At 32.4% G+C, this 68,472-nt stretch overlaps 4 protein-coding genes and 1 pseudogene across 7 annotated transcripts; 4 read left to right on the top strand and 1 right to left on the bottom strand.

Annotated features, from left to right (window-relative positions):
• The first annotated feature begins 776 nt into the window (after nt 1-776).
• On the top strand, nt 777-4,738 carry LOC143059963 (uncharacterized; annotated as a pseudogene).
• Nucleotides 4,739-6,874: 2,136 nt separating this feature from the next.
• Nucleotides 6,875-9,992, top strand: LOC143050785 (toll-like receptor 4). The gene has a single exon (XM_076226836.1). The coding sequence runs from the start codon at nt 6,941-6,943 to the stop codon at nt 9,203-9,205; it is 2,265 nt and encodes a 754-aa protein (XP_076082951.1). The 5' UTR covers nt 6,875-6,940; the 3' UTR covers nt 9,206-9,992.
• Nucleotides 9,993-24,457: 14,465 nt separating this feature from the next.
• LOC143082093 (toll-like receptor 4) lies at nt 24,458-25,895 on the top strand. Its single transcript, XM_076257647.1, has one exon. The coding sequence runs from the start codon at nt 24,461-24,463 to the stop codon at nt 25,772-25,774; it is 1,314 nt and encodes a 437-aa protein (XP_076113762.1). The 5' UTR covers nt 24,458-24,460; the 3' UTR covers nt 25,775-25,895.
• A 90-nt stretch (nt 25,896-25,985) lies between these two features.
• Nucleotides 25,986-27,435, top strand: LOC143082102 (toll-like receptor 4). Its single transcript, XM_076257659.1, has one exon. It carries the CDS (start codon nt 26,101-26,103, stop codon nt 27,010-27,012), a length of 912 nt encoding a protein of 303 aa, XP_076113774.1. The 5' UTR covers nt 25,986-26,100; the 3' UTR covers nt 27,013-27,435.
• Nucleotides 27,436-32,863: 5,428 nt separating this feature from the next.
• Nucleotides 32,864-67,918, bottom strand: LOC143082063 (thioredoxin reductase 1, cytoplasmic-like). 4 transcript variants are annotated; one of them, XM_076257623.1, is made up of 19 exons: nt 67,781-67,918; nt 62,344-62,511; nt 61,430-61,490; nt 59,421-59,507; nt 51,426-51,556; nt 45,971-46,043; nt 45,360-45,428; nt 44,507-44,557; nt 43,962-43,999; nt 43,543-43,647; nt 42,772-42,887; nt 41,967-42,192; nt 40,823-40,921; nt 39,293-39,366; nt 38,438-38,594; nt 37,824-37,931; nt 37,442-37,537; nt 34,802-34,936; nt 32,864-33,685 (listed from the first exon to the last, which is right to left on the bottom strand). In XM_076257623.1, the coding sequence occupies exons 2-19, from the start codon at nt 62,449-62,451 to the stop codon at nt 33,623-33,625; spliced, it is 1,797 nt and encodes a 598-aa protein (XP_076113738.1). In that variant the 5' UTR covers nt 62,452-62,511; nt 67,781-67,918; the 3' UTR covers nt 32,864-33,622. The 4 variants fall into 4 exon arrangements, with proteins under 4 accessions (XP_076113738.1, XP_076113740.1, XP_076113743.1 ...); XM_076257625.1 differs by having other exon boundaries at nt 67,731-67,873; XM_076257628.1 differs by lacking the exon at nt 67,781-67,918 and adding an exon at nt 65,694-65,717.
• Between the last annotated feature and the right edge of the window lie 554 nt (nt 67,919-68,472).

Here is a 68,472-nt window from a genome sequence, read left to right as displayed (position 1 = left end):
GCACCAGAGTAATACAATGCTGCGGTGTTAAGGAGTGGTCATATGGATTGAACGCAATCATACATAATTCATCAAACAACATATCTACATATTATAGTGGAACTGTCGTGCACGATACCATAACCGTCATAACGATACAAAGGGAAGTAATCTGGATAATATACAAACTACTGAAGCTGTTGAACTATTTATTTGGACTTTAATGTTTAGAATAATTTGATGTATTTTGTTCTTCTTAATTGTTTTTTTTTTTGTTTGTTTAATAAATAATTTATTTATTCTAATCGTTGATTCTTTAGTCAATATTGTAAAATAGCACTGAAAGACTTATCCATCCGTCCGTCCGTGACAATTGGTGTCAGAAGTGGGATAAGTCTGAAGTGTTTTTTTTTTTCTTATACATTTTGAAGTTAAATTTATATTTTCTATAGAAGAATTATTATTTTTTTTTATATACATTGAATATACATTTATAACGTGTAGTAAAGCTTACTATTGTATTTTTCAGAAACTGTAATGTCGACAGAATCCTGATAGTTTGGAACCTCAGAATTTGTAAAATTTCTACACTACATTGCCTCGGTGTTGTTGCACGCTGCAAGTACAAACAGTAGATTTAATGTAGGTATTGTTATTTAGAGTAAATTTAGACTAAGGCTATTGTTTATTTTGTGTTGCGATTGACACTTGTGGACCAGGCTATGGTCAACTGTGATACTAAAGCGTAGTGTTACGAGATATTATAGATATGTGATATATTTAGCATTATCCTTGGTCTAGTTTATTGTTACATAGCAAGTCATATTAGCAGGAATCAATCATGGAGAGTCTAAAAGAGTTACGACAGTATGGTGAGTCATTGGGGTTAGCCAATGAAGATTTAATTAGGTTCATTGAGTCACAACAGGCGAAACAACGCGATGATAGACGTTTTGAAAGAGAAAGAGAGAAGGAAGAATGGGAAGTTGAAAAGGTAAGATTAGAACATGAATTGGAATTGAAAAGGCTAGATAATACTCGTTTATTTGAAACTGAAAAACACAGGGAAGAAAAAGGTAATGTTAACCCCTCAAAGGTACCTAAACTACCTCCTTTTGAGGAAGGTACTGATGATATGGATGCATATTTGCATCGTTATGAAAGGTATGCTATATCGCAAAAATGGGACAAATCAATATGGGCCACTCATTTGAGTGCACTTCTTAAAGGTAATGCATTAAATGTGTAAGCTTTGCTGCCATCAGATCAAGCATTAGATTATGATGCTCTTAAGACATGTTTGTTGAAGAGGTATAACATGACTGAAGATGGTTTTAAGCAGAAGTTTAGATCTTGTCGTCCAGAGTTTGGTGAAACGTTTCAACAGTTTCTGTTCGTTTGGGTAGTTATTTTAGTAGGTGGATTGATATGTCTAATGTTTTGAAGACGTTTGATGGACTTTATGATCTTATGTTAAGAGATCAGTTTGTACACATATGTAATAACGAGGTAATGTTATTTCTGAAAGAGAGAGTACCGAAGTCCATAGATGATATGACTCGGTATGCTGATCAATTTAAGGAGGCAAGGCGAGTAAATATAGTATCACTTACAAATCAGACTCAAAAAGGTAAGCCACAGCCGTCTCAAAAACCCAACAATGCACGGAACCAAGAACCGCCAAAGCAAAGTGACAGAGATAGAAATAGACATACAGGAGGTTATGGTGGTGGAAACAGATTTGATAGAAAGTGCTTTAAGTGCAACAAATCAGATCACTTGATATCGAACTGTCCATTATTAAAAAACAAAGTTGGTAATGTACAGAATAGTGGTTCACGGGGAAAGGAAACTCCTATTTGCGGTAATGTTATTACTCTAACTGATAGCATTATTACTACACAGGTTAGTAGTCTTACAATACCTGAACAGTGTGAAAAGAAACCAATCAAAAGGCCTGTAGCTAAAGGTAAGTTAGGTAACCGTGTTGTGACAGTACTTCGTGATACAGGATGTAATGGAGTCGTTATAAAGAAAAGTCTTGTAAGTATAGATTGTTTTCTAGATGATTATCAGACATGCGTATTAGCTGATGGATCGAGTGTTAAAGTACATATAGCTATAATTACTATAGACAGTCCTTATTATCAAGGTGAAGTAAAAGCATGGTGTATGGAACAACCATTGTATGATGTTATTATAGGAAACATAGATGGTGCTAGGGAGCCTTATGGTCCCGATATATCTCCGTCGGTAAGTGTAGTAACTCGACAGCAAGCGAAGAAGAGAGATAATCCATATCCGAAATTAAAAGTTCCAGGAAGTATTAAGGATGTTAGTCTAGAGGACATTGAGAATGAACAGCAGTCTGATGCAAGTTTGTCGAAGCTTAGACAGTATGTTGCTGAAGACAGAAACTTTGAGAAGACCAATGGTACAAAAGTAAATTACATAGTGAAGAAGAAACTTGTGTATAGAGAATTTATGTCACCAAAAGTAGAAAATGGTAAGTTATTCCGTCAGTTGGTCGTTCCTGAAGTTTATAGAAGCGATGTCATGAAATTAGCACACGAGTCATTGATGGCTGGACATATGGCTACACGACGTACAGTATATCGTGTATTATCAGAGTTTTACTGGCCAGGAGTTGAATCCGATGTCAAGCGGTATTGCCAGTCCTGTGATATTTGCCAACGCACTGTACCAAAAGGTAAGCAAGTTAGAGCCCCTTTGGGTAAAACCCCTATCATAGATGTACCTTTTCGCAGAGTAGCTGTAGATATAGTTGGACCTTTAGTACCAGTAACTGATAAAGGAAATCGTTATATACTAACTCTTGTTGATTATGCTACAAGGTATCCAGAAGGAGTAGCGTTACCATCTATCGAGACAGAAAGGGTAGCGGAAGCATTGATTGATATATTTTGTAGGGTAGGTTTTCCAAGAGAGATGTTGACAGATATGGGCGCACAATTTACTTCCAATTTAATGTCTGAGGTGAGTAGACTGATTTCTCTTCGCCAGCTTACCACTACACCGTATCATCCTATGTGTAACGGACTCGTTGAAAGGTTTAACGGTACGATGAAGATGATGTTGAAGCGACTATGTGCAGAACGTCCGCGAGATTGGGATAAGTATTTAGGACCAGCATTATTTGCCTACAGAGAAGTACCTCAGGAGAGTGTTTTATTTTCCCCATTTGAATTGGTATATGGTTGGCCAGTCAGAGGTCCAATGACAATTCTTAAAGAATTGTGGACTAGAGAAATTACTGATCCTGAAGTGAGGTCCACATACAAGTATGTTATCAATTTACGAGAAAGATTGGAATCGACTTGTGAATTGGTTAAACAAAACTTGGAGAAAGCTTCACGTAAAGCAAATAAGTTGCTGATGCATTGGAAAGGACCATTCTCTATAGTAGAAAAGATAAGTGATCTTGATTACAGAATTGATATGAGAGGTAAACTTAAAATGTTTCATGTCAACATGTTGAAACTGTATGTTGAACGTGAGCAAACTAACGTGTGCGTTAGTGCACCAGATCACAAGGTAAGTTTTGTTGCTACAGTATCAGTTATAGATCTCGAAAATGAGGATACAGACGACGTGGACAATTACGAAAGTGAGTTAATCGAAACGCCTGTTGCAGTTGCTAAGGAGACATTACGAGATGTTCATATCAACGAAGCTTTAAAAGCAAATGAAACAGTTAAGGTACAGTGTTTACTAGATAAGTCCTCACACGTGTTGACAGATATTCCAGGTAGGACAAATGTACTACAGCACGATATCAAGTTGACTTCTGATGATCCTGTTCGATTTAAACCTTATCCCATACCATATGCTATGCTAGACACGGTAAATAAGGAAGTCGATAAGATGATAGAAATGGATATCATTGAGCGATCAGATAGTCCCTATTCAAGTCCATTTGTGATTGTGAAGAAAAAAGATCAGAGTAATCGGTTTTGTATAGATTTTAGAGGTTTAAATAGTATTACAATTTTCGATGCAGAAACGATGGGTAATATAGAAGAGATGTTTTCAAAGTTGTCTGGTTATCAGTTTATATCTAAAATTGATTTAACCAAGGGATATTGGCAAATTAGTCTTGTGGACGCTGCAAAACCCAAAACAGCATTCCAAACACCTAGAGGATTGTTCCAATTCAAGGTTCTGCCATTTGGCCTGGTCAATAGTGGTGCTACTTTCGTACGTTGTATGAGAAAAGTTTTAGAAGGGTTGGAAAACGTTGATAACTTTGTTGACGATATTATAGTGTACACACTTTCTTTCAATCAACATACTGGATATCAAAGAAACTGGATTGCAATCAAGCGCTCCTGATAAGTGGGCTTCTCTTGCTTCAATAAGTTCTGTTTCGCGTAAAACAAAATTAATACACAATTCATGTGTTTTGACATTTTTAAAAAATGAAATGTTAGAAATGTCAAATTGTTTACTAATGATAAGAGATAGGTATTTCAATAGAAACTGCAAATTATGTCCTCTGTGTTTTACTAACCAACGGTGCAGAACTAAGACGAAAAAACGCAACGACCGTACAGAAAAAAAATCGACAAAGGGTACACAACGCACAACGTCTGGAATCAACCATACACTGTCATACCTGTGTATATTCAAGTAAGCATCTACTACCAGCTTGCATTTCAATTTGTAAATAACATCAATATTAAAGTCATTAAATAACTATTTTCAGTTGCTGAATTATCATATAACAACACAACATTGAATATTCATCGCACCTCCAAAAATCCCGCATCAGAAATGATCGCACTTACAGTGATTTTTTTTTATAGTTAAAATGAATCGCATTCAGTAATCAATATTATGGATCCCGCTGCTTTAATTACTCATTTTTTACTTTATTCCTGTTATTATACATTAGAAAGTTGTATTCTAAAGAAATTGTATTAAAATATACATTTACATCAATAATTTTGTATTTCAAAAAATAAACAAACGCAGTTTTCCCCATCATCCTTTATTCTACAATAGTAATACTCGCGTACGACAGTGAAAATGAACCAACTGGATTCGTACTTTATATACACAAATCAGGAGACATATGGAATACTAGAGAGTGCATTTATGATTTTCAATGGTCACATCAGACTCTTATTTTTCAGGGGCATCGATAGTCGAAAGTTCATCTACCACGTATTACTAGCCTGTCAACACCTAGTTTGATATTAAGCTCCGCATATGGCAGGTTCGGTCGATTTCTATCTCAATAGAAAAGAATTGTCAGTTTACCTGTCGAGATCAATGGTTTTCTCCGTGCATTCCAGCTACCTCTACCAATAAAACGTAACCGCCATGATGAGGCCAATAGTGCTGAAAGTGGCGTAAAAAACCAACAATCAATCAATCAATCAATCGAATCTTACATGTTATCCCAAAATACTAATTTACTCTCATTGATTTTTAACGGAAATATATATTATCCGATTTTAGGAAATTTATGGTATTTGATAATAATATGTAGTACACTTCGGGAAATTCCAATATTATATTGAAATCGAAACAAAATTGTATGATGTTCCAGATTTGTGCGGAAATAGTTACAAGGAAATACTAACAAAGGATCGTTCATCCGATGAATTAAAACAATCGTGTTTAAATATATATTTCTATTTATTGAAAATAAGTACATCTTCTTTGTCTGAGCTACAAGGCACACGTATGTATTTAACTATTAATGATATCTCTTATATATATCTTATAACTGCATATCAGTATTTTGACCATTGGTTTGCCAGTGATAAGTTACCTAAAGTCAAAATTGTGTGAGAAAGAAGACGGAATTCTGGCAACTACTTTTCTGCATATTAAAGTGTCCGAGACAAAGGTCCTCCGTAACGGTCAATACAATCACGATGAACATGAATTGAACATTACATCGGAAAAAACTTAATCTTTACCTATACAGAAAAGAGATTAACAAAATAAAAACATTGTGTTCAATGGAAATGCGTATGCAAAAATCTGCATCATTATACAGAAATCTGAATATTACTCCAAACTTTCCTAATCAAAATAACAGTTAGCAAGAAATTACTATTACAATTATCATGATCACTCAAAGAAAACTACTTCGCGTAATATAAGAAAAGCTTGAGGATTAAAGAACTTATAGACGATTTAAATTGGAAAAATATTTATTTGTTTACAACAACCACAAATACATGTATGCCGAGAAAAATGAGAAGGTGCGTTGCACTTTATCTTTTAATTTGAGTTTTCCACAACAGTGCACTCAAAATCCTAATTTCTAAATCCAAATCGTTACTATATCTAAATTATCGCTTTATAGGACGTATCGAACAAAAATTAAAAACAAATTGTGCATGTTGTGCATTTCCACTCAGCTAGCGATCACAATAAAGTAAGACCGAGGACTTGTGGGCTCGTATAAAATTTAAGCATGACGCGTTGTGACGATATGCCTTGGTTTTGAAAGTTGATTAACTCAAAATATTTCCAGTGCTAGCATGTACAAATAATATAATAGTGATATAAAGTTATGTAATCGTGCGTTTGATAATTGCAGTTTGATGTTGAGCACTAATCAATAACTGAATCAAAATATAAAGTAATGTCTAAATATTTTACTTTACTTCTATTTTTCCCATAGTGTAGCATCATGTTTTCGACTAATATGTTCATTCTTTGTTTGGTTATTTCTACCACTCATCATCAACAAGAAGATTCTGAAGTTAGTAATTTTAAGAGGACAACCACATGTAGCACCGATAAAAAGTTTCAGATTGACTGCACGGGAAACCATTTATCTCATATTCCCACGTTTCCGAATTCCACAAAAACACTCATTCTAGCGAGAAACAAAATAAAATGTATACCGGAAGGAATATTTTCTGCCCACACTGTTCTTGAAAACTTGGATTTATCACATAACATTCTTGTTACACTGATGCCAAATTCGTTTAAAGGACTGAAGAACTTGTTGCGTCTGAACCTGCAAGGCAATACACTAGGGAAAAATAACACAGAATTGCCGAAACAATGCTTTAAATATCTAACAAAACTACGACAACTAAACATTAAGGACAATCGAATTACTGTATTTCCAAATTTATCTTTGGTACTTAATCTTGAAACTTTGAATGCAACTTTTACCAACAAAATGACTTTCGGTCAGCAGTTACAAGGACTAGGGTTTCTTATCAATCTAGATTTATCGTCCTCATCATGCAAGTCTAAACAACTTGATCATGATACATTTAAAGGCATCACAACTTTACGTTATTTAGATGTGTCAAACAACACATTAAACAGCATATGGAAAGGTACATTCGCACATATGCAAAATCTTCAATTTTTGGACATATCTTATAATGCTCGGCTGGGATTTCGAGGACTAAGAAATGTCACCACTGATTTATCAAAAACATCAATTGAAATCTTCAAATTTAAAAAATTGGTACCGACATTTTCAATGAATCAGATGCTGATGAGAGAGCACTTACTACCTCTAAGGAAAACCAAATTAAAGGAGATGTATTTTGATAGCAATCGTATTCAGCTTCTGCAAGTAGGATTAATAAGTCTTTTACCGAAAACAATAGATACAATTTCTATTAGTGACAATCCGCTCTCGTATGGAGAATATGTTTTGGAGTTTCGACAGTTATCGGCAAAAATTTTAAATGTTTCATTTCTGAGCACGTCACACCTACCAGTCAATGAAGGATTTTGTATATCGGATTTAAATGAGACGGATTTCAAACAAACTCTGTATGAGTGTAATAACGTTGTAGGGGAACAGCAGGTATCAACGATGTCTCGAGAATTCATGATATTCAATGCCGGTTTTAAACTGGATGTTTTGAATATAATTAATCTACCTTTGCAACTTCGTGTATTGTATTTCACAGCTAGTAAATCAGAATTTGAAATTCCTCGGCTTCGTTTTAGTGAAAATGTGCTAGAAAAGGTTGATTTCTCCTCGAACATATTCTTCTCATTGAAAGGTCCAATAGTCAATTTGCTCCATTTACATGAGCTTGATTTATCGAACAATTTCTGTTCGAATATTTCGAATGTATTTTTCAACGGAACTCCAAATATTAGAAAACTTCTGCTTCAAAATAATTTGTTAGGCTTTATTCTACCCAACGACGGACAAGGAGAAATATTTAGGCCTCTGGTGAAATTAGAAATCATTGATTTGTCAGACAACAGAATTCCAAGATTGCCTCATTCAATTTTTGAGTCGCATCAATCTATAAAAGAAATAAATTTAAGGAGGAATGTGTTAGACAAAATGCAATTTAAAATTGATCACATGCGAAATCTTACTTTTTTGGATCTGTCAAATAATGTGATACGATTTCTAGATGCTGATGAAACGGTTAATCTTGAGAAAGTTGCAAAATACAGTGCCAATTTTACAATAGACTTAAGTGAGAATCCAATCCAATGTATATGTAGCAACATTAACTTTATAAGGTGGATGGCAGCAACAAAGATTCGTTTTAAAGGGTTAACATCTTATTCCTGTCAGCTGTCAAATCTTACAAAAATTTCTCTGGCACATCCGAAAGACCTTGAACAAATGCTTGAAAAGGAATGTTCTTCGTATCTTGGTTTGATATTAGGTATGTGTTCGGCGTTGGTTCTTTCCGTTGTAACGGTAACAACTGGCATTGTATATAGATATCGATGGAAGCTCAGATATCTTTACTTCATGGCAAAATTAAAATATAAAAAAACTCCGAGCATATTAAAAAATGATGTTTCCTACGATTTTGATGCATTTGTTTCCTATGCTGACGAAGACCAGAATTTTGTTCATGAAAAATTTATCAACAATATTGAAAGAGATGGAGAACTGCGAATTTGTCTTCATAAACGCGATTTTCTTGTTGGAAATGAAATTGCTGCTAACATTACTGATGCCATACACAGAAGTCGTAAGACTGTTTGCATAATCAGTCGCCCTTTCTTAAACTCGTACTGGTGCATGTTTGAATTTAACATGGCACGAATGGAGAGTATTTACTCTCGAGATGGAGAAAACATTGTGTATTTAATCTTTCTTGAACAAATTCCAACCAATACGTTACCTCTGGTTTTATTGGAACTCGTACAATCACAATCGTACATAGAATTTCCGAATGACGAATATGGCGATACAGTTTTCTGGGAGAATTTAAAACAAGTTTTGTCTGATTGAAAATATTTCAAAAAAAAATTACGCTATACTCATGTTTCTTAATTGTTCCGAATTTATTGATTCCGAAAAGTGTCTCACTTCTAACACAATCATACAGGTGTTTTTTTTTATTATTTGTACCTTAAGGTGGTACCCAACACCTTGACTAAAATTAATTTGGCTGTTTAATTTTCATGAAATTTTGACAAAATGTTTACTGTGAAAAAAATATAAAAATTCCAAAAAACCTGAACCAATTACTTTCTCGGAAAATACTGGTGGGATATATAGCACTTTGACAAACACTAATTTTGATCATTGGAAAGCTTGACATTTTCTTAACGATACAACGTGATTAAAACGTTTAGCTGATTTTTCAGAGTTATCTCCCTGTAGTGTTAGGTACCACCTTAATATACATAAAATAAAATATACGTTTTTATGGTAGGAAATTGTATTTGTATATATAAAATGGGACAGAGTGATTATACATTGTAACAGAATATCCGTCATCATTTTTTTTTGTTTTTTTAATTGTGAAATAATTTTATTTTTGATGCAACACATCTTCTGATTGGCTGAAAGTGTTTTGTTTATCAGCTCATAGAAATAATTTTGTCATGTGATTATGACGTCACCAATGTTCATTTTAAAATTTTCTCCATACAAATGGAATTCAGAATTAAATTATAAGTATTGACTGTTGTATTTTTTTCCGTTTATTCGAAAAAAAACCTGAAAAAAATATTGGGCAAACATTTAAATAACTCGCAACGCGGGTTATTCAGTGTGCAACACATTTTTATGTTATTTTTTCACAGACAGACAAACTATTACAGTCATTCCTTAAGTAAAATAAGGAAATCTTAAATACTAAATAAAAAAATGACAATAACTTTGTCCCATATAAAACAGTTTCAAAAAGTCATTGTTTAAACTATTTCCTGCAGATTTATATCGACTTTTGTTTTTGAGGTCTTAAAATTGAACAAAACAAAAAGAAATTCTTTTCAATCTTAATTGATTTTAGACTTGAACAAACTTATAATGACATTTTCACACTAAGCAAATGACAAGGCGTTTACATGCAAATAGTGCATATATGACTCACAACTGTTTTGTTTTATGTAAAATTGCGTGGGTATATGAAGTAATTTAAATGATAATATACTCACAAAAGCCTTCATTTATATAAATCTTATCTTAATTTTCCCTTGCCTTAAAATGTTTTGACTTGTACCACTTGATGCTTGCAGAACATAAAGAGGAACTGAACTGGATTTACAAAAAAAAATATTTATTAAACTGTACAAACAGGCCATATCAACCAATAGTTGCAGTGTGGAGAGGCACAAACTGCGATAGGAGATTCGACCAGTTTTATACAAACCTTCCCGTCCGTCGGTCTATAAAACAGTCAGACTGTGTTTTCATATTTCAAAGGACTATTGTTAATCCTACTGCTACGGAATATGGGTCCACTGAAATGGAACATGTTTCCCCTAAAATTGTGTGATGACGTCTAAAACTTTTTATTATTCTTGCCTATGTTTTTAAATTCGGAACACCTGTGAATTGTTTATTTCAAATAACGTGCAATGACGTCATTACCTATTTTGGTAATGGCCGTCTGTTCTGGTTATGGTAATTTATGCATTTTCCGAAATGGTAAAAGGTAAACAAAAATGGTAAACGGTAAACTAGATCGGTAAATTTGTTTACCTAAGTATAAATAGTCTTCAGTGCGACTTAACCTGGGCAAGTAACACACGCTTATTCCAAGCGATTTTAGTATACACGTACAGATACCATTTACCAGACCCAGTAGTAACCAGACAGCCAACACTATTACAATGTCCGAGGAGACTACTTCCGTATAATGTGGGTTTGTTTATTCCTTTACAACTTGTATTTAGAGAATAACTTATCGAGAGACCCTTTATTAGCTCACCTGGCCCGAAGGGCCAAGTGAGCTTTTCCCATCACTTTGCGTCCGGCGTCCGTCGTCGTCCGTCGTCGTCCGTCGTCCGTCGTCGTTAACTTTTACAAAAATCTTCTCCTCTGAAACTGCTGGGCCAAATTAAACCAAACTTGGCCACAATCATCATTGGGGTATCTAGTTTAAAAAATGTGTGGCGTGACCCCACCAACCAACCAAGATGGCCGCCATGGCTAAAAATAGAACATAGGGATAAATTGCAGTTTTTGGCTTATAACTCAAAAACCAAATCTGACGGGGTAAAATTGTTTATCAGGTCAAGATCTATCTGCCCTGAAATTTTCAGATGAATCAGACAACCCGTTGTTGGGTTGCTGCCCCTGAATATGTAATTTTAAGGAAATTTTGCTGTTTTTGGTTATTATCTTGAATATTATTATAGATAAAGATAAACTGTAAACAGCAATAATGTTCAGCAAAGTAAGATTTACAAATAAGTCAAATGACCGAAATGGTCAGTTGACCCCTTTAGGAGTTATTGCCCTTTATAGTCAATTTTTAACCATTTTTCGTAAATCTTAGTAATCTATTACAAAAATCTTCTCCTCTGAAACTACATGGCCAAATTAATCCAAACTTGGCCACAATCATCTTTGGGGTATCTAGTTTAAAAAATGTGTGGTGTGACCCGGCCAACCAACCAAGATGGCCGCCATGGCTAAAAATAGAACATAGGGGTGAAATGTAGATTTTGGCTTATAACTCTGAAACCAAAGCATTTAGAGCAAATCTGACAGGGGTAAAATTGTTCATCAAGTGAAAATCTATCAGCCCTGAAACTTTCAAATGAATGGGACAACCGGTTATTGGGTTGCTGCCCCGAAAAAAGTAATTTGAAGGAAATTTTGCAGATTTTGGTTATTATCTTGAATATTATTATAGAAAGAGATAAACTGTAAACAGCAATAATGTTCAGCAAAGTAAGATCTACAAATAATTCAACATGACCAAAATTATCAGTTGACCCCTGAAGGAGGTATTGCCCTTTATAGTCCATTTTGACCAATTTTTCGTAAATTTTTGTAATCTTTTACAAAAATCTTCTCCTCTGAAACTCCTGGGCCAAATTTAACCAAACTTGGCCACAATCATTATTGGGATATTTAGTTTAAAAATTGTGTGGCGTGACCCGTCCAACCAACCAAGATGGCTGCCATGGCTAAAAATAGAACATAGAGGGGAAATGTAGATTTTGGCTTATATCTCTGACACCAAAGCATTTAGAGCAAATCTGACTAGGTAAAATTGTTTATCAGGTCAAGATCTATCTGCCCTGAAATTTTCAGACAAATCAGACAACCTGTTGTTGGGTTACTGCCCCCAAATTAGTAATTTTAAGGAAATTTTGCAGATTTTGGTTATTATCTTGAATATTATTATAGATAGAGATAAACTGTAAACAGCAATAATGTTCAGCAAAGTAAGATTTACAAATAAGTCAACATGACCGAAATGGTCAATTGACCCCCTAAGGAGTTATTGTCCTTTATAGTCAATTTTCAACAATTTTTATAAAATTTGTAAATTTTTACTAACATTTTCCACTGAAACTACTGGGCCAAGTTCATTATAGATAGAGATAATTGTAAGCAGCAAGGATGTTCAGTAAAGTAAGATGTACAAACACATCACCATCACCAAAATACAATTTTGTCATGAATCCATCTGCTTCCTTTGTTTAATAGTCACATAGACCAAGGTGAGCGACACAGGCTCTTTAGAGCCTCTAGTTTTTTTTTGTTTTTTTTTTGGCATTGAATTTGATTTACCATTTGCCTATTACCAAACTACAGTTAGTAAACTTTCTGGGTATATTTTTCCGCTATCAATTTTCTTTAATTCACGATATTCTAAGGTTGATAAAGTATTCATTTGTTAGACTAGAATACTTAACATTATTTAATATTTGTATGTATTTTTGATATTAAATGCATCATAAAGTTAATACAATTGATTTTTAATTAACAAGTCTGTTATTCCTACCAACATAAATATGGAGAGTTAAATATAAAACACACATACACTCACACAGGCCAAAACGTATTTCCTGATATAACCCTTTTTGTCCAAGTCATCACCTTACCAGAGTAACCAACCTTACCAGGGTGTACACAAATAGACAGAGCACTACGAAACCAGAGTACCACCCTATCAAAGAAGGGTCACCAGTTATAACTTTATTTCATATATACTTATATATTCTTAAAAAACACATTCTAATAGCAACGCACTAAGGGATAAACATTTATAGTTTTATACTATGGCATGACCGCTCGGTTTTCGTTACACTGCTTAAAAATATGTAAGAAGAATACAAAATTGTATTCACAGCAGCTGGTGCATTCTTAGCAGAAGACACACCTTATCTCACTACTTTTTGAGTTCGTGCGATTCTTTCATTTTGATATTGTACTTTGATGATTTGTTTTCTTTATCTATTTATAAAATTTTAACATCGGTAAATTACAATTACATGATTTGGTGCAATGTAAAATAACATAATATGTTTCAGTCTTTATCATACCAAGTTGGATGTCACTCTAAACCGTTTTTATTACAATTTCGTGTCTGTTCAGCTAATATGGGATTAAGCCGATTTTTTAAATGTAGTTAACCTATGTTTCTTTTATGAATATAATTTTATTTATTTTGTATTTCTATCATTAAAATTTTTGTTAATATCTGTGAATGAGTTTTTTGTGTGAGTTGGAATTACAGTGTTAATATTTGAATTAAGATATGAAGCAGCCATTCTTGATTGTTAGTATTCTTCATCACTAGCTCACTGGGATATATAAAATGCGATCCCTGACTGAAATATAGGTATTAGAATGACGGGAAACGACGGGTGCCACATGTGGAGCAGGATCTGCTTACCCTTCCGGAACATCTAAGATCACCCCCAGTTTTCGGTGGGGTTCGTGTTGCTTAGACTTTAATTTTCTATGTTGTGTCTTGTGTACTAGTATGTGTCTATTTGTCTTTTTGTTTTAGACATGGCGTTGTCAGTTTACCCTCTATCTATGAGTTTGACTGTCCCTCTGGTATCTTTCGCCCCTTCTTGGTATATTAAAACTTCAAATTAAAGAACTAGGTTTCTATTTGTCTTTGCAAAGGTTCTGTATTTCCAATTCACAAAACTGTTGTGAAGTAAATACATGATATTAAAATCATATGAAACGAGTAATTTTAAAGTTATCGAAATTATTGAACTAATGCATGCATATATACATGCACTATTTTATTTTATTTTTTTTTTTATATCAAATACGAACCTTTAATGTATTATCGACATATAGTCTTATATATATTACATTCAGTGATTGTTTGTCGAAAGTTTATCACTCTTCGAGTTTGTTACTGAAATTCACCGGATCGTGATATTGATAAATAGTCAACACAGATCACGTGGTGTTTTTTGCATCTTTCAATGCATTCCCATTTTGTTAATCAAACTTTTCCTTAACTGAATTGTTGTATTTCATTTTTTTTAAGTACTATTTACCATCCAGTGCACGTTTGTTTACAATCTTTTATAACGGGTTAACCCTCGCTCTGCTTTATTCATTAATCGAAATACTTTCAAAATGTCTGATATTTAAAGATTGATCTAAATAATTTGCGTAAAGTTGTGTCCAGTCTCCGATTGGACTAAATGAATAGTCTTCCTAATTAGTTTTTTGTTTTTTGTTGTTTTTTTTTTTTTTTTTTTTTTTTTTTTGTTGTTGTTTTTTTTTTTTTTTTTTTTTTTTTTTTGTCTTTTTCCCCATTTCATATTTTTTTCTGAGGTTATGGTGATATAGAGATCATTAGTGTCAAAATAAGATGTATAGTTAGGAAATTGGAATTAGACAAAATTGAAACCCGGTAAAATCACAAAAGTTAACCAAACTGGAAAGCCTGTTGAAACTTTACTTTAACATTTCAAAGAAGCATCAATTAAGTATAGTGATTTTTTTTTTCTCTCAAAGCTGATGTGGGTCAGTTGTTTTATAAAAACCATTAATTGTGGTGTTAAACACAGTTGCTAGGTGTAAAGACAAACTTACTCGAAATTGTTGATTGTGACTTACAAAAAAAATGATACGAATGATGTATATGTCATATTAACATAATAAAATTGACGGTACTAATTTTCTTGCACCAGATGCGCATTTCGACAATACATGTCTCTTCAGTGATGCTCGTGGCCAAAATATTTGAAATCCAAAGCTTATATAAAAGATGAAGAGCTATAATCCAAAAGGTCCAAAAAGTATAGCCAAATCCGTGAAAGGAATCAGAGCTTTGCATGAGGGAGATTCATTCCTTAATTTATAATAATTTCTAATATTTTTGTAACAGGAAATTTTAATAACACAAAAAATCCGTATTTTCATGCCAGTGTTTATGGTCAATGTGGTATTTATTCACATGGAGATATTTTAAACAAATTTGTCATAAAAATTTAACCTGCTGTTCTCATCTTTTTACTTTCCTTCGTTTATTTTTAAGGACAAAATAACAGATTATTCGAATTTATGAAGGTCTGCCAATCAAAAAGAATCATTATGAAATCGAAACTATTTGTATCACCATGAAAGATCATTATCTATGGTATGTTAATCCCATTTCAAATGTAAACGGAAACAATTACAAGGAAAATATTAATATTAACAATAAATTGAAAGGTCCTATCAAAAAAAATTTCATATTGCATTGCATGTTTGTTAATAGAGGTACATCGTCCATGTATGTATGTATATGTTTTAATCATGCTATCTCTTTATCAATAACATACGCCATTTCATAGGCAGTATTTTACCAATTTTCTTTCAACCCTTTAAGATTAAGGTAATTTTTTATGTATATTATAATTATAAAAATAGGTGAATTATTGATAAAGATTTTTCTAATTAGAAGTCTGAATTGATTTTTCATTGATATTTATGTCACCCGATCGACAATGTCGGGTGACATATTGCTTTTCCTCAGTTTCTTTTTCTGTATTATTTATGGCACCCTCAACGGAGTTGGGGTGACATATTGTTATTGTTCGTTTCTTTTTTTCTTATTATGTCACCCGATCGACAATGTCGGGTGACATATTGCTTTTCCTCTGTTTCTTTTTTTTATTATTATTATTCTTCCACCTAATTTTGTCCGGCAGTTTTTTCGGAGCCAATGGAACCAATCTTAATGATAGTTGTCTATAATGAGGAACACAAAATTTCGGGTTGCAGTAGGTCTTAAGACCATAAAAAATGGCTGCCGTTACCATGGAAACAGAACAATTGTGAAAAATTCCAGTTTTTGGTTTTAATGAATTATTTGGAGTTGCTTTAACTTAGAATCATTATATTTTGATACAATGTAAGTACCGGGCATATACTGGTTTTGGATGATTTTGGCAATCATTGGAACTATCATGTTGCCATGGAAACTACACCAAAAATTTCCAAAATATCAAAATGCTCCAAATTTAATAAAACTCCACAGGAACGATGAGCAACATTGGTAGATGTGCAATTTGGCGTTGGAATTTCAAAAATGTCTGCCGTTACCATGGAAACAAGTCAAAAATGGTCAAAATGCTCCAAAAACCTTACAGTGGCATTTACTTTCTTAAAATGGTAGGTCAAATCCATTGAAACTTTGATGGTATGTTCCCTCCCATGTACCAATGGGGTATCTGCCATTAGAAATTTGGAATGGTATCTGTTACCATAGAAACCAGCCAAAATGTCAAAAATTTCAAAAATTTCAAAATGCTCCAAAATTGATGAAACTTAATACATTTGTTGACTGTTAAGTCTGCATGAGACTTTTGAAGTTGGAATTCCAAAATGGCCACCGTTTCCATGGAAACTGCAGAAATGTCAAATATTTTCAAAATGCTCCAAACTTAATGAAACTTAATATTATCGTTAACTGGCATGTATAGATGAGACTTTTGACTTCTGAATTTTCAAAATGGCTGCCGTTGCCATGGAAACAGAAGAAATGTGAAACTTTTGACAATGCTCAAAATTTACTGAAAATTTACAGAAAGATGAATTGCCATGCATATATGTGCATTCACTGTCTACATGCTTTTTAAAAGCCTGCCACTTAGTGGCAATGGGGGGAAGGGTGACATCCGCTATTGCTTGCAATGGCAAATCTAGTTATATTTATTCTTCCACACTTTTTTGTCCATACTATTTCTCAGAATTGGCTTGAACAATATTGATGGAACTATACCATAATGTAGACCACCACATTAAATAGTGCAGTGGGGTATGGCACCATCAAGATGGCTCCCGTTGCCATAGAAACGAAACAAATGTGAAAAAATTCAGTTTTTTGTTTTCTCGAACTGTTTGGATAGACTTGAACTCAGAAACATTATATTTTAATACAATGTAGGTGTCCACTATATACAGGTATTGGATGATTTTGACACTCATTGGAACTACTATGTTGCCATGGAAACTACACCAAAAATTTCAAAAATATCAAAATGCTCAAAACTTAATGAAACTTCACAGTAACGATGAGCAACATTGGAAGATGTGGAATTTGGCTTTGGAATTTCCAAAATATCTGTTGTTACCATGGAAACAATGCAAAAAGGTCAAAACTTTGAATTTTCACAGAACATTCCAGAACATCAATGTTAAATTTATTCTAGAGACATTAAATCGTATATGATGGTATATGATTATGGAGGGAAAAAATTGCAGCGGGGGTTTGACTTTGGAATGTTCAAAATGGCCGCCGTTACCATGAGAACAGCAAAAATATGAAAAACTTCAAAATACTTTAAATTTAATGAAACTTATAACAAATTTTGCCTAGCTTGTGTAGACTTGACTTTTGAGTTTGGAATTTTCAAAATGGCCACCGTTGCCATGGAAACAGCAAAAATTTTCTAAATGGCTGCCGCTGGCCTGGCAATGGGGAAAGGGTGCCATCCGCTATTGCTTGCAATGGCAAATCTAGTTATGTCACCCGATCGACAATGTCGGGTGACATATTGCTTTTCCTCTGTTTCTTTTTCCGTATTATTATGGCACCCTCAACGGAGTTGGGGTGACGTATTGTTATTCTACGTTTCTTTTTTTTTTCTTATTTTTATTATTCTTCCACACATTTTGTCCATCGTGTTTCTAAGAATTGAGAGATCCAATGTTCTTGGAACTATAACATAATGTTGACCCCCATTTGAAGTTGTGCACCTTGCTATGGAATGGTAAAAGATGGCCGCCGTTTCCATGGAAACAGCACAAATGCTAAAAAAATCAAAGTGGTCCAAACTGGAAGAAACTCCACAGGAATGTTAACTGGCATGTGCTGATTTCCAGTTTGACTTTGGAATTTTCAAAATGGCTGCTGTTACCATGGAAACAGCTAAAATATCAAAAATTCTAACTCTTTCTTTATAACATCCAACTGGATGAAACTTTATGAAAATGTTCTCCAGTATGCTAAGATATCAAGACAATATATGGATAGTTGAAAATGGCCGCCGTTGTCATGGAAACTGGGGCCAAGTTTTGCATTGACCCTATGGAAAAATGCATAAAATCAGCACTTTCTCAGAGAGTAGTGCACCAAAGTAAATGAAACTGTATTGATGTATAACATGACATGTGGCAATGAGATGTCTGCTTTTAGAATTTTGGAATTATCTACTGTAACCATGGTTGCAGCACAAATGTTCAAAATTTCCAAAAAAAATTAAGTGCTGCAAACTGGATGAAACTTTATAGGAATAGTAACTGCCATGTGCAGAGTTGCATTTTGAAGTTGGAATTTCCAAAATGGCCGCCGTTACCATGGAAACAACAAAATTGTTCAAAATTTCAAAATGCTCCAAACTTATTGAAATTTTGCAAAAATGATCATTTGCAGGTGTAGATGCACTCTTTGACTTTGGAATTTCCAAAATGGCTGCCGCTCGCCTGGCAATTTGGGGGAGGGAGGAAGAGGGTGCCATCCGTTATTGCTAGCAATTACAAATCTAGTTTTTATTATGTCACCCGATCGACAATGTCGGGTGACATATTGCTTTTCCTCTGTTTCTTTTTTTTTATTATTATTATTCTTCCACCTAATTTTGTCCGGCAGTTTTTTCGGAGCCAATGGAACCAATCTTAATGATAGTTGTCTATAATGAGGAACACAAAATTTCGGGTTGCAGTAGGTCTTAAGACCATAAAAAATGGCTGCCGTTACCATGGAAACAGAACAATTGTGAAAAATTCCAGTTTTTGGTTTTAATGAATTATTTGGAGTTGCTTTAACTTAGAATCATTATATTTTGATACAATGTAAGTACCGGGCATATACTGGTTTTGGATGATTTTGGCAATCATTGGAACTATCATGTTGCCATGGAAACTACACCAAAAATTTCCAAAATATCAAAATGCTCCAAATTTAATAAAACTCCACAGGAACGATGAGCAACATTGGTAGATGTGCAATTTGGCGTTGGAATTTCAAAAATGTCTGCCGTTACCATGGAAACAAGTCAAAAATGGTCAAAATGCTCCAAAAACCTTACAGTGGCATTAACTTTCTTAAAATGGTAGGTCAAATCCATTGAAACTTTGATGGTATGTTCCCTCCCATGTACCAATGGGGTATCTGCCATTAGAAATTTGGAATGGTATCTGTTACCATAGAAACCAGCCAAAATGTCAAAAATTTCAAAAATTTCAAAATGCTCCAAAATTGATGAAACTTAATACATTTGTTGACTGTTAAGTCTGCATGAGACTTTTGAAGTTGGAATTCCAAAATGGCCACCGTTTCCATGGAAACTGCAGAAATGTCAAATATTTTCAAAATGCTCCAAACTTAATGAAACTTAATATTATCGTTAACTGGCATGTATAGATGAGACTTTTGACTTCTGAATTTTCAAAATGGCTGCCGTTGCCATGGAAACAGAAGAAATGTGAAACTTTTGACAATGCTCAAAATTTACTGAAAATTTACAGAAAGATGAATTGCCATGCATATATGTGCATTCACTGTCTACATGCTTTTTAAAAGCCTGCCACTTAGTGGCAATGGGGGGAAGGGTGACATCCGCTATTGCTTGCAATGGCAAATCTAGTTATGGCACCCTCAACGGAGTTGGGGTGACATATTGTTATTGTTCGTTTCTTTTTGTCTTATTATTATATTTATTCTTCCACACTTTTTTGTCCATACTATTTCTCAGAATTGGCTTGAACAATATTGATGGAACTGTACCATAATGTAGACCACCACATTCTATAGTGCAGTGGGGTATGGCACCATCAAGATGGCTGCCGTTGCCATGGAAACGAAACAAATGTGAAAAAATCCAGTGTTTTGTTTTGGTGAACTGTTTGGATATGCTTGAACTCAGAATCATTATATTTTGATACAATGTAGGTGCCCACTATATACAGGTGTTGGATGATTTTGGCACTTATTGGAACTACTATGTTGCCATGGAAACTACTCCAAAAATTTCAAAAATCTCAAAATGTTCCAAACTTAATGAAACTTCACAGTAACGATGAGTAACATTGGAAGATGTGGCATTTGGCGTTGGAATTTCCAAAATATCTGTTGTTACCATGAAAACAATGCAAAAAGGTCAAAACTTTGAATTTTCACAGAACATTCCAGAACATCAATGTTAAATTTATTCTAGAGACATTAAATGGTATATGATGGTATATATGATTATGGAGGGAAAAAATTACAGCGTGGGTTTGACTTTGGAATATTCAAAATGGCCGCCGTTACCATGGGAACAGCAAAATTATGAAAAACTTCAAAATACTTTAAATTTAATGAAACTTATAACAAATTTTGCCTAGCTTATGTAGACTTAACTTTTGAGTTTCGAATTTTCAAAATGCCCGCCGTTGCCATGGAAACGGCAAACATTTTCTAAATGGCTGCCGCTGGCCTGGCAATAGGGAAAGGGTGCCATCCGCTATTGCTTGCAATGGCAAATCTAGTTATTATTATTTTTCTTCCACCTAATTTTGTCCGGCAGTTTTTTTGGAGCCAAAGGAACCAATCTGAACGATGGTGCACTATAACAAGGAACCCTGACTTTCCAGTTGCAGTGCAACTTTGGAACTAAAAAATGGCTGCCATAACCATGGAACGGAAAAATGGTGAAAAAATATAATTTTGGAGTTAGGTGAATTGTTTGAGAATGCTTAAGCTTAAAATCTTTAGATTTTAATACAATGTAGGTGCCCACTATATACTGCTTTGGGATGATTTTGGCAATCATTGGAACTGCTATGTTGCCATGGATACTACACCAAAAACTTCAAAAATATGAAAATGCTCCAATTTTTTTCAAACTTTAGCATAACGATGAGCAACTTTGGTAGATGTGGAATTTGGCGTTGGAATTTCCAAAATGTCTGCCGTTTCCATGGAAACAATGCAAAAAGGTCAAAATACTCCAAAAACTTCCGGGTTTGGTGAAAAACTTTGATATGCATTAACTTAAAATCATCAAATTTTAATGCAATATAGTTGTCCACTATATCCAGGTTTTGAATGATTTTGACAATCATTGGAACTACTATGTTACCATGGATACAGGATCAAATATTTCAAAAATTTCAAAATGCTCCAAAATTAATGAAACTTAATATGATTGTTGACTGTCAAGACTGCATCAGACTTTTGAAGTTGGAATTTCCAAAATGGCCACCGTTGCCATGGAAACTGCAAAAATGTTAAATATTTTCGAAATGCTCCAAACTTAATCAAACTTAATATTATCGTTAGCTGGCATGTATAGATGAGATTTTTGACTTTGGAATTTTCAAAATGGCTGCCGTTGCCATGGAAACAGCAGAAATGTGAATTTTTATAAAATGTTCTGAATGTACTGAAAATTTACAGAAAGATGTATTGCCATGAATATATGTGCATTCACTGTTAAAAGATTTTGAAATGGCTGCCGCTTAGTGGCAATGGGGGGAAGGGTGACATCCGCTATTGCTTGCAATGGCAATTCTAGTTATTATTATACTTCCACCTATTTTGTCCGGCAGGTTTTTTGGAGTGAAATGGAATCAATCTTAATGATAGTTCACTATAAGGTGGAAGACAAAATTTCGAGTTGCAGTAGGGTCTAAGACCATAAAAAAATGGCTGCCGTTACCATGGAAACAGAACAATTGTGAAAAATTCCAGTTTTTGGTTTTGGTGAATAATTTGGAGATGCTTGAACTCAGAATCATCATATTTTAATACAATGTAGGTGCCAGCCATATACTGGTATTGGATGATTTTGGCAATCATTGGAACTACTATGTTGCCATGGAAACTACACAAAAAATTTCAAAAATATCAAAATGCTTCAAATTTTTTGAAACTTCAGCATAACGATGAGCAACATTGGTAGATGTGGAATTTGGCGTTGGAATTTCCAAAATGTCTGCCGTTACCATGGAAACAATGCAAAAATGTCAAAATGCCCAAAAAACTTCAGGGTTTGGTGAATAATTTTAGTATGCTTCAACTTAAAAGCATCAAATTTTTATACAATATAGTTGTCCGCTATATACAGGTTTTGAATGTTTTTGACAATCATTGGAACTACTATGTTACCATGGATACAGGATCAAATATTTCAAAAATTTCAAAATGCTCCCAAATTGATGAAACTTAATATGATAGTTGACTGGCAAGTCTGGATGAGACTTTTTACTTTGGAATTTCCAAAATGGCCACCGTTGCCATGGAAACTGATAAAAAGTCAAATTTCTCAAAATACTTTGAACTTAATGAAACTTGATATTTTTGTTAACTGGCAAGTAACGATGAGACTTTTGACTTTGAAATTTTCAAAATGGCTGCTGTTGCCATGGAAACAGCAGAAATATGATTTTTTTTTTTAAATGCTCTGAATATACTGAAAATTTACAGAAAGATGTATTGCCATGCATATATGTGCATTCACTGTTAAACCATTTTGAAATGGCTGCTGCTTAGTGGCAATAGGGGGAAGGGTGACATCTGCTATTGCTTGCAATGGCAATTCTAGTTATTATTGATTTCATATGAAAAAACTAGTCTTTCAAACATCGCTTTCGATGGTCTTACTAATAGTCTAGTCATTCCTTTCGTCGTCGCGTTGAGTTAGGGTCACAAGACATCATGTACTGTGGTACAATTATAGATGACGCAGGGAAAAAGGCATGACCGGTCCATCAAAAGCGAAATCAGTTCATATTAATATATTAAGGATTTGTGATGTGGTTTATGCATGCTATATTTTATAAAACCGTTCGTCGATTGATTTAAGGCACTGCAGACAGCGCGGATTGTGTTGCTACGATGTCATAGAAGTATTGGTACAAATCCGGGTGAAATTACAAAGTTCTAACCTTACATTTGCAAATTTATCATAATTTGATTGCTCTAATACATTTCGGACGAGGTAAACGAAAATGTGGTGTTATTTGTTAGAATTTCTACAGATATAGTCGTCTATATTTACAGATCAGTATGGATGAATTGTACGTCAGACGCATATAGGGAAACGAAAACATACCGTGAGCCATTTTAATGAAATTGCATTTATAAACATATTTCACCAGGAATTACAAGGCCCTAATTCTTCACTAGAAACTACCCTACTAACAGAGCAAATTCATGATATGAATAGTTGTCTATGTGTCTTGACAAATAAATGTTCGACCACAATTATGATGACAAACTACTGAGATTTTATACTAATCGACTCTAAATAACGTTGATTGAAACAATATGTTCGTGTCTCAATTCATTTGCGACATGATATGGTGGTTTTCGTTCTTTAGATACCAAAATGGTCGTCTGATTTGTAAATTTATGTATTATGGCCTATTCCTGATTGTCAATGTTGTGGACGGGTAATGCATCCATTCTCATAATTACAGGAGACACTTATACTATATAAATCCCGGACTCGCTTTTGGTTAATGCGATTCTATTTGGTTTATTTTTGTTCACTTTGATTTATTACTTTTATAATAGATTTTGGAGAATTGAACAATGGATTTCAACTGTTTTATTTAAATATAAACAAAAAAGGAAGAATATTCCATTTGAACTCAATTAAAACAAAGTGTCTTGGTACTTCGCTTTATATTCAAAGGACTTTTACTTTTTAAATTAGCAAACATTAAATATGACCTATGCGAATTACATAGGACGCTGTATACTTTTCACTTTCCAGTCACTGAAATAAAGTAATTAAACAATATTTATATATTTGATTAGCCTCTTTATTTTTTTTTTAGAGAGACGTCATGCTTTTAACTTATTTAATTATTATTGGGTTGGTAATGCTGACCATCGGCTACCATCCAGAAGTATCCGTTGTTAGTAAATCAAAGAGGAATACTAGATGCAGCACTCATAAAAAGTTTCAAGTTGACTGCTCGGGAATGAATTTATCTCATATTCCGACGTTTCCTTACTCAACAAAAACACTCATTTTAGCGCAAAATGAGATAAAATATATACAGGAAGGAATTTTCTCTGGTCACAATGAGCTTGAAGACTTGGATCTTTCATATAACATTCTTGATAATCTGGTGTCAAATTCGTTTCAAGGACTGGACAACTTATTGCGCTTGAATTTACAATACAACCAACTAGGGAAAGACAACAAACAAATACCCAAAGTATGCTTTAAACATCTTAAAAAGCTACGACACCTGAACTTAAGGAATAATTCATTTACTATATTCCCAGACATATCTTTGGTTCACAGTCTGGTAATTTTAAACGCAACATTTACAAACGGGATGACTTTCGGTCAGCAGTTAAAAGGACTAAAATTTCTGACCGATTTGGATTTATCGTCTTCATCGTGCAAGCTTAAAGAAATTGATAATAACACTTTCGCAGGAATCAAAACGTTACGTTATTTAAATGTGTCAAACAACAGCCTGTACAGTATATGGAAAGGTACATTCGCACATATGCAAAATCTTGAATTTTTGGACATATCTTATAACACACGGCTGGGATTTCGAGGACTAGAAAACGTCACTAATGATTTATCAAACACATCAATTGAAATTTTCAAATTTCAAAAGTTAGTTCCGACATTTTCGATGAATCAGATTTTGAAGATGGCGGATTTTGCACCCCTTAGGCATACCAAGCTAAGAGAAATATATGTTGACAGCAATCGCATTCAATTAATAGAAACAGGGGCAATAAGTCTGTTGCCAAAAACAATACAAAAAATTTCGATTGGTGACAATCAGCTTTCATACGGACTGTATATGTTCGAGTTTCGACAGTTATCAGCAAAGATTATCAATGTTTCAAATACAGGCATGTCTCACTATCCAGGAAATGAAGACTTCTGCATGTCTGAGATGAAAGAAACGGATGTTGAACAAACTCTATACGAGTATAAAAATGTTGTAGGCACACATCAGGTTTCAACACGGTCTAGGAGAATAAGGATATATAATGCTGGTTTAAAAATCAACTACTTTAACACAATTAATCTTCCTAAAAATCTAACTGTTTTGTACTACACAGCTAGTTCAACAAAATTTGAGATTCCAAGGCTTAGATTCAGTTATAATGTACTGAAAAAGTAGATTTTTCCTTCAACGTATTCTATTCTTTGAAAGGTCCAATCCTTGGTTTGGATCATTTACAAGAGTTAAATTTGTCAAACAATTTCTGTTCGAATATTTCTAACTTTTTTTTTGAGGGAACTCCAAATATCAAGAGTCTTCTGCTCCAGAATAATTTGTTAGGATTTGTTTTGCCAAATGATGAAAAGGGAGAGATTTTTAAACATTTGGAACAACTAGAAATCATTGATTTATCAGACAACAGAATACCAAAATTGCCGTTTTTGATTTTAGAGTCTATTCATACTATAAAAGAAATACATTTAAAACGAAATGTGTTAGAAAACATGCAATTGAAAATTGACCATATGAGAAATCTAACTTTTTTGGATATCTCTAACAATATGATACGATTTCTGGATAACGATGCAACGGCAAATCTTGAGACAGTTGCAAAATACAGCACAAATCTTACAGTAGACTTAAGCGAGAACCCAATCCAATGTATGTGTAGCAACATTAACTTTATAAGGTGGATGGCAGCAACAGAGATTCGTTTCAAAGGGTTAAAATCTTATTCCTGTCAGCTGTCAAATCTTACCAAAATTTCTCTTGCACATCCGAAAGATCTTGAACAACTGCTTGAAAAAGAATGTTCTTCGTATACTGGATTGATATTAGGTATTTGTTCGGCGTTGGTCCTTTCCGTTGTAACGGTAACCACTGGCATTGTATATAGATATCGATGGAAGCTTAGATATCTTTACTTTATGGCAAAACTGAAATATAAAAAAGCGCCGAGCATATTCAAAAATGATCTGTCTTATGATTTTGATGCATTTGTTTCATATGCTGACGAAAACCAAAATTTTGTTCATGACAAATTTATCAACCATGTTGAAGGAGATGGAGAATTGCGGGTTTGTGCTCATAAACGCGATTTTCTTGTTGGAAAAGACATCGCTGCCAACATTACTGATGCCATACACAGGAGTCGTAAGACAGTTTGCATCATCAGTAATAATTTCTTAAACTCCTACTGGTGCATGTTTGAATTTAACATGGCGCGAATGGAGAGTATTTACTCACGAGATGGGGAAAACATTGTATATTTAATCTTTCTTGAACAGATTCCAACAAATACTCTACCTTTGATTTTATTGGAACTCGTGCAATCAAAATCGTACATAGAGTTTCCGAATGACGAATATGGCGATACAGTGTTCTGGGAGAATTTAAAACAGGAATTGTCAACTTGAATATTTTTCAAAAAATTGTTTTTGGGAAACAATAGTAGTTAAGTGTTCCTTTAAATCATTGAAATATGGCTATTTTGAAAGAAGAATTATTTGCCTTTAGTTCGTAAGAAAAGTGAGAAAAAAATAGTTCTGAATTCTATTTTCACAATTAAGATTAATATATTCATATTCATTTTATCCTTTCACTTCCTTTCATAAAATTAATAGGAAGTGAAAGGATAAATTGAACACTGTTTGTTAGTTAAATGTGGGAACAGTACGTATACCTAACGTCAATATATATGTTCCTGGTTAAATAAGGAAATAGAATGCTAGCTAATTTTTACAATTAACCTGGTTTTATACGAAATATTCAACAGGTCTTTTGCAATTTTGTTCTAACAGATTTACATATTAAGCTTTTATCGTTGACACAAGTCTGAATTGTACAAAAACAAATTCAAAATTTAAATAAACAAATCTATGAAGAAAGAGAAATAAAATGCTAGATAAGTTCTACTGGTTTTTTTTTATGGTACGACACTTTATTAAGACTTTAATCAGATCAAAGGTCTTAATTTGTCCCCGATTCGTGTCAGTTGTTTGTTTTTTTTTTCGGTCAGGGCTTTTCGTAAATTGTTCAAAACATAATGAAGTTTAAACAAACAATGTTACGCAGATAAGGAAATTAATAGCTTTCAAAATTAACATATTCTTGTACGAAACTTTCATGAAATCACTTGTTTATATAATTTATGTCTTTTGTATTTTTTGTGGCTTCCTGTTTATTGTTCAAAGTGAAATTAAATGCTTTAAATGTTTTGTTGCACGAAACTTTCATTAGATCAAGTGTTAAAATTTGTTCCTGTACTTTTATGGTAGTTTTATCTTTGATGGCTTTCTGTAGGTATTATGCAAAACCAGATGAAAGTTTAACCCAACAATTTAATGTAGAGAAGGACATTAAATGTTAAATAAATTGAAAATTAATCTGGTTCAATATGAAATCTTCAACAGGTTATATATGTAAAGTGTAAACATGTCAACGTGTGTCATTTCTAATGCTTGCTTTATATTGTTAATCACAAAATAAAAGTATAACAAACTATTATATGTAAACATATATCATTTCAAACGTTTACAAAGTTATACATTTAAATCGGCACAAATAGACACTACTTAAAAGGGCCATTTACAATAGTCGTATACTTTGACTTGGAGAGCTGGTCTTCATATTGACCGACATTGTGTGAATTGATTTTAGACTCATTTTACTCAGCCTCTTATCTTATAAAATATGAGTCTTTACTATAAAAGATTCTTGATTTAGCTGAGAGTTGTATGGAAACTAAGCACATAAATAGACAGAAGGTACGAAAGGGACACGAAAACTCGAATAAGTCGAAGAGAAACTGCCACCATCGCACAGAAGAGAAGACACAACATTGAAAAGTAGACCATGCAACACAAACCGCATCACAAGAGTGCACATCCTGAAATGTCTCGCCTTCTTTACTAATCATTGATATTATGTTGACAGTCCTAAATATAAAGCTTTATTACAACTGTCACATAAACTTAACATTAACCAAGAAAACTAAACATTGACCAATGAACCATGAAAATGAGGTCATGGTCTGGATGTGTCCCCGATTCATGTCAGTTGGGTTTTTTTCGGTCAGGGCTTTTTGTAAATTGTTCAAAACATAATGAAGTTTAAACAAACAATGTTACGCAGATAAGGAAATTAATAGCTTTCAAAATAAACATATTCTTGTACGAAACTTTCATGAAAACACTTGTTTATATAATAATTAAATATATGTCTTTTGTATTTTTTTGTGGCTTCCTGTTTATTGTTTAAAGTGAAATTAAATGCTTTAAACGTTTTGTTGCACGAAACTGTCATTAGATCAAGTGTTAAAATCGGTTTCTGTACTTTTATGATAGTTTTTATCTTTGATGGCTTTTTGTAGGTATTGTGCAAAACCAGATGAAATTTTAACCCAACAATTTAATGAAGAAAAGGACACATTAAATGTTAAATAAATTGAAAATTAATCTGGTTCAATAAGAAATCTTCAACAGGTTATATATGTAAAGTGTAAACATGTCAACGTGTGTCATTTCTAATGCTTGCTTTATATTGTTAATTACAAAATAAAAGTATAACAAACTATTATATGTAAACATATATCATTTCAAACGTTTACAAAGTTATACATTTAAATCGGCACAAATAGACACTACTTAAACGGGCCATTTACAATAGTCGTATACTTTGACTTGGAGAGCTGGTCTTCATATTGACCGACATTGTGTGAATTGATTTTAGACTCATTTTACTCAGCCTCTTATCTTATAAAATATGAGTCTTTACTATAAAAGATTCTTGATTTAGCTGAGAGTTGTATGGAAAATAAGCACATAAGTAGACAGAAGGTACGAAAGGGACACGAAAAACTCGAATAAGTCGAAGAGAAACTGCCACCATCGCACAGAAGAGAAGACACAACATTGAAAAGTAGACCATGCAACACAAACCGCATCACAAGAGTGCACACGCTGGAATGTCTCGCCTTCTTTACTAATCGTTGATATTATGTTGACAGTCCTAAATATAAAGCTTTATTACAACTGTCACATAAACTTAACATTAACCAAGAAAACTAAACATTGACCAATGAACCATGAAAATGAGGTCATGGTCATATGAACCATGCCAGGCAGGCATGTACAGCTAACAATTTTTCCATAAAACAAATAAAGTTGACCTATTGGTTATAGTTTAATAAAAACAGACCAAAACACAAAAACTTAACACTGAGCAGTGAACTGTGAAAATGAGGTCAGGGTCAAATAAAACCTGCCCTACTGACAAATAGATTATAAAATAAAACCCATACACCAAAAATAGTTGACCTTTTGCATCTAGTATTAGAAAAATAGACCAAAACTCAAACTTAACTTTGACCACTGAACCATGAAAATGAGGTCAAGGTCAGATGACACCTGCCAGCTAGACATGTACAACTTACAATCATTCCATACACCAAATATAGTAAACCTATTGAATAAGAAAAACAGACCAAAACACAAAAACTTAACTATAACCACTGAACCATGAAAATGAGAGTAAGGTCAGATGACATCTGCCAGTTGGACATGTATACCTTACAGTCCTTCTATACACTGAATATTCTACACCTATTGCTTATAGTATCTGAGATATGGACTTGACCACCAAAAATTACCCTTGTTCACTGATCCATGAAATGAGCTGGAGGTCAATTGAAAACTGTCTGACCGGCATGAGGACCTTGCAATGTACGAAAATACCAAATATAGTTATCCTATTACTTATAATAAGAGAGAATTGAACATTACAAAAAATCTTAACTTTTTTTTCAAGTAGTCACTGAACCATTAAAATGAGGTCAAGGATATTAGACATGTGACTGACGGAAACTTTGTAACATGAGGTATCCATATACAAAGTATGAAGCATCCAGGTCTACCACCTTCTAAATTATAAAGCTTTAAGTAACTTAGCTAACGCCGCTGCCGCTGGATCACTATCCCTATGTCGAGCTTTCACAAAAAACCAAAGTGGCCATAGGTAATGTGGAAGTGTAAGAGGGACCTTCTACAGAATGTGTCAGTAACCCTCTTGCGAGATAAGAACCATTTCCTTTTTAAAATTAATAAGACATCCTGCAAAAAGGCATGGGTCATACCTGTCGTAGTCCGTGGAAATCCTTTATCTAGGATTTAATTGTAAAAAAATATAACTTGTAAGATATCCTGTACCAGACACAGTTATACCTGTTGAAGTCTGCCAAAATACTCTATTTAGGATTTTGTTCAAAAAAATATAACTACTAAGATATCCTGCACAAGAAAAAGGAATACCTGTAATTATTTTCTCTTATGTTCTCCATGTTTAACAAATAAGGAATTTATTCTAGATACCTAAAGGGTCATAAAGAGTGTTCTGTTGCCATTTTGCATTTCATTGTTGACATAATTGTTAGTTTTCATAGTGACCCCAGTTTTTGGTATTTTCACCTTTTATGTCTGTTTGTTTTGCTCACACATTGTTTTCAATATAATGGAATTCTATTCGACTGTCATACAAGTGAGAGGTTTAGCTAGCTATAAACCATTTAATCAGCCATTTTCTTCATAAGGAAATGCTTTTTTCGAGTCATGAATATGACAGTTGTTTTCTATTCATTTGATTTGTTTGAACTTTTGATTTGTATATTTGACTATGCACTTTTAAGTTTTGAATTTTTCTTTGGAGTTTGATATTGTTGTTAGTCAGTATTTTCCAGCTCAATTTTGTGTCCTTGGTGATTTTTTTTAACGTCAATAAAGACAGCCAAGGGCTAACAAACCCAAGTATTGGTTACATTTTACATCAGCCATTTTGCCCATAGTGCCAAATGAGCTGAAAATGATACTAATGACAAATTTCACTATCGATTCTGAAGATGAACTCCTTGGTTACAATGCCACTAAATGCAAGAGACACTTGGACAAAATGGGTTTGATAATAAAACATAACTATTCAATTTCTTTCAAATTTAATTATTTCAGTTTTTTCAGATCATTACAAACAAACTAGAAGGACAGTAACAATCAAAATTTTAAGTCAATGCTGTTGTGCTCAATTGATATAATTAAAATAAAAATTACAGACACCAGAAAGAAATTAATTAAGAGAAAGATGCAATAATTAATTTTTCCTAAAATATGCTATTTTTAGATCTACAGAGCGTTCAGTTCTTACATCTAAACAAAATCCCTATTAATGAAATTGTTCTGTATAAAGGTAAAAAAAATAATCATTCAAACTCAATCCTGAACCTTCAAACATACTCAAATTAGCTGTAAAAATTGGTAATCCTGAACTTCATTCTACTTCATTTTTTTTCATACATACTCAAATTTATTAGTTGTAAAAATTGGTAATCCTGAATTTCATTGTTCTTCTTAACATACTCAAATAAATCAGCTATAAAATCTGTTAATCTTGAACCTCCTTGTTTTTCATAATTATATATAATAGGATGGGTAGATGTTATATATATAATTAAGTTGAATGTAGTTCAATCTTTATAAAGCTAATAAATAACATCTTTCAATTTTAATAATCATAATAATGTAAATATGAACAAAAGTTGTTTCATGTATAAATAATAACAATCTAGCACTAAAAAAAACATTAAAGATATTTACATTGTTGCTCAACTACCTTAATATAAATACATTGTATAAACAGTTAATGCACTTTTTGGTATATAAAGTAGCAAACAAAAATATCAAATATCTTACAATTACTAGTCTTCACGCCGAGTGGCAGCCCAGGCAGCGCAGGCTGGTAAAATTGCTCTCGGGCCTGTAAAAATCAGACCTACAGGCCAACAGAATCTAACTAAAAATTTTCAAAAATTGAGCTGCGGGCCTGTAGATTTAGCAGTTCAGCGTGAAGACTGTTACTAAGAGCTACCAAATAACATTTCCGGACATGTCTAGCCTCATTCTGAGGTTTACAGACATTTCCATCATTCAGGCATTATACAAATGCACAGTTATATTGTAGCCCTTATGACCTTGAACTCCTGCTGTTGATCTCATCCCAAATACTGCTTCTATAGACAATGGCTGATAATATAGCAAAAATATCTAAAACGTGAGTGTAAGAAAATTATATAGATATCATTATCAAAAATGAAGGTCAAGTTGAAGTAGTCCTTAAAATTTCTCATATATATTTATGTGTAACAGAACTAGCAGATTTAAATCAAATACTCAAGAACCTTTACTAATGCCCACATTTGGGTTTTTCCCACAACCATTGATATGTATTTTTTTATCAAATATTAACTGTATTAACCCTTTATACCTATTTCTGAAAATCTAAAATGAGAGCCATATTCAAAGTAATTTAACAAATTTAAAACAAAAATCCTGAATTACTTCAACTTGACCTTTAAATATAACATGATTATTTTATACAGAAATCTCAATGAAAAATACACTAAAATCTTATTTGAATGATAACTAATAAACAAAAACCCCTTGAAACAAATCCACACAATTGATAAACATTCTGCATACTAAAGATGACATTAGTATAACAGTGGTGTTGAGTCTCTTTGGTGTTTCTTTGGAATGTACCACAGCTGACAACAGTCATGAAAGACATTGGTAAATATACATTTTAACACATACAATAACATATCTGTCTGTAGATTTTACATACGTCAGCAGGTCTCTTACATATAAACTTCTGATTTTTACTGTTCAACACGTGTGGTCTATATTTTTAAGAAATAATATCATAATCTTTTTGAACTTTGTTTAAAGTCTGGCAAGAGTTTTGTAAGATGGCCTTTCAGAGTTTTGTACAGCTATCATGGTTACCTAAAAATCAAAAACATTGTTACATGTAAACAGATAGTGAAATTGTCTTCAATTTGGTTTACATGGTTATTTCTAACCATATATGTAATACATTCAACATGTCACATATTGTTAATGATATAAAATCCTATCAGCACTTTTGTCTTATAATTTAGCAGAAAGATTGGGATGAGATTTTATTCAACAGCAGGATCTAACCTCAGCAACCAGCAGTGTCTATACTACCACCGCCTCTTTTTGTGACATCCAGTGTAGTGAAAGTCTGAAAAAACAAGCATTGAACAAAATTACAAGGGGAAACAACTCTAGGTTATCCAACTTTTTTTCATGTGTTGATACTAAAATGAGTTAATCTAAATTCAATTTAATCTAATGTAGTTACTTGAGCAGTATTGATTTAAATACTTAACATTTTTTATTGTGAAGGAAATAAAACTTTCCATTAGAATAGTTGGGTGTTTCAAATTTTTGGAAGTTGAACTAACTTGACTACATCACCCAGCCATAAGCCAATGAGTTTGAACCTACATCCTCTTGCACTTTGGCCAATCACGCTACCACAAGACCAATAAGATGGGTTAAATAACTAGACTGTAAGTATATATTAAACTACAGTTGTACCTAAAAAAAATCTCAGATATTCTGAGCTATTCCGTTTAGCCACTTTGGTTTAGATCCTCCATAACTTTTAAGCTATTTGCTACCAAGTCTTTTGATCTTTCGAGTAAATTCTTAATGAAGTATTGAGATATATTCTAATATGAAGTGCTTCTTTGGCTTTGTGAACAAACCCCTGCTCTAAATCAAATAAAATTTGTTTGCACATGCGTATATTGACTTCTTCAGAATAATGAATTTTATCAAATTATCATGCACCTAATATATTTCCTTAACAATAAAACACTTTCAAACTCTTAAATGGTGCACATGATGTTATTAATTCATTTATTATGACTGTAATGTGTTGCATTCCGAAATTGACATATTTGACCTAGATACAACAACTGTTCATGCTGGCTGTTCAAATTCCTCCCTCTGAAAAATCACAGTGCCAGCCGTTTGCTTCTTTACAAACAAAAAAGGAAGGTTCATGGAAGAGCCTAAACAAACACTTTTACACTTATACTTATCAGACATAGAAATAACCTTAATTGTCCAATTCAGAATCGAAATAATTGATGCAAGCTATACTTTATTATAGTTTTAACATGGTTAGGCATTATATTTGTGTTATTTTAGACCTCACTATCGCTCGGGAAAAAATAATCATGAATATAACGCCTACCCATGTTAAAACTACAATGAAGTATAGCTTGCATCAATTATTTCTTAATGTGAAATGAACACTTATATTGTTATCAAACATATATATTCTTACCTCAGCACATGTTGGATGTATGCCAATTGTGTTATCAAAATCAGTTTTAGTGGCCCCTAATTTAATTGCAGTTCCAAAACCTTGAGTAATTTCTCCAGCATTTGGTCCCACAACATGGAAGCCTATCACTTTTTCCTGTAAAATATATTTATAAGTTTGCACTGTCAAAAAAGTTTTGATCCATTGATTGATGGCTTTTAAGGCCAAAATAAAAAGATTGTATGTTTGCCCAAACGCAACCGACCCAAAAAAAACCTGCCTACTCAAATTCTTTTTTTGCCGTTTTTTTGAAGAATTTTTTTTTTTCGGATTTTTTTCGTGTCGGCTCCGTCATCGTATAAAACTGAATGTTTGTCGTCTTTGCGTTTGAAAGTAACTGTGAATAAGAATAAAAGAAAGCGTGTTAGAGACGCAGTTTATCGATATATTCGATGTTCTCTGTTTTTATCTTCTGATTTAACGAACATAAAGAAGTATTAGTAATTCATGTGAAATGGCAGCTTTTTTACACTGTCGTCTGTACTACCAAACCCTTACCTATATGCTCAAAATTAATTTCATTGTGTAATCGAATATCTGATAAAAAAATATATCAGCAAATCGAATAAGAATATTCAGGTAGATTTGTTCTAAACCATGTGAAATCGAATATTTTCAATGCTATTCTGACGAAATGGATCCGGAGTTTGTGAATTTACAATCTTGCAAGAAGATTTTGTTATTACTGAATAAAAAGGAACTTAGTATTTCTTGATTAATTGTTGTCTTTAATTATAATCTTCCTTTATCATGTGAATTAGATCGATGCTCTTTTATTCAAATAGTTCAAATTAACAAGTCTCAGTTGACAAGATCAGTACGTTGCTTTTTGGGAGAATCTGATAAAACTATAATTGCTCACAGAATCAGAAATAAAATCTTAACTGAATGTAACTCCTTCTGAATAGTATTTTGCAATATAAATATAAATCCCTTTTGACAAGAGAAATCTGACTTTTGTCAGAAATATTTTGTTCACATGTCATTGCATGTGCAAAAGAAAACATGTTATCGACACCATATTGGATTTAATACAAATTTGTGAGGAAGCCTATAGAACCATGTGTCGTGGGCCTCAATCCTTTTTTGTTGTCTGGGGGGGACTATGGGATTGAAGTCACACTTTTCGTTATCCAAATCTTATTTTACTGCCATTTAACAAACACATGTATGGCAGACGACACTAACTGTTCGCCGCCGACAAGCATAAAAATGGTATACAGTCCCGTAAAATACAATAAACAGTATAAATTATGTCCTACATTTTCGGTAACCGGTAGCCAGATATACCAAATAGAGGTATATAACACATGACCTAAAAATAAGTAGTCTTCAGAAAACGTTTATATTTTAATCAATAATGATTATTTTCAAAAATTTAAACTTGATTATTTAAAGAAATAAAATTATAACAAATACGTTTTTAGTTTGGAGATTCTACAGACCATGCTTTGATCATGTTGATCTATTTATAGCCAAATTAGTTTACCTGTGTGATAATGTAAAATATAAATTTGTTTTCAAAACAAAACAAGAACAAGGATGGTAGATAATAATTCATATAAATATTTTAGGACATTTAATCTATTTTAATAGATATAGAATTTTAAAACAGCAAACAAATTAAATCATTAAATAATCGACTGAATTTTTTTACACAAACATCATATTGATGTAACTGTTCATTAATCCTCCAGCCCTTTCACACATTTAGCAATTGTCCTTTTTTATCAGATTTTTTTTTTTTACTATCAATGTTGAACCGCAACATTGATAGTAAAAAAAATATCCGATAAAAAAGATGAATGTAAATAATATGAACCTGCAGCGTCTTATATTATAGGACTATAAACGTCTCAGGATACAAATCGCATATAGTAGACTTATTTATAGAGGTTTTAAATTCATGGATTTTGATTGTCTCTACAAAGGTTTGACGGGGGAAAAAAAGATATACGGTACTGTTTTAATATTTTCATGCAAATTCTGAAAAAAAAAGAATTTGCCTACCTACCTACCCACACCCAGTCATCATGGGTCGGGTTTGGGCAAACTGACATATTTTTAATTGTGGCCTAATCATAAATGCATCCAGCAGCAAATATAACATGCATATAATTTTCGGGCATTATGTACAGAATTTAATATACTGATATCCTGCTCTGTTCTGAACTGCCCATTAAACCAGATTTTTTATATTGTTATCTACTATAAGGTAGATGTCTGCAGGACAACATTTTTACATTTGGATACAAAATTCTGCCCATGAGCTGATTAGTCAAGGGTTTTGATGGAGTAGCAGCATGAACCAATTCTACATTCTTTGGTTTTATTTAGTATGGGATTTATCCTACAGCCTGCCACACCTGAGACAACCAGCTACCTTGAGTCCATTGTTGCAAAACTACTGGGAAAGGCATTATGCCCTTTAACTAGACAACTATACACATCTTAATAAAAGTAAACTAACAAATTTTTTAACTAGAAAAGGCTACAAAAAGAAATCTTTAGAACTCCATGTGTTCATTTGAACAATTCAATCTGGTACCCCTGCTGTATTTAACATGTTTAACATGCTATTTATAAACAATATAACATTACCTTTTCTGGAATTAAACAGATCAACTTTGCATAGCATGCATCATTTTCTCTTTTTGCCACTGTCCATTCCAGAGGCCAAAAATTTGAGTGGTAAACCTAAAATTTAAAAAATAATTCATAAAAATTCAATCTGGTTTTTTTTTCTAAATTAAAACCAATAACTGCACAACTGAGTATGTGTAATTTTGTAATTATGTACTTTTCAATATTTGATTCTGTGATATATCCGAGGACTTAGGATATAAAACTGTTACTTTAGTATCTCATGTCATTTTCAATATTTAGAATGCAAGGTGGTGGTGGTTCACAATTTCAATACAGTAGTTAAAACCCTTTTAGTGTCAAGTTTATTTAGGTAACCTGAAATTTTAGGCACACCTACCTCTATTTTATCCTCTCCAAACTTCTGTATAGCATCCTCCTCAGAGTAACCACAGCAGCCATATTCTAGAGGGGTAAATACTGTGGTGCATACATTTATATAGTCAGTCTACAATGACAAAACAATTTACTTTATTACCATTAGTTCAAAGTTAAAATTGAAATTAATAAGACATCATCATTTGCTTTTAAAACAATTTTCCATTTTGTTTATTAGTACCCATGCATACAATGGCTTATATCAAATGACACCATAGAGATATCTCCATATCTCCATTTATTTTTTTAAAAGATAATCATTCTTAACTTTATAGTTTTTCAAGTTAGATTATACCAATGGTTTTCCTGTTTCAATAGTTTTACACTAGTCATTTTGGGGCCCTTAAAAGCTTGCTGTTTCGTGTGAGACAAAGCTCTGTGTTGAAGGCCAATACTTTGAGCTATAATGGTTTACTATTTTTTGTGACTTACACAAAGAGTTGTCTCACTTGCACTCATACCACATCTTCTTATATCTATTAACTACCTTGAATTTGTAAATATTGGCTTACCTCTTTTCAAGAATATAGTAAAAATACCAACAAATGACCAATAAGTATTGCAAAGATGACGTACCAATAAAGTTGCATTTTCATACAGTCGCCTTGCCAACAGGCGACCAGAATGTATAGCTACTGGTGTTAGTTCTGGTTTTCCTTCAAGTATATCTCCAATTGCATAAATATTTGAGACATTTGTTTGGTCTGCATCATTTGATATCACGAATCCATTTCTGAAATATAATAGAGAAATAAGAATCTGAAGGCTCTATAATGAAGTTTTGAATCCACAAGCAATATGGACCACACAGTAGGAAAATTCTACAAGCTCAGCATATTTAAGCATTGAATCACAGATAATTTTGTTTGACGAAAATTTTTATCTATTGGAATAGGATAGAAACTTCAAAAATAACTTTATATTTACTGACAAAATCATCTGTTATTGAAGTTCATATTTTACTGCTAACACCAACAGTGCATTTTTTGCAGTATGATGATTAATGGCTGTTAAATGTCAGGTAGAAAATTTTACATACCTGATGTTAATGTGATGTGAATATGTCATAGGATCCCTGCTTTGTACAAGAAACACACACAGTCAAGACTTTTTATGTGCTGGATTGCTGGTCAGTTTTTTTTCTTGAAATTTAAAAGTCCTAGATGCTGAGTGCATCAATATGTCATAGGAAGCCTGCTTTGTACAAGAATCACACACAGTCAAGACTTTTTATGTGCTGGATTGCTGGTCAGTTTTTTTTTCTTGAAATTTAAAAGTCCTAGATGCTGAGTGCATCATGGAGAAGTAACACAAACCAATAAAAACCAAAGTATCTGAACTTCATGTCAAAATGCATGTCTTAAAGAATGTCTATTCCGAAAAACAACGCATACATAATGCCTACATATAAATTTATGATATAAATCTTACTTGTTCATCTGGACTCCTACTTTGTCTAGTCCTATGTTTTGTGTACAGGGATCTCTTCCAATGGCAAATATAACCTACAAATAAAAATTGATTAAAATTGTAACAATAAATCTTCGACTTCACTTGTAAAACTTGACAGTTGGAATAAAGACCAACTTGAAGCAACAATACAAATACAGCCATTAAATTTTCTTTAGCCATTGTGCTAAAGAAAATTTCATGGCTGTATTTGTATTGTGGATTATTTTTTTTAATATACTTGATTTGCATAGGATTTTTTTCAGTAAAAAAAATATCATCTGCATTAAAGTGTTAATGCATTGTGAAAACGAATATTTCATCAATGAAATTCAAGTCAGATATTCTCATGAATCTCCTTTTCATATTGGATACAATTTTTTTTTTTAAGTCTGATGCAGACATTTTGAAGTCAAAGCATTTCAACTGAGATACTATACAGGCGTCAAAAGGCGTCATTATGGAGTAAAGGGGTTGGCGTCAAAAGGCGTCATTATGGAGGAAAGGGTTAACAATGACATATATATCAAACATTTTAAAAATCTCTTTGGGGGATTAAGTGCTAGACCAAACTTTTTTAATGATTACAATTTTTGCGGCATATCTGTATGCACTGTTTTAAAACCCTTGAAATAGTTTTATATCTCTTTTTTCTTCTTTTGGTATACTGATGATGATAAAATAAGATTAACTTGGTTTTTTTCTGAATGATTCTTGTACTTTATGATAATTGGCAAAATAACTTAACAAGAGTAAATGGCCTAAAAAATAAAGGATACAAAATGAAGACCCATTTTTCCTCTCCACCAACCTTTTAACCTTTACATGTGACTCAAAGACCTTTACCTTAAGGTCCTAAAGCAAGAAGGACAGATCTTGAAGTTAATTTTATCAGTATTGAGAAAATTGATAAATTTTGAGTTATCTTTCTTGGTATTCAAAGATATTTCTACCGGAGGAGGCTTATACTCAGTAGAGGTGAATACAATATGGCATAGATTTTAAATCAGACCACAGTTTTTTGGGTAGATTTTGTGAAAATCAGGATTTTGACTTGTTTTTTAATCCTGATATCAGGATCCAGGTTGAAGCATGAAAAAATCAGGATAATACCGCCTAAATCAGGATAGTTGGCAGGTCCGCAGCTTGAACGTCAACTCACTATAACTTACAAAAGTATTTTATGAGAGCAAACAAAGAATTATGGTTGTACATATACTGTTTATTCCTTATTTTAGTCAGAACCACTATTAAGTGTATTAAGTGTATTAAGGATAAATTCTAATTTCGGGGATATTTGAATTTGTGGTTTTACTAAAGACTGCATAAAAGCTGATTGAAGTTCTCAACTTAAGTTGAATATTTAATATAAATACCTGTATACAAGGGGAAATATGCATGCATAAGAGAAAATACCCAAATACAATGGAAAATACTAATACACAAGTGGAAATACCTAAATTGAAAGGGAAATACCCCTACAGCAGATGTCAATAATTTTCTTTTACTTACAGTATTAAATTCATCACTATATTCAGTACCATCATTATATTTCCCAAATACTTTGTATAATCCTGGTTTTCCATCTTGTCTATCTTGTAATTTTTCTATCTACAAGCAAATAACAATAAATGATTTTTTTAAAGAATAATGTCTAATTTTTTTTTTAGAGAAATAAATAAAAAGGTTGTCAAAAAAACCCTGTTAAATCAAATCAGTTATTTGTCAGGATGGCAATCTCATTCATACTTCTACAAAAATAACAAATAGGTTGTTAATACTTCTGACAGCTCAAATAGCAACCCCTCCCCCAAGGGTGACTGGGGAATAGAAATATGGTCACTTGGTCTTCTTACGACCAGCAGTAAAACGCTTGCCGAAGTGGGGCGTCCGTTTGGCTGTGCGGGATGTATCAAGTTCGCAGTCACGTCCGGTCAGAAGGGTGACGTTAAATCTGATGCCTCGTGTAAAGAGAGTGCCACGCTCTTTGCATGTTAAGAACCCTTGCAACAACTCTTTGAGGGGTCCGTAGGTGGCCTGTTGCAAGGCAAAATTTCTGTCCCTATCCAATATACCCTTATTTTCCAGTGGCAGTCCAAATTTCCACGACCATCATCCTAGATGGCCTCTATTGTATCAACTTACCTATTGTATTTATTGTGAACTTGTTCTCGTCCTGAATATGCATGAAATATTTGCCACTGGACGTTAAGCAACCAACAATCAATCAAATAAATAGCAACCTGAAACACTTTTAGTACAATGAACGTAAACTAAATGATTTTTTTATTATTTTTATTACCTCCCTTTATAACACAAATAAGGAACTTAACTGGAAAACTGTACATTACAACATAATTTTAGTTCAATAAATAAGTGTCCATTTTTTGGTTTTGTTTTATTCATTTATCACTTTTATAAATGGAACTTTTCCAATAAATAATTATCCAATAATTATAACACTTATCATATATATCACCAGCATTCTTCATTTAAACTAGATATCTATGTATAGTTATCCATAATATTTGCACAACTTTTCCAATGTCATTTAAAAATGTTCAGCTATCGTTTCTGTTCAAAAATTACTCCACAAACAATACAATTTTTGCTAGTTAATAAAACACATTGCTTCATTCTCTGATCTCCCACTTACCTTTGTAGGAACACATGGTCGTACAAAGTCGATGCCATGTAATCCCATATAGTCTCCAATCTTATCGGCCATCTGCTGGTCAAAACCTCTCAGAAGAATGGATCTGACCATCACAGTAACATCCATACCAATAGCCTTCAGAAAACCTCCACATTCCAATGAGACATAGGAGGCTCCGACCATCAATGTTTTACCAGGACAGTAAGGCAAGGAAAATAAATCATCACTGTAATAGATAGTTATATATCACTTTACAAGTACAGCAGTAACACAGACTCTTTCATGAGAAAATTCTAAGCAGCCAGGAAAATAAATCATCACTGTAATAGATATATGTTATACTTTACAAGTACCATATAGTGACACAGACATCATTCATGTAAATGCCAAGCAGCCAGGAAAATAAATCATCATTGTAAAAGATATATATTACTTAACAAGTACCATATAGTGACACAGACCCTTTCATGTGAAAATTTTAAGCATGATCAATAACTATTTCAGAAAGTCAGGAGTATGTTTTGCTTCAATTTTTTCCTAAAAATGTGTATTTTACTTTAATATGAAAACTCAAAATAATTTTCTGACATAGAAAAAAATAGCTCTCTCTTCAACAGAGTACACCAACAGATTACAATGTAATTTTATTAGAACAAGCGTTATCTCCTGCTGTCATGAATAGGGCTGTGCAGATCATTGGTGGCAGGGGTCAATCAAAACTATACTACCTTGTCCAGTTTATATATGTAGTTAATCTCAACTATAACACTTCCTATTTTACAAATATGAACAGTGGTCACTTTACCTTGTAATGCCAAATTCTTTGGCTCCTGGAATATCTGGGTATCGTGGTCGTTCACCCATGGCCAAAATAAAATGTCTTGCTGTCTTTATTATTTCTTTTCCTTTTTTGTTCACTGCCTATAATTAGAATTACGTATGTAACTTCAAAATAAGATGGACAGCTCAAAAACTGCACCATGACAACAACTTGCCACATTAAGTATTATAAGTTAAAAAAAAAAGAAGAAGAATGACAGGCAACATATTACAACCAATCATAGCTAAAACAGCTAAAGGGGTACATAAGCCACTTTCCCATCTGAAGTTAACTATTGCAATGTTTCTTAAACACCAATATCAACTATTAATATTTTTCTGACTACATCAAATTCCCTTCATTTTTCATAAAAGATCCTTTATTAAGGGCTATTCCATAAATTGTATGTGGGAAGGTAGGAGAGTTACAAAATATCCCTTCAACCAAGAACCATTTTTTTAGATAATTTTGAATAATGGGAACAGACGTATACTGAAAAAAGACTGATGACCCACATTCATTAATTAAACTTCCCTTCCTACCTTCCAACATACATGTCAATGGAATAGCCATAAATAAATAAAATTCTTAATTGCTGGCAATTGTTGCAATTTATGAATACAAAATTTAGACTGGTTAAATTCTGGTTAAATTCTTTCTAAATGTTTTATCTTATGTTAGATTTACACGATTTATATGATAAACCAAAATTTCAGGTCTACATCATATTGATTCATTTTAATTCCTATAACTTACCTTTATTGTGTGCTTATCAACAAATTGAGCATATGCATTGTGATAATCTACTTTCTTTTCTCGTAGCTGCACTCTGTATCCCCAATTTAGAGATCCTATATGGTCCTACAAAAAGAAGTTCAAATGTATTCATCTATATCAATAATACTTAAGTAAGTACTTTGTATAATTAACATATCTTTTATTATCTATCAAATATATCATCCTGTCCTGTTTGATTGGAAAATTGAGTTGATAATCATTTTATGGTTTGCAGTCATGAATGGGAAATTAAACTCTATTATTTTTTTTTATAAAGTTTAATATATATAACATTAGTTTTCTGGCTTCATACAAAATATACTTGAGTCAACATTTCAACACCCCAATAAATTTACAAAAAGAAGCATTCAATTCTTTAATAGTTCAACTGTTCTTACCTGAATAGCATTCTTCATTTTATCCCAACTATGCTTCACTGCAAATAAATAAATTGTTGTAAAACATAACTTATTAGTATTGTCAAGGAAGAGCTCTAATAAGAAACAATACTTGCAAATTATACAAACTGCATAATTCTTAGAGTTTTTAAAAGTTTTGGAAATTTTATAGACAATGAATACTATGATAGAATCAAATCTGGTCCTTTTAGTCTGGAAATCTGAGAAAGTCTTATTCTTCAGTCAACATGATGTCATATACATTTGCTAAAATAGACCTTTTAGATCTATCTAATTTAATTTAATCTATTTAAAAAAAAAAGATTTAACCAAAAGTAAAAAGGTGAAATAAAAGTATTTTGTAAAACCAGAATACTTATATTTCCCTTTTATTAAGTTTTCATAAGGATAAGAAACTTATATTTCATACTCAATTCAATTCCTATACCCATAATTTACAATACTATGTATCCCCTTACTTTCCAGGGGTGAAATTCAGTGATAAATCAAAGGGACTGTGATTTTTTTTTTTTTCATTCACTTACCATTTTCTGGAATTTCCCAACCAAAATGTCTAGCGTCTTCTAAACCATGACCTGAAAATGCATTTAAAATTTCAAGAGATGTGAATTATTAAATTGAAAAAAAAGCAACAACTAAATTCATCAATCTATTTCTTCAAATCTAACCATACCTATCGATCAAATTGCTTGTGAGCACGTAAAGGTAAAGATTGCTTTCAATACTCAAAATAAATCATTGAATTGTAATAAGATAGTTAAATTATAAATTTGAGTTATCTCCCTTATTTCATGTTAATGTACATTTGAATGTTTGAAGTTGAGTTTATTTTTATCAGATTCATACATTGAACATGCCTTGCTTGTGGCAATTTCAATAAAGAAAATTTTTGTTGAAAAGTATACTATTTCAAATAGACATGATATTTCAAGTTGAATTCCAAATGTTATTTGATTGTTAACTTTGAGTAAAAAAAGTTGTAATGTTTATGCTACTACAATTTATTCATTCATTTCCCTCAGAATTTAAAGTATACAATTTTCTATTAATTTCCTATTAACAACACTTCTAAACATTTGCAATGAACTGCTATTGAGAAAAACATTTGTTTTTCTAAAAGCAAATCTTTTGCTTGGATATATGCAACATCAATTACAATCAATTTCTTTGAAAAGACCTAGTGTAGTGTTTACTGGAGTAAAACATATCACTTACAGGTTCTGTCAAGCATGACAAAATTCAATATACACTTTTGTTTACTCTCCATGATTGCATTGAGCAACCCTATGTGAATAAAGAGTATTAGTTTGGGAATATTGGTATTCTAAGGCTGGCCTGATACAGTAACTGAATACAACATGTACAATAATTATATACCTAATAATGCAGCTTGGTGCATCAGTTTCTTTGGTATACAGCCAACATTCACACATGTTCCACCTAAACCTATAATGCAAACATAACATTTATAATTTTTTTTTTTTATTTACAAGGTTTTGGATTAATTATATGTAACAAAGAAACAATTAACCATGTTTTCAATAATGTTTAAAGTACATGAAGTATAATATTATTTTTCACACATTTGATTTTTTACTCTTTGACTCCTCTGTTTTAACCATATTTGGTTAGTATTGTATTGTTTATTGTTGAAAACTATGTTGCCCTTGAGGAATAATTTTCCTATCTGCCTCATTGGGTTACTTTCTCATCGCATTTTATTCACATTGAACTTCAATCTAGCAATCAATAAAATTTTCTGTAACGAAAGCAGTAACTTATTGCTAGCTAGACAAAATGACTAAATATTGCAAATTTTGCCATACTGAGGGTATTCTTTCATCATTAAAATGGCAAACCCTAACTAATACAATAGCTAACATATATAGTAGTTAAAAACATTATTCCATCATCTGTATAAAACTGAAATATGTGTATGTTACAGCCATTTAGGCATTTTAGAAGATTTTGAACTATTTGATCCTTACCCCATGTTGTGCCTGTTGGAGATGGTTGTACAAAATCAAACACTGCAACTTTTCTACCTAAACTAGCAGCTTCCTACAATAATTAATGTATATATCTATATTTCATAATTTTACTACAAAAAAATAGCCACACTCAAATTAACAATTGCACATACAACAAAATCAAGCAAAATTGAGCGACACAATTCCATCTCAGTGATATTGTTTGCCTTAAATTACTGGAGAATAAAGGCTTTTTCCCCTGGAGAAGAATCCCAATTTGAAAAAAAAATGGCTTGAAATTATTCCCCAAATTTTTTTCCCAAACAGTCCAGACTTAGTAGTTATTGTGCATGAATACAAACTGAAAAACACTCATTTAAACATTTTTCATGCCTAGAATAACTATATGTGCAGATTTGAGGGTCTATTTATGTATCATCACTGACAATAAGGGCTCTTATTTCAAATGGGGGTTTACCTCTTGAAAGGGGGTCAGCAAATTGAAATTCCAGTCAAATTCAGGATTTATTATAAATTTCCCAATTTGATAAAAATGTGAATATTTTCCCAATACAAAAGGGAAGAGGTAGTTTTGAATAAAGCCATCAATATCACTGCATTGTGTAACTGATTCATTATATGAAGAGCTTACACAGCACAAGGATGTTTCCTCAGTCTATAGGACCATTAAATATAGCATATATCTAAAGGGCTATCTAAACAGATTTGTACTGTAATAAATTCATCCTTTTCCAATGGAACATTTTAAGTACACGATAGCTTAAAAAGCAAAAAGAGAAACCTATAAACAATTCAAACATTAAAATTGTTCGTTGGTGTTTAATGTCACTTTCAGCACACCAAGTTTCTGTGACAAAAGTCGCAGGCTCGACAAAAATTTCCAATCTACAATTTCTTTGTTACCTCCCCCTCCCTTATTTTTTTCACCCCCCTTTTAAAAAAAAAAATTCAAACAAGATATGATCATAATCTCAATTCAAATTTCCAATGGACTTTGCAACCATAATTACCAATTTGATAATTAAAAAGCAGTGTTAGGGAGTTAATCCAAACTTAACATTGAACTTAAAAGTAATTGTTTATTACATGTATTAACCAGGAAATCCTTGTTTTTTTCCCCTTTTTTCCCCCTAATTCCTAAACAGTTTGACCCATAACCCCCTAAAGCCAATCCTAACTATCCCTTTGAGGTATGGAAACTTATGGTATAATCATGATAATTTCAGAGAGATCCATACACCATTCTACATGTTATAGTCTGGAAACTAGAAAAATGCTTACTTGGGCCCCATTTTGGCCCATAATTCCTCAACTTTTAGGACCACAACCCCCCAAATTAATCCCAACCTTCCTTTTGTGGTTATAAACCTTGTGTTTTAATTTCATAGATTTTTATTTTCTATTACTAAAGTTGTTGCCCTGAAACCAAATGTCTTCAGATGACATGACACCAATATATGACTGCAAAATTGTTTGAGGTCGTATAAAAAATCATGATGACTTTTCCCACATTCACTTGGTAAGAACTTTCTCCTTAAGTAATCTTACATAACAATTTATACATAAAATTAAAGAAAATCCAGCATGTTAAAAAAAAATTTCTAATGATAAATGATCCAATTTTGAAAATCTTTCATACACTTCCAAAGAGTTCTTTGTACTAACATTGATTTATCTCATCTCAGTAGAATCAAGTCTAATTATCTAATTTTTGATTATCTCTAACTTTCAAGGTAAAAATCACAGGTAAATTGCCATTCAACGACATAACTTTCATGTTTGAAAAAATCAATTATGACCACTATCAAACTGAGATGTTACAGTGTTTCAATGGCATTTAGTTTTAACGAGAAAAAGTCCTAAATATTGACAAGTCACGAATCCTCCACATGACTATGCAGGAAAATTATAGTGATTAAATACTTAAGAAATGTAGTGTTCTAGTAACAGAACCTTAATTGCATGCCTTATTAGAAATTAAGAATAACCCTGTTTCATAAACAGCAGTTCTTAACAAATGAATTTCCTGTTAATAACACAAAAAACTTGAGAAATATCTTAGGACTAAAAAGATTACATGTTATTAAATTCTTTGAGATTATATTATGTTTTTTTTTTATAACCAGTCAAGGGAAAAACTTAAGAATTGAAGTAATTCTATCAGGTTTTCTATAAACCAATGAAAACTAAAAGATTTAAGATAGACAAAACGTAGAAATATTAGAGTCCATGTTTTCCAAAAGAGCACCCCAAAAATTTATCTGACCAAAACAAATAAATACAAGAGTACACATGCTGAAATGTCTCGCCTTCTTTACTAATCATTGATATTATGTTGATGTTCCTAAATATAAAGCTTTAGTACAACTGTCACAAAAACTTAACCAAGAAAACTAAACATTGACCGCACCCGCCCCCGCCGTAGCCGCTGGATCACTATCCCTATGTCGAGCTTTCGGCAACAAAAGTTGCAGACTCGACAAAAAAAAAAGTACACATATTTTTGGAGAAAAAACTATATTGGTTTCAATGTTTGGCACTTGATAAAATTTAGATTTCATAGAAATTTGTAAAATTGTTAAAGAAATCTTTAAAGTATACAATTAAGACTCATAGATAAATAACTCCAGTAGGTAACCAGATGCTCAGCAGGGCACAGCTTTATACGACCGCAGAGGTTGAACCCTGAAAGGTTGGGGCAAGTATGGACATAACATTCAAGCTGGATACAGCTCTAAATTTGGATTGTGATTAAATAGTTGACACAGCATAGGTTTCTGACACAGAATGAATGTGGTCTACTGAACTTAAAATATTTTTTTTGCCTTTGAGCAATTCACTTTGCTGTTGAATATTAGTCCTCTCAAAAAAATGTTTGAAGAACTTTTCTTTTTATTTATGAAATCTGAAATGAGAAAAATTTAACCCCCCCTCCCCCCATTTTTTTTTCACATCCCCCTTTCCCTTTTTCCAAAACTGATCTCAATTCAAATTTCTAATGGAGTTTGCAACAATAACTACTCATTTAAATACATCATAAAATATTAAAATGTAACAAAAGGTGCTTGTTATCACTGAATGATAAAGATTGTTTTAATTTATCAGTTGGTAGTAAAAGTGATATATACATTGTATATTGTATAAAACAATGATTTAAGTTGACTCAACTACTATTCTGGACAAAGAAAGATAACTCCAATCAATTGAAAATTTCTTGCTATTGCACAATATTGTGCAATTAGATATTTCTGGCTATTGCGCAATACTGTGCAATTGAAAATATTTGCTATTGCACAATACTGTGCAATTGAAGATTTCTTGCTATTGCGCAATACTGAGCAATTGAAAATTTCTTGCTATTGCACAATACTGTGCAATTGAAGATTTCTTGCTATTGCTGAATACTGTGCAATTGAAAATTTCTTGCTATTGCACAATACTTAATATAATAATTTTGGATCCTGATTTGAACCAACTTGAAAACTGGGCCCATAAACAAAAATCTAAGTACATGTTTAGATTCAGCATATCAAAAAAGCCCAAGAATTCAATTTTTGTTAAAATCAAATTTAGTTTAATTTTGGACCCTTTGGACTTTAATGTAGACCAATTTGAAAACGGGACCAAAAATTAAGAATCTACATACACAGTTAGATTTGGCATATCAAAGAACCCCAATTATTCAATTTTTGATGAAATCAAACAAAGTTTAATTTTGGACCCTGATTTGGACCAACTTGAAAACTGGGCCAATAATAAAAAATCTAAGTACATTTTTAGATTCAACATATTAAAGAACCCCAAGGATTCAATTTTTGTTAAAATCAAACTAAGTTTAATTTTGGACCCTTTGGACCTTAATGTAGACCAATTTGAAAACGGGACCAAAAATTAAGAATCTACATACACAGTTAGATTTAGCATATCAAAGAACCCCAATTATTCAATTTTTGATGAAATCAAACTAAGTTCAATTTTGGACCCTTTTGGGCCCTTATTCCTAAACTGTTGGGACCAAAACTCCCAAAATCAAACCCAACCTTCCTTTTATGGTCATAAACCTTGTGCTTAAATTTCATAGATTTCTATTTACTTATACTTAAGTTATGGTGCGAAAACCAAGAATAATGCTTATTTGGGCCCCTTTTTGGCCCCTAATTCCTAAACTGTTGGGACCTCAACTCCCAAAATCAATCCCAACCTTCCTTTTGTGGTCATAAACCTTGTGTTTAAATTTCACTGATTTCTATTTACTTATACTAAAATTATTGTGCGAAAACCAAGAATAATGCTTATTTGGGCCCTTTTTTGGCCCTTAATTCCTAAACTGTTGAAACCAAAACTCCCAAAATCAATCCCAACCTTCCTTTTGTGGTCATAAACCTTGTGTCAAAATTTCATAGATTTCTATTCACTTAAACTAAAGTTATAGTGCGAAAACCAAGAAAATGCTTATTTGGGCCCTTTTTGGCCCCTAATTCCTAAAATGTTGGGACCAAAACTCCCAAAATCAATCCCAACCTTCCTTTTGTGGTCATAAACCTTGTGTCAAAATTTCATCGATTTCTATTCACTTTTACTAAAGTTAGAGTGCGAAAACTAAAAGTTTTCGGACGACGACGACGACGACGCAAGACGCAAGACGACGCAGGACGACGACGCCAACATGATAGCAATATACGACGAAAAATTAAAATTTTTGCGGTCGTATAAAAATTAATTCTATTCTTAAACTGTACCTACAGAAGATTTTGTGTGAATCAAATGCCTAATACACAGAAACAAATTATAAACTTTTATAGCTGACTATGCATTCTGGGTTTTACTCATTGTTGAAGGCTGTACAATGACCTATAGTTGTTAATTTCTGTGCCTTTGGTCTCTTGAGGAGAGTTGTATCATTGGCATTCATACCACATCTTCTCTTATTATATTTATACTTCAAGTAATGGCAGGTACAAAATTAACAGGTGGTAATATCTGACAGGACAAAACAAAAGTCTGACTAATTATCTATTTCCAAGTAGAACAGTAAAAAATATGTCATTTGTTTCCATCTGTGTCCGACAGTCATTAAATCTGACTTTATATAACGCCCTCACCTATGTAAAAGATATTTGGAAGAGGTTAGCATATTTGGTGTTGACAAGTCTAGATAAGGGCCTTCCACAACTAAGACATTATTTCTGATGTTTTTTATTATTTCAAAACTGGGGACAGGATAACTTATGGTTAAAAAAAGCTTGTGTTTCAAGTTTTGAAAGCATGATTACTATGCATCTTTTCCTAATATATCGCAAAACACATTGCCTATAATTGTAAAAAAAAATACAAAAAATGCAAACAAAAATTTCTGAATTTACAGTAATCAGTAAATATGAATAAATCAAGACGTGGAATCACAGGTATGACAGTAAGACAGCAACCAGACAACACAAAATAATAAACTTACTTTTGATGCAGCAAGTCCTCCTGATCCTCCACCAATTACAATCAGATCATAGTCATAATTTTCTCCATCATCGTTGATCATCGGCAAGAGTCTATTTTCGGCTTGAGCTTTTAACGTGTCGTCACATCCACCTGTCAATAAAGAGCCATTGTTCACTGTGAAACACTTACATTTATGTTGCTTGTGAGCTTCCATAGATTTTTTGGATCTAGACCTAACAGTTTTCTTCTGGATACGCTTTTTATTTTGAAATGACATTTTTTCCTCAGTCAAAGAAGAGCATATCCCCATATAAATACCATGCAAAAAATACTTGCAAGTTACATTCAAGTGATCAAATGTGACTTTATTCCAGTGTTAAAAACATTTTTACATTGAATTTATTCAATATGACACTATTCCCGTGTTAAAATACAGTCTCAATGTGTACCACAATATGTTCCAATGAACATGATGAAAGCATAAAAATCTAGTTTATTAGCAAATTCCTTTTTGTAAATATATCAGTTGACTATAAATTGGAACATGTTTTCCGCTTGTAATTCAAATTTTATCTACAGAACCAGGAAAATCTGAATAAAAATAATCATTTCCTTTCAAGTCATTTGAATGATAGCGTCTGATATTTGTAATCAGTAAAATAATTATAACATCCACGAAGCAGTTCAGTTGCCTAGGTCATGTAATATATATATTGATTGCATTTTTTTCCAATATTTCAAAAGAAATAAAGTAGCTTGTATATTTCATGTGTCAATAATCATAACATTGAAGATGTTTACTTTATCCATATAGACAAAACTGTAAACAAAGAGTACATGCACCTTCTCGACTTAAATGAATCTATGAATTCAGAAGCTAATACTTGCCAAAGTTTCAAAATCTTCATGGATCTTAGGCACAAAGGATCTTATGTAATGTATCCCTTGTCATGTGCATGCTATATATTTAAGAGTTTTTAATCAACATTTCATCTACTATGGTTTTAAAAAAGCATTGCAGAATACATAATGCAGTGTTCTCCAAAGGGCCTTTTAGCATCATGGTATTGTGATGCTATATGAATTGATTTTCTCATAGAACTTTGTATTATGGATTAGTTGCTATGATTTTTGAGAAAAAAGATGGTTTTTCAAATTTTCCCGTTTTCTAAGATGTTATATATGAAATATCTTAAATGCCATTTTAACTCTCAGTTACAACTGTTTTGAGGTATTCCAGTCATATAAAGGATGATTTCAAGACTCAGGTTTGAACCTCGCATTAGTAAAATGTATAAATCATGAAAGTTAGCAGATCTGAGGATATCAAATCTAGTGTACATATAGCTGCAAATGTTTGCACCTGTCCTAAGTCAGGAATCTGATGTACAGTAGTTGTCGTTTGTTTATGTAATATATACGTGTTTCTCGTTTCTCGTTTTGTTTATATAGATTAGACCGTTGGTTTTCCCGTTTGAATGATTTTACACTAGTAATTTTGGGGCCCTTTATAGCTTGTTGTTCGGTGTGAGCTAAGGCTCCGTGTTGAAGGCCGTACTTTAACCTATAATGGTTTACTTTTTAAATTGTTATTTGTATGGAGAGTTGTCTCATTGGCACTCACAACAAATTCCTATATCTATATAGGTTATTAGGTCTTAGTGGAAAATCCTTTTCTACCTAATCCCTCTTGTAGTAAAACTTTTTAGTCAAATTTTTTATTACAAGATTTTTAAAGAAACTGTTACATATTTCATGTACAAGTCATGTCACTGTGTGTTATCAACATTGCAGCAATTTGCCAAGTTTAAACAGATTGAATCATTTTACTTTAGCAATGCCGCAAAAACTTTGGTTTCATCATCAACTGAAATTTTTGAGAGAATTTATCTTTCTCAGGGGCATAACTCTTTTAAAAATAATTGACTGAATCTGATTTTTCGATCACATCCTAAAAAAAAATATATAAACCTACACAATATAAGTTTCATAAAAAATCTGACAGAAATTATACACATGATAGTGCAAACAATGTTATTTTGCATTAAAATTTATTCACCTTTCATTCATTCATTCCTATAATCATTTTTTATAAAAAATAGTAAGTGAAGTGTTTTGAATAAGTCCCATGTATAATTATTTTAAACATTCTTAAAAAAAATTATTTCATCCTTGCAAAGGTCAATAGGATTTACATTTCAACAATTCCTTTTTTTTTTTAAATTCTAATCAGAATTCAAAGGTTCTCTCCTCCTGGCTTGAGTTTGTTGAATATTTAACATGTAACTTTCAGGTCTTGCTTATTACCGCATATATATTCCATCAAGGCCAATTATGTTTGCTGCTCTAATAGCATGAGATAATAAGGTTGTATATTCCAACGACCTCAATAAAGGTCATTGGTATTAAGTAATTTACTGGAACAAATAATAATCAGCGGAGAGTTCTATCAGTCATTATAGTCATTAAAAGCAATTTGATGTTCAATAGATCTAATGGTATGAAAGGTGGATGATTAAAGAAGTACCTACGGGGAAAAAATGTAATCAAGTAAAATTAAATTGTGGCTGATATAACCATAATAATCAGCATGATCAAAATTAAATGAGAGATATTGATCAATGTTATGTATTAAAATTCCCTAAAAGTCACAAGTACTATTGTTAATTCAGTCTTTGGGGACACTACAGAAACATTGAAGAACCATTATGGATAAAAATGAAAAATCAGTACAAATTCTAAATGGCTAAATGCTCAGTATCAAAATTAAACAGGGGACATGGGGGAAGAGGGTGTATGTAATGTTGGTTTAACTAAATAAATTATGTAAAGTTAAGATGTAATCTATACAAAAAAGACTAAACTTTAAACTGCACTTAAACTAAATTTTAGCTGTGTTTCCTTTTATATCAAAATAAGAAGCAAGCAGTTTATAAAAATAAAATTTGTGTGCACGTTTTTAATAAACAAAAACTAGATGCTCTGCAGGGTGCAGTTTTATACGACCGCAGATGTCGAATCCTGACAAGTTGGGGCAAGTATGGACACAACATTCAAGCTTGATAAAGCTCTGAAATCAACATTCAAGATTGATAAAGCTCTGAATTTGGATTGTGATTAAATATTTGACATAGCATAGGTTTCTGACACAGAATGAAAGTGTGAATGTGGTCTAATGAACTTAGCAATACACTGCTGTTGAATGTTTAAATCCCCTAAAATAGAATATTTGAAGAAATTTTTATTTCAATTTCTAAAATCTGAAATGAGAAAAATTGTACATCCACCCTTTGTAAACAACACTGTGATAAAATTCTCGATAAAAATATACTTAGTGCAGACTCAGAGATATACATGATATTGAATGTTACAATATACCTCCAACGTAATTTCCCATGTATTCGAACCTATTTGCAAACGCTTTGCCGATTTTTGTTGTTTTAAAATAGCATTTAAAGAAAGACAAACAAACTTTTATTCTTATTCAGATGCATATTAAAAAGAATTAATGCACAAGAGTTAAAAAAAATCAACAAAATCAAAATAAAAAGAAATCCCGAGAAAGTGTATTATTTTTTTGGCGCATTTTTGTCATTTCAAAACATGTCGACGTAATACAAATGAATACACTAGAGTTGAAGGTTTTCCGTAGGGCGGACCATCGAAGTTCGTATAATATTGTATTAAAATGGATTTTTGAGGTAGATTTGTTTTATTTTCTATTCTATTGCATTATTTGCATATATATACTGATTTCAGCAAGTCAACCTTTACCCTTAACGCTGTTAAATTATGTATTCAGAAATGATGATTGTCTTGAGATGATTAGCTGTAATATTTTTTTAGAAGTTACTATTTAAGAAAATACTTCATGGAAGCCATAGATTTGTTGGAAATTTACACATGGCCTGGGCTGTGATATTCGTTAATTTTATCCTGAGCATGAATTATTTCTCAAATAAAAATTACTGATAACATTTCAAAACGGTATGAAATAAAGATCAAATTCTACAGAAAACCTTCAACTCAATTTTCATTTGTATGACATGTTTTGAAATGACAGAATCAGAATTGGATCTCACTTTCTTACCGTTTTGAAATGTTATCAGTAATTTTTATTTGACTGCAAAAAAAATTTTTGTTGTATAATGGTATGATATTGTCATCTACGTCGTCCGAAGACACATTTGGTGTCCTGCCAATAACTTTAGTTTATGTGAATGGATCTCTTTGAAATTTATTTTAAAAGAAGGTTAAATACCTAAAAAGGAGGGTTGGGATTGATTTTAGGAATGATGGTCAAAACCGTCAGCTACCATCAAATCCAAAGTTAACGTTTCATAACTAAGGAGCCGCCATGTTGACTTGCTGAAGAAAATAGAGTATAATTTATATTGAGTAAACACATTTGGTGATAAGTCAAGATTCTGGGACGAAAACATGAAGATCACCTATAGATACAAATTTTAAAAGGGTTCTTCCTTTGCTAAGAGTCCAACATGACCAAACCAATATATACTGAGGAGAAATGATTATATCTGAGATCATGGCTGTTACAATCAAACATGCATTGCGCATGATTTCACGGACTTTTATAGCTGACTATGCAGTATGGGTTTTGATAAATGATGAAAACTGTATGATGACCAATAAGCTGTTAATTTATGTTTCATTTGGACTCTTGTGGAGACTTGTCTCCTTGGCAATCATACCACATCTTCTATTTTATATGGCACCAAGGGTTAAGAAGTGTATTACTGTACTTCTATATTTTGACCTTTATTTTCCTGAATACTGTGTTTACAATTAGTTATATAGATCTTTTAAAAACTTTTTAACACTTGGCAATCACTTCAAATTGGTTTAGCTGAATTTCAATCAATTGCACTTACAGTAGATAAGAATATTGATTAATATCTTGAACAAGCTGAAGAGAAAACTAAAATATAATTCTGATTATTGGATAAAAGTTATTATTGATATTCGGCTGTTTTCAGCTCTTTGGGCAAGTTGTTGACTCTTTCACACATTCCCCATTTCCATTCTCAATTTTATTAAAGGCAACATTATTTTTCATCATTTGGTATTGCAACAAGCAAGCAACAGGTGAAATTTCATCTTTAAATTTTTGTCTTTCAAGCAAAAAAACAGGCAGAGTAAATGGGCTTGTAAAATTGCTTTAAGTTATGTAGGGGACTCAGTAATATTTCCTAGCCCATAAGGGATAGTGATAGCTTTTTTAGAATTTACACCACTTTCTAACCCTGCCCAAAATCCTACATACACAGTTAACTGAATATAATATTCATAAATTAATTTGAATAGATGTGTCATGAACGTTTACTTTTTTTGCTGTCTTTATAAACCTATGGCCACTAGCTATATATAGTCATGCTAGTGCTTTTATGTATTTTATCAAGCAGTTAGAACAAAATTCACAAAAATTCTCAAAAACTCCTTTTCACCGTAATGTAAACTTATTTCATCTTTTTCTACACCTGATTCATCCTTCAGTTTGGGAAAGTATGTTCAGAAGGCACTGCTTCTGTATTTTTATTTTATCAATTACACTGTTCATATACATAAGACACTGAGGGCTGTTCCAGAAAATACTATGTCCCCCCCAGGGACGGCACTTTTTTTTAACCCCCACCACCCACAGAAATAAAATTTAATTAGAACAGCACTCCCTTTGCATTTTGGTATTTCAAATACAACCACCCACATAATATTTAAAAAAATTGCCTTCCCTGGGGGGGACATAGTATTTTCTGGAACAGCCCTGACTTAAATAGGGTAAAAAAAACCTTGACTGCTCTAATCCTGCTTTTTTGTGTTCTGTTAAAAAATGTTGGGAAAAAAGGGATGTTCATGATAAACATGATAAATGATGAATAAAACATCCCTGACCCTGGTTGAGGAAGAGTTCTTTTTTTATATTTTACAAAAGTGTTGTTCATTCCAAGTCACCTAAAGGTGCACTTTAAGTACAAATACTTACAAGTTTGAATAGGTAAGACAGCTATAAATAAGACTAAGATTTGTGATTTTGAATGGAAGCTAAATTAAAGGTTCATAGATTTGTACCTGGAATCATGGAAATACAAGAAAAATTTATCAAAGGTGAAGGGAAGATAACTCATGTTGTATTGATTCCTATTCCAACTACAATTGCATCTGACTCACACAAGTAGACCCCCAGCTTAGGGTTATTCCAATGACAATTTGCAATATCAAAATAATGTGACCTTTCTTAGGGCTGTTCCCATACATGTCAAGTGACATGATATTCGCGTGTAATACACGCTTTTTCAACGGTTTACATGCGAGGATTTTGTCACATGGCGTGTACACGCTTTTCACCACTTTACACGCAATTTCACGCTTTTTCGTTCTTTTCATTTTTTGGTCGTTAGTGATATCGCTATTCTCAGGTTTTTTCCTTATTCGGCGATAAATACCGAAAAATTTGAAGTAATTGTTTGGCTGCCATATTGTTTATTTTTCTATATGGACAAATAGTAAAAGGTAAGTAGTTAGTGATTAGTTTTAACGATTTTGTGACTGTTCCAAAAACTAGAGGCTTTCAAAAGCCTGTGTCGCTCACCTGTTACTGTATTTACTGATGTTGGCCATCTTGGTTGGCAGGCAGGGTCATTAGACACTTTTTTAAAATAGATACCCTAGTAATGATTGTGGCCAAGTTTGGTTAAATTTGGCCCATAGTTTTAGAAAAGAAGATTTTTGTACAAGTTACAAATATGATGAAAAGTTGTTCAATATTGACTATAAAAGACAATAACTCCTTAAGGAGTTCTCTGACAATTTTGGTCAAGTTGACTTATTTGTAGATCTTACTTTGCTGAACATTATTGCTGTTTACAGTTTATCTCTATCTATAATAGTATTCAAGATAATAACCAAAAACTGCAAAATTTCCTTAAAATTACTAATTCAGGGGCAGCAACCCAACAACCAGTTGTCTGATCCATCTGAAAATTTCAGGGCAGATAGATCTTGACCTGATAAACAATTAAATCCTGTCAGATTTGCTCTAAATGCTTTGGTTTTTGAGTTATAAGCCAAAAACTGCATTTTACCCCTATGTTCTATTTTTAGCCGTGGCGGCCATCTTGGTTGGATGGCCGGGTCACCGGACACATTTTTTTAACTAGATACCCCAAAGATGATTGTTGCCAAGTTTGTTTAAATTTGGCACAGTAGTTTTAGAGGAGAAGATTTTTGTAAAAGATTACTAAGATTTACGAAAAATGGTTCAAAATTGACTATAAAGGGCAATAACTCCTAAAGGGGTCAACTGACCATTTCAGTCATGTTGACTTATTTGTAAATCTTACTTTGCTGAACATTATTGCTGTTTACAGTTTATCTCTATCTATAATAATATTCAAGATAATAACCAAAAACAGCAAAATTTCCTTAAAATTACCAATTCAGGGCAGCAACCCAACAAAAGGTTGTCCGATTCATCTGAAAATTTCAGGGCAGATAGATCTTGACCTGATAATCAAATTTACCCCAATGTCAGATTTGCTCTAAATGCTTTGGTTTTTGAGTTATAAGCCAAAAACTGCATTTTACCCCTGTGTTCTATTTTTAGCCGTGGCGGCCATCTTGATTTGATGGTCAGGTCATCGGACACATTTTTTAAACTAGATACCCCAAGGATGATTGTGGCCAAGTTTGGTTAAATTTGGCTAAGTAGTTTCAGAGGAGAAGATTTTTGTAAAAGTTTACGGACGACGGACGACGGACGCAAAGTGATGAGAAAAGCTCACTTGACCTTTCAGGTCAGGTGAGCTAATAAAAGTAATAAATGTATTAGGGATGGGGTGGAATGGTAGGAAGGCACTTTTTATTTGACCCTACCATGCATATTTCTTTACTAGATATTTCTTTTAAATAACCCCCCCCCTTTCGATTACAATTAATTCTGGAATAACCCTTATCTCGATACCAAGATTCTGCTGCTGAGTTAATTACAAATACATACCTAGATGTTTGGAGTTGATGTATATATTTGGTACAGTTTTTTGTCCAGAAACTTCCAGCAAGGCATTCTGTAAATCTGCACCATTTGCTGAAATGTAGACAATACTGAACAATATTTATACAATTAAGAAAGAGGTGAAATAAATGGAGAATGTGTCCATAGGACATGTAGGACAAAAATGATACCACCTCTTGCATATATATAATATTATAAAGGGCCGTAAGAAAGTGTTGCCACCCCATCAAATTTATCTGTGTCTTATGGTATTGATAATGAGCGTTATGTATAAATTTCTATAAGTTTCATAACATTTGATTGATGTAAACTAAAGTAAGATCATTAGATGGAAACTAATTTTGGGATGAAGTGTTGGATGGACATGGGTAACATTTCATCTCCCTTAAAAATAACAGACATGTTTCAGGCAGACAAATTCCGTACAAGGTATTCAATTACAAAATATTGCGATTCTTTCATGCATCTTAATAGCTACTATTCAATCCTGGATTACATTTTATGCAGAAATATTACCAGATCTTACTAAATGTATTTTGTAAGTCTAAGCATTCATGGTATTGAGATTATGTTGCTGATATTATTTTTTAATTTTTTATTGAAAATTTCTAGTTTCAAGAAAATATTAAAGAACCTTAGTGAGCACGCTCACATACCCCACGTCCCCAAATTGTCATTGCATTGGAGAAATTAAATAAGTATAAGAAAAAAAAATTGTATAAGAAAAAATACTGAATAATAATTTCCTGTCAATATACACATCTACATAGTATGTCCTTATTATCTACAAAATTTCATGAAATTCTGTTGTGTGTTTTCAGAGGAGTTGAGATGACAAACTGTTGCAGAAGTACATTGAAGCAAATAAGTTCAAAGGGGCATAACTCCTAAAAAAAAAATTGAATCGTAATTTCCTGTTGATATGCACATCTACATAGTATGTCCTTATTATCTGAAAAGGTTTCGTGAAATTCTGTTGTGTGGTTTGAGAGGAGTTGCGATGACAAACTGTTGCAGTAGTACATTAAAGTAAATAAGTTCAAAGGGGCGTAACTCCTAGAAAAAAAATTGAATCGCAATTTCCCGTCGATATGCACAACTACATAGTATGTCCATATTATCTGAAAAGGTTTCGTGAAATTCTGTTGCGTGGTTTGAGAGGAGTTGCGATGACAAACTGTTGCAGTAGTACATTAAAGTAAATAAGTTCAAAGGGGCATAACTCCTAAAAAAAAAAATTGAATAGCAATTTCCCGTCGATATGCACAACTACATAGTATGTCCTTATTATCTGAAAAGGTTTCGTGAAATTCTGTTGTGTGGTTTGAGAGGAGTTGCGATGACAAACTGTTGCAGTAGTACATTAAAGTAAATAAGTTCAAAGGGGCGTAACTCCTAGAAAAAAAATTGAATCGCAATTTCCCGTCGATATGCACAACTACATAGTATGTCCTTATTATCTGAAAAGGTTTCGTGAAATTCTGTTGTGTGGTTTGAGAGGAGTTGCGATGACAAACTGTTGCAGTAGTACATTAAAGTAAATAAGTTCAAAGGGGCGTAACTCCTAGAAAAAAAATTGAATCGCAATTTCCCGTCGATATGCACAACTACATAGTATGTCCTTATTATCTGAAAAGGTTTCGTGAAATTCTATTGTGTGGTTTGAGAAGAGTTGCGATGACAAGAAACAGGACTGACGGACTGACGGACGGACGGACGGACGGGTCAAAAATATTATACCCTCCGCAACCCTTTGCGTGGGGTATAAAAATTGTAAATTAGGCATCTTAAAGACAGAAAAACATCTGTTTGAATTTTAGTACATTTGTGTACTGTCAAAAATAAACACTATCAGTACTGAAGATTAAAATCCCTGAAGGCCTCAGGAAAACTTTATTTATTAAAGGTCATACTTATGTTTGCACAAAGTATTTTAAAAGTACATTTATACACAAATGTATATATGCATGATATGTATATATATATTTACTTACAGATCTGGTCCAGCTCTAATACTTGAAATTCTACATTGAGATTTTTAAATAGGTCTTTTATCTGTTCAAAAAGAAATTAGAAATAAAATTATTTAATTTTTAGATCATGTAGGTGGAAAATGGAGAATCTTTAAACTTTCATAGCATCATGAGCATTGGCATATCTGAAGAACAATTACTCATCTTTTTGAACTAATTTCACTGTACGATCTGCTTACATGGCTCAGAACCTTTTCCAACTCACATATATAAAAAGGGGGAGGGTTGAGTACACATAAAAACTACTGTAGCTTATCAGAGTAAAAAATTTAGTAAAATCTAGCAAGAACTGTCACTGTCAGAGCACTAACATGAAATATTTCATGAATTGTTTTTAAAAGTCCATCAGCCATCATTATAAAACTTGTCCAAGATATTAAGCAATACGTTAAGATGGGGACAAATAGATTCTGTGTACATACTGTAATATTTTATAATTACAGGTTAAGTTTTTATTTCTATACATTAGGTATACATGCAGAATCGAAAATTCTTAGTCAAATTTAATCAATATTGTCAGTAAAATATTGATTTTTTTTCTATTATAATCAAAACATCAATACAATCATGACAATGTAGCTACATGTACCAAAACCGTTAATTAGAAAACATTCTCAGTTACTTATTACTAAAGCTATTCTTTTAAAGCCAACTAAACATCATGTTAGAGAGCCTTCAAAAATGACCAATATTAATGGTTAACAGTCAAGGGTCTAACTTAAATAAGTTATTAGAGAAAAATAACATGCATGTGTTATTACAGACACTTTCATGAGTTGTCTACTCTTTTTTCCTTATTCTGTAGTAACATATGTTTGTTATCAGTTAAATATATCCTAAATATTTTCAAATATTAAAAGGAATTTAAATTTTACCTTCTTACAAAATGGACATGTAGTTTTACTAAACATCATCACTTTATTCTTTGATATGTAATCTTCGACTTGAGCCTTTGGGCTGCCATTTTGTGTAATTGGCGGCATCTTAGCCAAAACCTGGGACAACGGAGAACCTTGTCGCTTTATCTTGATTTTTTAGTGAATCTGAAATGTAAATTTTGCATTCTTTTAATTTATTAAAGATGATACATGCAATAAGCTAAGGATTTTAATTTCTTGCTTGATCATTTTGTTTGTCTCTACAATTTTCATATATAAAATTGTGTTCTTTCATAGAAAAACTTCATAACTTCCTAATTGAATATAAAAAATCTGACAAAATTCAAAGTCAACATTGTGTTATTATCTTAATCATTTTAAAAACCAGGTGCTCCGCAGGGCACAGCTTTATACGACCGCAGAAGTCGAAACCCTAAATAGTTGGGGCAAGTATGGACACAACATACAAGCTTGATACAGCTCTGAATTTGGATTGCTATCAAATTTTTGACATAATATGAGTTTCTGACACAAAACAAATGTCAAGATCTTACAAATCTATTGGGCAATATTGTGCAATTAAAGATTTCTTCTTTTAACTTTTCAAAAATTTGGAATTTGAGAAATTTGAAGAAAAAAAAAATTGAAAACAATTACCACCCCCCCCCCCCTTTTTTGCCATTAGTCCAAAACCTGACATTTCTTTATACATAATATACAAGAAGTGAAAGGGAGGTAAATTCGAACATACCCAACATTGAATGTTAAATGTTTTAGAATCACCTCCCTTACACTGCTTTTCAATTGTCTAAATTGTCCATTGACCAGAAATACCTAGTTTTTCCACTTTTTTGCCCCTAATTCCGAAACATTTTGAGCCATAACCCCCAAAATTAAATACTAACCATCCCTTCATGGTATAGAAACTTGTGGTTTAATTTCAGAGAGATCCATACACTTAAACATAAGTTATTGTTTGAAAACTACAAAAATGATTATTTTGGGCCCCCTTTTTGGCCCCTAATTCCTACACTATTGGGGCCATAACACCCAAAATCAATCTGAAACCTTCCTTTAGTAGTATTGAACCTTCTTGTAAAAAATTATAGAGATCCATACACTTAAACACAAGTTATTGTCTGTAAACTAGTAAAATGCTATTTTTTGGCCCCTAATTCCTACATATTCGGAAAAAATTAACCCTGTGATGTATGGAAACTTGTGGTACAATGTCAGAGAGATCCATACAGTTACACACAAGTTATAGTCTTGAAACTAGAAAAATGCTTGTTTTGGCCCCTTTTTGGCCCTTAATTCCTAGACTGTTTGCCCAATAACCCCTTAAAATAAATTCTTACCTTCTCCTTATGGTATTAAACATTGTGGTACAATTTCAGAACAATTGAAATACTAATACACAACTTTTTGTCCTGAAACTAGATAAATGCTGTTTTTGGCCCCTTTGGGCCCCTAATTCCTAAACCTTTGGAACCATTGCCCCCAAAATCAATGCCAAGCTTCCTTTTGTGGTTATAACCATTGTGTTAAAATTTATTGATTTCTTTTCACTTATTCAAAAGTTATTATCCGGAAACAATCCGTCTTCGGACGACAACGACGCAGACGACGCTGATGTGATATCAATATACGTCACAGCCATAATATTTTAAATTTTTGCGGTCATATAACAGACAAATATGTAAAAAAAACATTTACTATGACACAGTAACACAATGACAGGATGTACAAGTGCAGAGCCAAGTCAGGCCAAATAAAAATATATGTGTGGTTCCAGTAACCCTACCGTCCCTACTTTTTCGGCTTAAAAATAGCCTACCCTAAAGATTTTATCGTCATTTTTCATTAAGCACTGTTAAAGTCAGAATGTTGCTCCCATAGACTCAATGTAAAAAAAAAAATGTAAAATAAAAAAAAGTCCCTACCTACCTACCCTAACTTTTTTTCAGATGTAACTGGAACCACACATACTTTTTTATTTGGCCTCATATAAAACAATGAAACATGTAACAAAGAATCACAAACAGGCATATAGACAAAGCATATTAGTAAAAATGAAAGATAAGAATACAAAAATTATCATAGAACAATAACACAATGATGGGATTTATAAGTACAGGGCCACGTCATATGTAACAAAGAAACACAAAATATACAACAAAAGAGATATTTCAACTTTGCTATCACAAACTTCCCTTTCATAGATAGCAATGTTCTTTTTCTTTATGTTCTTCCTGTACACTTGAAATCTTGTACGGTTTTAGAGACTATGTTCTATCAATTAATTTGCTTAATTTAACAAGTAAAACCATACACAAACACATTTAGTTCTTAATCATGTTAATCAGCATTATATCATTATTTTTTAAATCAATATTAGACTTTATTTTCAGCCTTCTTTTGGTTGTGTCTAGACTATAGCAATGTTGTAAACAGAACAAAAACATAAAAACATAGACATGATAGATACATAAACTTAAACTGTTGAAAATATTATTCATCTTTAAAACATGTACAACATGTTCAAACAACAAGAGCTTCAAGCATGATATTCTAACTAATTGAGATAAAATTGTTCTTTCTTTTTTAAGTTTTTATCATACCTATGGTATGATGATTTAAAATACTAGCAGACCTCTCACAAATCTTCATTTCAAACATTTTTAAAATGAAACTTCACGAACTTGTTGCTTGTGTTGTTAAGTTTTTTTAATTAACAGCATTTTACAGCTGTAATGGTCTTCCCCCATATTTGCTTGCAAAGAATTCTGATCAAGTCCACTCTCTCAGCATTTTGCCAAGTCAATTGAAGTGTGGAGGTTTAAAAATGGTTATATCTAGTTTTAGGAAATTTCATGAGGCAGGAACCAAAAATATACATGACATTTCAACTTTCATGACATTAACCTTACCCAAAACTCAAATTAATTAAGAAATTTAAAATTGGCATTAATGTCTTCCTCTGTCATGACTGTTTTGTACAATCAGCATGTGCATGATGTGGTAATAATTGTTTATTTATATTCATTTTATGCTTTGGCCAAACAAAAAAGTATTTGTGTTTACTTAAATTACTGCCACATGCTGAAAAAAAACAGGGTAGGTACCGTACAATGTAGGTAGAGATTTTTTTTTATTTTTAATTTTTTTTTTTTACATTGAGTCTATGCATGCTATGGGAGCAATATTGTGACTCTAACAGTGCTTAATCAAAAATTGCAAAAAAACTTTAGGGCAAGGGATAAAAATTAGTGTAGGTAGGGGTACAGTAAACTTTGTAAACACACATATTTTCTTTGCCTGATCCTTGACTAGTGAAGATTACCTACCCCAGCTTCATGTGGTTTAGCCAGCACATTTTTACCATGATTTCCAAATATATATGTTTTGTTTTTTACTTCCTTGTTAAAGTTATAGGTCATATGCATCCTGTTAACCATTAAATTGATTAATCATGTTAACATGCAGGCTTTAAATCTTACAATGACATTTCAGATTTACCTAATAAATTAGAACATTTCTTCTACATATTTAAACAGTCTTGAATTTTCCTATTAAGGGCATACGATACAGTTTTGATCCTGTATTTACAGTTTGATGAAAATTTCCATATAGGCTAGTTTTTGCCTGCTTAAATCAAATATGTAATAAAAAATATACCTTCATGTGCTACTTTTTGAGTTAAATGAGGTCGAAATTTTGTATATTTGCTCAAAATTCGGATTTGTGGCCGTATTTTCCCTTTCGAAAGAAAGCCATAACTTTTTTGTTTTAAAAGATAAACACAAACTGTTTCTTGTTAAATAATTTGTTATTTTTGTATTTTATAAGTATTCTAACAAAATATGCATTTTTTATTCAGAAATAACTCATATTTATCAAATGGTCATGAATTAAGAAAAAATCGCATTGTTTTGCTGTATACATTGTATATTTATCAAAATTAAAAAAATTCCTCTATTTACAGTTTTATAAAATTTGGTCCACATAATCTCCCTGCAAAATGAAACAAAATGTCGTTTTAGAAAATAAGGGTCCATGCACTCGTTTTCAAATTAAATCAGTTTGAATGATAAAAAATAGTCGAAAAATGCATCTTTTCCCGATATGTCATAGTTTGACGTCGCGAAAATAACATTTTACGTTAGCAACGTCATTACCTCCCCTGTAACTGTATCGTATGCCCTTAACAATGATTAAGAACATGTGCAACAACCCACAAAAATATTGTTGAGAGAATTGTTAAGAGAATTGCTCTTAGGATTAAATGTGTTGCATGAACATCGTTTTTTCGTATAGTTTTCCTTTCATCATGTTCATTTTGGATGGGCTTTTTCCACAGGAAAATCGTGTCAGACATAAGGTGCTTGTCATTTTGAAATTCATAAAATTAAGATTTGCTTGACCTGTATTGTCAATTAAAACAATTGAGACTGGAAGTGGGGTTTGGTAAAGTTCTGAAACGTTTTTAGACATTTGGAAGTCAGATTTGAATTGGCCATTAGATGATCAGAAAATTGGCATTTTTCAGCGATACTTGTTTTTTTATTCAAGATTTGAAAAAACGTAATCTGGACTGATTTTGTACGCTGGTAGTAGCGTAGTGATGTCAATGCGTAGTTTCCCTGTGTGATAAGTTCAAACACAAATACTGAACGAACCAACAAGATGACCAATTTTAGACTATGGTAGGATACCCTTTTGGCTTTGCAAGCAGATATCTAAGTATCTTTAAGACCTCACGTAATCATGATGTACATGTACCATCATCATGATTATGTTAATCTTTTCTACAGAAAAATATTTTTCAACAAAAAAAATGGTGAAAGATTGCTGAAGATTTTACTATAATTTTTGGGTTACCAAGGCTTAATTAACCCATTAAATTTTTTTTTCAATTTATCACAATCCTACTCCTAGTCCTAGCTGAAAGAAGTCAGTTTGTCAGTTTTTATCACCCTATCTTATCTTTAAAATATTTTTTAATCAAAACAACATTGAGGAAGATCTTATTATAATAGAAGTGTCAAAAACAGGGCACATTTTTGAAGTTTTGTTCAATATGCCAAAAAATATTGTCCATGGTCGTTCGGTGATTAGTGAAATCATTCGGAGCATCTTTTGAGTTGTCGATCTTTATAATGATCCACCAAATTTCTTTTATGAAGTTTCTTTTCTGTATTCACTGAAATAGTGTGATGATCCTTGAATTATACATCTTTCTCTCTAATTATTGTCATGCATATTTTCAGAAAGTAGATATTTAAAACTGAAATAACTTTTTGAACGCACCTCCCCCTTTTTCCACTTTGAAGGTTTAGTCATATTCCAACTCAAATTTTAGCTTGAAATGCCAGTGTACTCACCTTCAATATTATCAAATTGTTCAACCACATCTATAATTTACCATTCATACCTTTAAAACTATTGAAAGGATATATATAACAACTGTTAGTCCTTCACATGTGATCCGATATTTTACCCTCTCTTTTCATGACGTCACAATATAATTTGCAAACTTGTCACTTTTAGGGAGAGGCTACAGACGGGTCCGGATTTCTCTCCATTTATTTCTTTTCCGACTTTTTAACAAGGGCACTTGTCTCCTGAAATATACTTATATACTTTTTAGTTAATATTTTTTAGAGACAATTAATGTCTGTGCTTCTTTTAAAAATGAGAAATCATACATCATGGTACTATTTATATATATATAGTTGACATTTCACAAGGTCTTTGACTGTTGGGTTTACACTAAATCCATGGTTGAACGTTGGATGTGTACTGCATGATTGATATCTAAGTCTTCGATACCTATTTTTTTTTTTTTTTTATCATGCAATTGTTATTGGTTTTGAACTCGGTGAGTTTTCAGTAGCTATACGTGTACTCTCATATCTGATCATTTATATAAATATATATGACATATATGCCAATTTTCATTTTGTCATTTATTTCGAAAACTATCTACTGAGATAGGTAAAACTGTAAACAGTAAAAAGGATCATCCTCACAAGATCTAAGCTCCATTCAAAAATATCACTAGTCGTATTATACAGGAGGGAGCAGAACATATTGACTTATTAAATGCTGCAACAATCGATGGTA

Source organism: Mytilus galloprovincialis, chromosome 1 (genome assembly GCF_965363235.1).
Source record: "Mytilus galloprovincialis chromosome 1, xbMytGall1.hap1.1, whole genome shotgun sequence".
Classification (NCBI taxonomy): domain Eukaryota; kingdom Metazoa; phylum Mollusca; class Bivalvia; order Mytilida; family Mytilidae; genus Mytilus; species Mytilus galloprovincialis.
This window is presented reverse-complemented; position numbering and strand designations above follow the sequence as displayed.

Excerpts from the sequence above, each read along its gene's own strand:
- LOC143050785 (XM_076226836.1), top strand. The coding sequence starts at position 6,941 with ATGCCAAATTCGTTTAAAGGACTGAAGAACTTGTTGCGTCTGAACCTG.
- LOC143082093 (XM_076257647.1), top strand. The coding sequence starts at position 24,461 with ATGCTTTTAACTTATTTAATTATTATTGGGTTGGTAATGCTGACCATC.
- LOC143082102 (XM_076257659.1), top strand. The coding sequence starts at position 26,101 with ATGCAATTGAAAATTGACCATATGAGAAATCTAACTTTTTTGGATATC.
- LOC143082063 (XM_076257623.1), bottom strand. The coding sequence starts at position 62,451 with ATGCCGCCAATTACACAAAATGGCAGCCCAAAGGCTCAAGTCGAAGAT. Across the intron at positions 59,508-61,429 it reads ATTAGAGCTGGACCAGATCT|CAAATGGTGCAGATTTACAG; the intron begins GTAAGTAAATAT and ends TCTACATTTCAG. Across the intron at positions 45,429-45,970 it reads TCCAACAGGCACAACATGGG|GTTTAGGTGGAACATGTGTG; the intron begins GTAAGGATCAAA and ends TTTGCATTATAG.